Source organism: Prionailurus viverrinus, chromosome B4, assembly GCF_022837055.1.
Source record: "Prionailurus viverrinus isolate Anna chromosome B4, UM_Priviv_1.0, whole genome shotgun sequence".
NCBI classification, from domain to species: Eukaryota; Metazoa; Chordata; class Mammalia; order Carnivora; family Felidae; genus Prionailurus; species Prionailurus viverrinus.
In genome coordinates, this window is record NC_062567.1 from 107137410 (window position 1) to 107209498 (window position 72089).

The following is a 72089-nucleotide window of genomic DNA, read 5'->3' on the forward strand; positions in this document are numbered from 1 at the left end:
TGCTGCTTGCCAAGAAAACTTATTTCTTTTCTTAGTTAGTGGGCATCCCACTGAAAGCTCATATACATGTGCTATATCAGTCTCTAAATAATATAAATGAAAAGTTTTACAGTTTAAAGTCAAGCAAGTGGTCACGGGTGAAAACTGCTTCATCCTTGAAACACAAACATATCAGCCATTATATTCTGTGTACTCAGTTTTAACCATGCTTTACTGAAGATAAGGGCTCAATTGTGAAGGTTTGCTTTTGGTTTTCTTATTATTTTAGTTGCATCCTTCCCTCTTTGCATAAAATCCAACAAAGTCTTTTCCTACAGAGTGTTTTCAGAAAAAAGTTGACCTCCTTTAAAAGAGTTAAATGACTCAGATACCTGGGTGGCTCAGGCAGTTAAGTGTCTGACTATTTTGACCCAGGTCATGATCTCATGGTTAGGGAAATTGGGCCCATGTTTTGGGAGATTGAGCCCGGAGTCTGTGTTGTTAGTGCAGAGCCTCCTTGGGATTCTTTCTCTCTCTCCCTCTCTCTCTGACCCTCTCCAGTTCATGTTCTCTCTCTCTCAAAAATAAGTAAATAAATAAATATTTTTTTAAAAAAATAAAAGCATAAGTGACTGAAATATCCTGTTGGATCTGTCAAGAAGAGAAGTTTTTGTGGGGCAGGTAAACAAAAAGCACATGGGCAGAAGTATACCATAACCCTTAAAGCCTAAAAGCACATTAAAACCTTTAACTTAGTTCATAATTCTAAACCAGTTTAATGGAGAGGGTCTTGATTTGCAATGACAGAAATGATCTTAGATAATGCTTGCTTTTATTTGTGTGGAATCCACCACCTACCTCTCAAGCTCTTCAGATGTGCCATGCCCCTTTTCCATTTACGTGTTTGTGCACACATTCACAATTTGACACTCTGCAAATAAGCCAATAAATATCCCCAAGCTCTGTCTGCTACACTGTAGATGGCTTCGTGAAAATAAGAACTTGACATCTTAGTCACAGGTGAAATTGAAAACAAGAGGCAAGAGGTGAAATCATTAAGTCTAGCTTCCACCTTCTGATATTCTTCTTGACTTTCTGCTGAGTACCCACAAGGTCAGAGATCAGCGGGGCTGCAGCAGTCTTGCCACCACTCTTTTGATACTTAGGGATGCAACAGGAACTCTAGTGAGGTTGGGGGAATCCCTCCTGCCACTAAATTCTTCAAGGGCTTTGTACAAATAAAGAATCCAAAAATATACCACTTTCCTCAGCATGTTTTAATTCTGCAGTATATTTCTCTCTATCCAGCCAGAATTAGAGTTGCCATAAATGCTATAATGGCTTCTTATAGGAACGTTGTGCCCTTTTAATGACCAGCTCATACTCAAAAGGTAAGTTTTCTTTACCTTGTGAGTATAAGCAACATTGGCATCTAGTATTGACTAAAGGGTTAAAATCTACTAGGTACTCAAGTGTTGTTCCATCTTAGAAAAGAATTACGTTGAAATGATTTGGGGGAGGCTGAGAAGATGGTGGAGTAGGAGGACGATAAGCTCATCTCTTCCCACAGATACTAGATAACACTCATGCCAGTGTACATAACCCAGAAAACAACTTGAAGACTGGCAGAACAGTCCACAACAAAAGGTAGAGAAGAGTCTGCGATGAAGACAGTAGGAAGGGCAGAGACAAGGTGAGGAGCAAAATAGACCACCACCATCCATGGTGGGGAGGGAGGCACAGGCAGGGAGAGGGAAGAGAAATAGAATACCACACCAAGGAGCTGCCACATGGAAGGTGAATCCCCATAACATTTTCCTCTGAAAGCAAGAGGGGCCAAATTTTGTGAGTTCTGACAACCAGCAAGATTTAAAGCCAGAAATTTTAAAAATCAGCAGACTTGGTTCTGAGAGAGCCCAGAGGGTAATAGGAAGCTCAGCTCCCAACCTTAAAGAAACAGCATGACAAACAGCTCAGGGAATTACAACATAGAAGGAGCAGTCTGAAAACCATCTGGTACAAATGGGAGAGCAAGTAGTTTACTCATTTCAGAGTATTTCCTAGAGGGACAGGGATTTCTGAAGGACTTCTCCAGAAGCAAAGGAGCTAGCAGTTGCCATCTCCTTCCCCAATCCCCTAGAATGAACATAGGATCATCTTTGGAAACCAGGAAGTGCCCACACTCTATACGTAACTTTCTTACACCATGCCCTGCCTCACTGCAGAGATCCCCCAACAAAATCAACCCAAGGAGCTCCACACCAAGATATACAGTAATTAAAATGGTAAAAAGTAGTGATAAGAAAGGAATTTTAAAAGAAGCAAGAGATAAGAAGATACTTACATACAAGGGAAACCCTATAAAACTATATCAATAGATTTTCAACAGAAACTTTTCAGGCAAAAAGAAAGTGGCATGATATATTCAAAGTGCTGAAAAAAAATCTGTAGCCAAGAATACTCTATCCAGAAAGGCTGCTATATTCAGAAGAAGAAGAGATAAAGAGTTTCCCAGACAAAAAAATCTAAAGGAGTTCATGACCACTAACCCAGCCCTATAAGAAATGTTAAAGATGACTCTAGATGGAAGGAGAGGCCTATAATAACAGCAAGAAAAGTAGGAAGCACAAAAACAGTAAAAATAAGTATATCTATAAAAATCAGTCAAAGGACTCATAAAATAAAAAGATGGAAAGTATAGCACCATGAACCTACAATGTGGGGAGGGGCAGTAAAAATTGGGTTCATACTTAAGCAACCATCAACTTAATATAGACTGCCATATGCAAAATGTGTTAAATATGAACCTAGTGGTAAGCACAAATGAAAAACCAGTAATAGATAGATATGCAAAGAATAAAGAGAAAGGAATCCAAGTTTATCACTAAGGAAAGCCAGCAAACTGTGAAAGAAGAGAGAAAGAGAAAAAAGGACCAGAAAAGATCTAGAAAAATAACTGCAAAACAAGAAATAAAATGGCCATATATACACACACACACACACACACACACACACACACATATGTATATATATATTGCATACACACACACACACACACACATATGTATATATATATTGCATACACACACACACACACACACACATATATATATATATATATATATATATATATATATTGCATATCAATAATCACTCTGAATGTAAATGAATGAAATGCTCCAATCAAAAGACACAGGGTGATAGGGTGGATAAAAAACAGGACCCATCTATATTCTCTGTATAAGACACTCATTTCCAACCAAAAGGCACTTCCAGATTGAGGGTGAGGGGATGGAGAAACATTTACCATGCAAGTGGATGTCTTAGGAAAGCAATACTTACATCAGACAAAACAGACTTTAAAACAAAGACAAAGGACAATATATGATAATAAAGAAGACAGACAAACAAGGGGATATAACATTGCAAATATTTATGCACCCAACATGAAAGCCACCCAAATACATAAAACAACTAATAACAAACATAAAGGAACTAATCAATGTGATATAATAAGAGTAGAGGACTTTATTTTTTTTTATTTATTTTTATTTTTTTTCAACGTTTATTTATTTTTGGGACAGAGAGAGACAGAGCATGAACGGGAGAGGGGCAGAGAGAGAGGGAGACACAGAATCTGAAACAAGCTCCAGGCTCTGAGCCATCAGCCCAGAGCCCGACGCGGGGCTCGAACTCACGGGCCGCGAGATCGTGACCTGGCTGAAGTCGGACACTTAACCGACTGCGCCACCCAGGCGCCCCGAGAGTAGAGGACTTTAATATCCCACTTACACCAATGGAGAGAACTTCCAAATAGAAAATCAACAAGAAAACAATGGTTTTGAATGACACACTGGATCAGATGGATTTAACAGACATATTCAGAACCTTCCATCCTAAAACAGCAGAATACACATTCTTTACAAGTGTACGTGGAACATTCTCCAAATAGATCACATTATAGGCCACAAAACAAATCTGAACAAATTAAAAAAGATCAAAGGTCCTATCATGCATCTTTTCCGACCACAACTCTATAAACCTAGAAATCAACCAGAAAAAAATCTGGGGGAAAGAAAAAAGAAAAATCTGGAAAGAGCAAGATACATGGAGGTTAAATACATACTACTAAACAATGAATGAGTTTATCAAGACATCAAAGAAGAAATAAAAATTACATGGAGAGAAATGACAACGAAAAAACAATGGTTCAAAATTTAGGGGATACAGCAAAAGCAGCAGATCTAAGAAGGAAGTTTATAGTAATACAAGCCTACCTCAAGAATCAAGAAAAATACCAAGTAAACAACAAATGAAGACTAAGCCCATAAGAATAAAAGAGCAGATAAAAACAACAGTAGGGAGTAAAAGAAAGACCTTATCTTCTTAAATAAAAAACAAAAAGAAGAAAAATATAAGAATGATTTGGGAAAAAATAACAATGTTCATAACAGGCAAAGATTTATAATGGCAGTCCTAAAGAAGAAAGCCAAATATGAGAACAAAACAAATACTAAAAATTATTCAAGAAATTTCCCTGAAATAAAACAAAATACATATTGAAGGAATGTTCAACATAACCAAGAATATCAACCTGGAATAATAAAAAAATGAATCACTCAAATTTAAAAAAATAAAAAAACAAAATCACTCAAATTTAACAACAAAAATTCTTTTGGAGATCTAGAGAAAAAGGACAAATGACTTATAAGGAAAAGAGTAGTTTTCAGACTTCATAAAAGCATTGCAATGTGCCATAAAATAAATACAGTAATATATTTAAGATACCCAAGGGGAAAAATGCGAGTCAAAGATGTTTATATCCAGAAAAACTGACTTTTAAGTACAAAGAATAGAGCTAAACATTTATCACAAAAATTTATGGATTATTATTTTTATAGACTTTTCCTGAAGAATCTACTACAGAACAAACTGCAGACAATCAATATGACTGGATAGATGTTGATGTAAAGGCTGGTAATAAGCACAGAATATATAATTATTCATTGAATTAAGAAAAAAATGAAAATTAAAAGGGAGAGAATATAGTGAGTCATGGCTATATGTTCTGACAAAGTATAAACAGTCAACTATGAAGAACGTGGAGAATGTGGAAGGACTATGCAAAAATTGTTAACTGATTCCTGTGTGATGTGGGATAAAGTAAATGAATGATCATTAGATTTTTTTAATTGTTTCATTTCCTGTGTACAAGTGAATGAGTATTCTCTGCGTGCAACGAAAGAGATACCAATGTAATACAGAGGAAGTTGAGGTTAAATCCTATAATCCTGAATTTATTTGGTAGTACCATAAATTTACTTAGATTGTCCTTTATTACCATAAACACGTAAACACACACACACACACACACACACACACACACACACACACACACAGAGCCATTGGTCCATTGGTAAGGCCTAGATGAAATTACCAATTCAATAGTGACAATTACTTTAATCTACAGATTTTAAATGCCATTCCCCACCGAAAGAAATCAGGGTTCTTTAGAGAAATGTCCACTTCCAGGAATTGAGAGGTAAATGTGTAGGATTATCATAAATATCTTCTCATATACCTTGATAGCAAGGAAGCTATCAAAGATTAGTAGGGTCATGTCGAAAAACATCAGGGGTAACAAAAAAGGTACCAAAGAGTCAAAGATGGAAAACTTTGAGCATCAGTAAGAAAAATTATTGCAATGATTTGAAATTCATCAAAAGTTTTCAAATTAATGAGTTTTTATTTTGGAGAATAGTAAGGGAAATCATTCATTATCTTGACAATTGGGAATAAAGAGAAAGAACAAAGTATACATGTCCTACCTTTTCTATATAGACTGTATCACTGAAAATCAAATAATTGTGTTTTTTTAGAGTTTCTTTATTTATTTTAGAGAAAGAGGAAGAACGTGCACACCCAGGGTAGGGCCAGAGAGAAAAGTAGAAAGAAAGAATCCCAAGCAGGCTCCCACTGTCAGTGTGGAGCTGGGCATAGGGCTCAAACTCTCAAACCCATGACATCATGACCTGAGCTGAAATCAAGATTCATATACTTCACCTATTGAGCCACCCAGGTACCCCCAAATAATTGGATTGAAGGAAGTATCACTTTCTAGAAGTATTTCTAGTTGATATATTTTTTGAATCATAGAAGTAGAATACCATCACTATGAAACCCCAATCAGTTCATGAGTCTAAGCATTGAACTTCTATAGCTACAACTGTCATAAGATACAGATAAGCAGACATAATATGTCTCCTGATGAAAGAACACACCCTTACCTTTAGTCTTGCCAGGGGATGGAACCTGAGAATGAATCTACCCAGCTATCTACAAAAAAAAAAAAAGGACAGAAGTATAGCTTGAATTGCATAGTTAGTATATAATCAGCAACATTTAGACTGGGGGAAATCTACAGGTTAAATAGTTCAGGTTCTTTAGGATACATCTTGAACTGTACCGTTATTATGAAATCAGCACCATAGAGATGATAGACCAAGAAAGGAATAAAGGGCAAGCCCATAGACCAATACAATTACAAATTTAAAGGGTGTGGGGACAAGACAATATCATAGCGTCTATTGTAAAGTAATAAAAATTAGTACTTAGGAAGTGATAATATAGCCTTGTCAGTGGGTACCTCCGTGGCCTAACATCATGCTTGACACATGATAACTAAGCCCTGAAAATGTATTTTATTTGTTTATTTGTGGGAGAATGTGTGTATGTGTGTACTGTTTTATTATTGGTGATGTTTGGTGGCTGTTTTTCCCTGAAAAACAGTATGTTGATCATACTGCCAAAAAAAAATGCAGAAGAAAATATCTGCATTCTTGTTTTAGTATGAAGAAGCATTCACTGTTACTAGATGTAGTACTAAATTTTTCCCTGGGGAATTCCCATATTATATTAAGACACTAAGGCACTCAAATCATGGTGAGAAACTGGATTCTTATCGGTCATGAAGACACAAAGCTATAATACAGTGCAGGTGCAAAGCTATGCCATGATAAGAAACATTATATAATAAAAATGTAGAGGTCCTGCTCATAGTGAATTATCATTACAAAAATCCCCAAAGACCCTTTCAGTGATGTTGGCCCATCTATACTCTGCTTGAGACCTTAGGAAAGAGGAAATTTATTGAGACTTTAGAAAACAGATCATTTATTTCTTAGAATATAGAAAAACAGCTCTTAGAACTCTCAGTTTCAGTGAAATATCTGTTTCTCTTCAATCAACTTCCATCCTTTTCTGTCAAACTAATGACATTTCAGAGATATCTTAAAAATTCTTATAATGACTTTGGGATGTAGCCCTGGGCCCCAAATCATTAAATAGTCCTGTCAACTTCCACTATATAACTATCTGTAGTCCCTGCTGAAATTTTTCTGATACCTGGAAAGTTTTAGAACAACTATTCTTTTGAGGGGACTACAAATGAAATATGTCTGCCTTCATCCCCAGAACCTCACAAGCCAGGGATTTCCAGTATCATGTCAAACTCACTGGCAAATTGTTTAGAAAACAAAAACAAAAACAAACAAATAACAAAATTCAAGCAAATTTCCCTAAACAGCAGACACTATTCAACTTATTATCTACCATATTTTGAAACTTCCTAAGAGTCACCCTGTAAGCACAGATGCACATAGTAATGTTAGCTGTAATAATATTAGGAAAAAGATATAATTAACATTTATCAAATATATAATTTTACTTTAATAAATATATATAAAATGCCATTAGTATATTTATTTCTTACCTATCAAATATTAATATTCCTGAGTTAAATATAACTCCTCAAAAAAGCGTTTCAGTTCTTTGACAGACTGGTAAAGTTTAAGGATCTACATCAAATCAGAATAATTTAAATGTTGGGGCACCTCGGTGGCGCAGTCGGTTAAGCGTCTGACTTCAGCCAGGTCACGATCTCGCGGTCCGGGAGTTCGAGCCCCGCGTCGGGCTCTGGGCTGATGGCTCAGAGCCTGGAGCCTGTTTCCGATTCTGTGTCTCCCTCTCTCTCTGCCCCTCCCCCGTTCATGCTCTGTCTCTCTCTGTCCCAAAAATAAATAAAAAAAAAAAAAGTTGAAAAAAAAAATTAAAAAAAAAAGAATAATTTAAATGTATTAAATAAAATATACAAAATTGTTAAAAAGTGATTATATTGAAATGCTATTTAAAATAGTTTATTGTAATATAGTAAAATAATGTATGCACTTCATTATTGTATCTTGTGGTGGGTCTAATAACTACCATAATTTCAAAGAAGTAATATTTCAAGATTATCTGTAACAATTGCAATGAGATATCAAAATGTTTGAATGATATTGCTAATATTACTGTGGATTTTTGTTAAAATTCCTGATTGGAGAAAAGCTCAATTTCAATTAGAGGTCAGTGAAAATAAAGATTTAATTTTTTTGCAGCCAGTTGGATTCTATCCATGAACTCTTATGGGACATACAGCACTCAGATTAAAAACCTATGAAATAAACCAATTAGTGAGGCCTCTATATCTTTAAGAATAAAGTTCCCTTAAATAGATTCTTAGTCCGTTTATTTATCATATTCATAATATTTGGTATGAGTAACATTAAAAGTGTTAAATATTTTAGGTATGCTCAATTACTTAAGTAGCAAATGCAATTAAGAATATTAATAATTAACATGTATGCACAATGATCTTACTATTTCTTCTACATATAACAAGAAAACCATTACTTTTACAGTGTAATTCTAACATGTATAACAAAGAAAAGAAAAATTCAACTGAACTGGCATTATATTTAAGGACTTAAGAAAGCAATTTTCTTTTTAAATAGTTCAATTATTTTTTCTAATCTCTCTCTTGTTTGAATATACTTTCTCTCTAACCAATTTAGGTTTTATTACATTTCTAAGTGTGTGTGTGTGTGTGTGTGTGTGTATACCATCATCATATACATATGATATATATATGATATATATATGGTTTTCTCCCCAAAGCTGAAATTAGCCCTTTGGGCCTAACAAGTCAGGAAGGATCATAGAACTTTCTACAATCACATTACTAATCAATTTAAAATCCTTTGTTGCTCATCTCCTCTAACAGCCTAAAAAAGAGCAGAATATGATCTTCAGAGACAACCAAAGGACCAGAGGATACAGAAGGAAATAGTTCTGTGATATTTTCTCTAATATTGCATTATTTATTACTGTAAGGGTTTCTATAGTAAGACTGAAAATATATTTAAATTACCTATGGATCTCTTGGTACCAGAAGACATAAAATCACGTGATGGATCTTTGAAGTACTAACTTAATGGCCTCAAATGAGTTACTTAACCTTCCTAGCATGCAATTCTCTCCACTGCCACATGGCAATAGAAATCACCTTACAATTGTATTGTGAGGATCAACACTATTGATAACTGTCTACACTGTAAACTACCGTATTAGTCTCGATTATTTTTGTCATTAACTATAGTAATTAATTTATTCAACAAGTATGTACTCAATGCTATCTGTGTGGCAAGCACATCTTTAGATTCTGAATGTACAAAGTGAACAAGGTACCTCAAAGAGATTTCACTAGGTTGAGGGTTGTAAGAAAGAGCTGATATTAACTGGATGACAAAATCATTAGCTGTATCCATACAGCCATGAACAGAAAAATGATGGTATGGCAGAAAAGAATAATATACATTTTAAAATCAAACCTGCTAGATTTGAATTTATAAGAAAATATTTACCATGAATCAAAAAACTTACTACTAATTTGATAGAAAGAGGAACATCGGGACAATATATTTAACTCAATTCAATTTTAAAAAATTTTCTGTGAAAGTGATACCCCCAGACACTCTTTTGTGAGGCACTATTAGATAAATTACAAAATATTAGGAGCAAAAAAATAACATAACAAAGTATAATATAAATTTGAAAACATAAGGAATGAATGTATGGAGGTATGAGATAAAGAGAAGGAAGTCTAAATGCCTATGCAATTTGAGAATGCAAAAAATAAAGGTCAATTTTATTAAAGACTTTGAAAACACTTTAAATTATAAAAAACATTACAAAAATCTAAATCACCAAGACCCAGAGTTAATAATGGTTAATATTTTGCTATATTTGCTATAAATATTTATGCTTAATATGGATCTCAGGTATGATTCATGGCATACTACCTCTAACATTCTGTGCAAAACCTCTCTCTTATTTTACTTCATTTCGTCATTCCTATCTCTATTCTCATACCCAAGTTCCTAATAGGCATCAATATAATGGATGATTAATTGTATAAGTATGCCAGAAATATATATTTGATATATACTTTGCTATAAATATAGTTTCTTACTTTTAATGCATAAGTCTAAGAACTATCCTCTTTGCAGTTTACAAATCTAAATCATAATAATTCTTGTTATAATGTAATCAAACCTATGTATACTCCACAATTTGTTCATTGTATCAGATTGTTTTACAACAATGCTGTTGAATAAACAGCTCTGAATTTTCATTGGTTTAAAACACATTTATTTCCTACCCATGGATCTACAGGACATTTATGCCTCTGTTGAACTCAATTAAAGTCCATGGTGCAGGAAAGTATAGTCTCTCTCCCCAGAGGGTCATGCCAAGGCTTAATTTTCTTATTTCTTCCATTAATACAGTGCACCACGTTGATAGTTTCTTACTTTGAACCATTTTTCTAGTTCCAGAAATATGTGTGTGTGTGTGTGTGTGTGTGTGTGTGTGTGTACACACACACACACACACACATACATATATATATGTATGTATGTATATATATATGTATGTATGTATGTGTGTGTGTGTGTGTGTGTGTGTGTGTGTGTGTTTTAAGAGAGAGAGAGAAAGTGTCTACAAGCGGGGTAGGGGCAGTGGGACAGGAAGAGAATCTTAAGCAGGCTCTACACCCAGTGCAGAGCCCATCCTGGGGATCGATCCCACAACTCTGGGATCATGACCTGAGCTGAAATCCAGAGTCAGACACTTAACTGACTGAGCCACCCAGGTGCCCCTGTCTGTGTGTTTAAATACACAGTTTGATTGCCAATTTTCTCACAAGCAATTAGTCAGCAAATTATTGTATTATAACTATATTATAACACTAACTTCATGCACTGCCTTGGTATCAGTAATATAGATGCATAAAAAGTGTTAGCTAGCAATCTCTTTCATAATCTTTTTTTGGAAGGGAATAGAAAGATAGAAGATAGATATGTAGGTAAAACCTTATGTGAATAACATCTAGAAAGGGGACAAGTACATATGTTATTAATATCAATATCTTTATTTAAATCTCATTGGTTCATTTGAATATTCTAATTATTCAGTTTTGATTATATATTTCTAGAATTCATCCATTTCATTGAAATTTTCAAATATATTGCCTCAGAAGTTTGGAAAAGCTATTTTACCTATAGAAATGGAAATAATGAAATCAGCACATATAAAGTATATAGTTGTTCCTATGTTGATGTAGCATAATGTGTTTCTAATTATAAACGTCTTCTCAAATTATCTTTATTGATGCCTGTTTCTAGGCCCACGATGAGAGAGTCTCTGTTGTGTTTTTTTAATGAGTTGTGAGTCAGTAGTAGGTTCTGAAAATAATTTCATTGTTCACATCATCTAAAAAGTAGAAAATAAAATGATGGATATAAGAATATAACACATACTGTCAGTCATGTTTCATAAAGCATATGTCAATTTAACACTTATGTGCATGTATTACTGGATCCCTGTGTAAAATGTAATGCTTACTGTGGGCTGTAGTCTAAGAAAATGAAAAACAGCTCTGCAGAATACTTTTCTCTACGTAGAGTTCCTGTATTCTCAAGATGTACGCTTTACAGTTTAGCTCTTCTTTCTTTTAACTAACGTCTGTCTCAACACAGGTGAGCTGCATTTCTACAGGTAGTTGAAGTTTCCATCACAGTCTACCTTCTCTTTTTTCTGTTCGTAGAGTATTGCTCTTTAGGGTCTAAAGAAGAAAATATGTGTCTTTGTGTTTTGTTTTGAACCTGGCTTCTGAATTTTATCTTTCTAGCCTAACAGGTTGCTAAAAGAGCAGCGTGGTTTCTTAACTCTTTGGCTGCCTCTACCTAGAATCAGGAAATGCCTTCACAGAAGAAATACATGAGTCAACATTGTGGTTTTATGTTTTCTTTGTCCAGAGATTCTTTACTGCTAATTTTCTCATGCCTTCAAGGAGTTTTTACATTTATTGCTGTTTTAACATTTCTCCAGCTTTTCCAGTTGTACTCAATGATGAGGTTGTTCTGAATTATTTGACATTACTAGAAAAGTCCATTAAATTTCTTAACAGCAATATTTAGTTCAAATGAAGAAAGTGTAAAAACATGTCTATCTTCCCTTTCATTAAAGAAAATAGTATATTTTATAACCCTGCTCATCTCACAACTTCCTTATTATTATCTATTACTTTACTTCCAGCTTATTTCAAATGCACATATCCAAAGTGATAGACATGTTTTTCTCATTCTATTTCTGGGACTATTATTTTTGACTCATCACTTATTTTTTTATCACTGTTATCGACCAATATTTTGTTCATTGTTGCTTTCTTAATGTAGCTTCTTTTCACTGGATTAATACTGAGGATATAGAATATCCTTTTATAATTATTCAGGGAAAATTTTATAAGTAGAAACATTTCAGTCTTTGTATTCCTGAAAATATATTTATTTTGTCCTTATTTTGTTCTTACATTTAAATGATAGCTTGGCTGGTTTGGAATTCTAGGTTCATTATTATTTTCTTTTTGCACTAGATCTTCTAGTCTCTTTTCTGGTTTGTTAGTATTCTGTCTATCTGACTGCTATTTATTTAAAATTTGTGTTTTTTTTATCCAGTGTGTTTCAGGAATTATTATCACTGTATAATATTTGATATTCTACAGTTTTGATGAGCTATAGAACCCAATTTTTTACAAGTGAATTTAAAATAATTATTTAACTCATCAGTCAGCTGGACTAATCTGAGGTTTTATATCTTTTTTTAAACACATTATCAAGGTATAATTTACATAAAATAGAATTTACCCATTTAAAATGGTTTTTAGTATATTGATAAAGTTATACAATTGTCATCACAATCTAATTTTAGCACATTTTCATCAATCCACAAAAGAAATTCCATATCCATCAAAGTACTCTCCCTATCCCCATACAAATCTCCCCTTCCAAGATAAGCATTAATTTAATTTTGGTCTCTATAGACCGGCCTAATATAGACATTTCATATAAATGGAATCATACACTGTTTGAACATTTGTGACTGGCTTCTTTTACTTAATACTTTCAGAGTCCATCCATATTGTACCTTGCAATCATAATATTCTTTTTATTTTTTTGCTTAATAATATTCCATTGGATAGGATACTATATTTTATTTATATATTCATTAGTTGATGGACATTTGGATAACTTTCACTTTTTGTGTCCTATAAGTAAATGGTCGTAAAATTATAAAATTTGGCTCTAAGTATTAATGTAGTATTATGTTTTCATGTGTTTTAAGTATACACTTAGGGGTAGAATTGTTGAGTCATATGGTAATGCTTTCTAAACAGCTGATAAATTGCTTTCCAAAGTGGCTACCAAATTTTACATTCCCACCAGCAAAGTATGAGAGTTCCATATTCTCCACATACTTGCCAACATTTCCCCTGTTTTTATTAAAATGATTCTGGTGGGTGTGAGAGGTATAGTGGTTTTGAATTACATTTCCTAAATAACTAATAGTGATTATCCTTTATGCGCTTATTAGTCATTTGTATATATTCATTGGAGAAATGTCTGCGCAAATACTTTCCCATTTTCATTTTTTGGGGGGTTATGTGTCTTTTTAATGTTGAGTTGTGAGAATTTTTTATATATTCTGTATATAAACTCCTTATCAGAAATGTATCTTAATCTTAATCCAGGCCACTATAACAAATTACCATAGACCGAGTGGCTTACAGAACAAAAGTTTATTTCTCAAAGTTCTAAAGTCTGGAAAGTCTAAGATCAAGGTGCTGATATATGTAGTTTATGGTGAGACTGCTTCCTGGTTTGCAGATGGCTATCTTCTTGTTTCCTCACATGGTTCAGAACAGAGAAAGGAAGCAAGCTCTTTTGTGTCTCTACTTATAAGTGCACTAATCCCATTCATGAGGCTTCCATTCTCATGATTTAATTACCTTCCAAAGGTCCCACCTCCTATTATTGTCACATTAGAGGTTTGGATTCAACATATGATTTGGGGGTTGGAAGAGGCATATTTAGTCCATAGCAATAAGGTTTGGAATTATCTTCTCCAACTATGTGGGATGACTTTTCACTTTCTTGATAGTGTCCTTTGAAACACAAATATTTTAATTTTTGTGATATCTCATTTATTTTTCTTTAGTTGCTATGCTTTTAGTGTCATATATAAGAATTCTTTCCATAACTGAAGTTCAGAAAGATTTATCCTGTTTTCTTCTGAGAGTGTTGTAGTTTTACCTCTTACATTCAGATCTTTAATCCATTTTGAGTTAATTTTTCTTTATGAATTGAAGAAAAAGTTCACTTTCATACTTTTGAGCTTCGAAATCCACTTGAACATCACTATTTATTAAAAAGAATATGCTTTCCCCATCTAATTGCCTCGACACTCTTGTCAAATATCAATTAACCATAGATGTTGGTTATTTTTAGACTCTTGATTCTGTTCCATTGATCTGTATGTCTATCCTAATGCTAATATCACAGTCTTAATTTAACTGATATTTTTATGTCAATCTATCATCTCATTCAACCTTACAAAAATTACTTATTAGTCCTTTTTTTTTTACATTTTTCTTTCCTAATTATTACATTACATATAACATTACAATATTCTTTCCTAATTAATCCTGGTTAGGACTTCCAATAAAACATTAAATGGAAGTGGTGAAAGCAGACATTCTTGTCTTGTTCCTGATGTTAGGGAAAATTTTCAGTCTTTCAGCATTATGTATGTTAGCTATAGGATTTTTGTAGATACTCTTTATTAGGTTGAAGAAATTCCTTTTATTCCCAAACTATTGAGCTTTACTATGAGCGGTAAATTTTGTACCAAGTTTCTGTGTCTATTGAGATGATTATTTTCTCTTCAACTTTTAGTCTTTAATAGACTAAAATACTATGATATGTCACCTAAATTGACTTTGGGATGTTAAACTAACTTTGCATTCATCTGAGATAAATGGCATTGGTCATGGTGTATATCTCTTGATATGTGATGTGAGATTGCTAGTATTTTATAGACTTTTGCATCTACATTCAAATGTCTGGTTTTAGTTTCAATGTAATACTGATATTATTTTAGAAAATGTTTCCTTTTCTCTTTTTGGAAGAGTTTATGAAGGTTTGGCATAAATTAATTTTCAGACATTTGATAGAATTCACCAATGAAAGCATCTGGGAACATATTTTTCTTTGTAGAAAGTTTTAATATTAAAATGAAACCTCTTTGCTTATTAAAGGTTTATTCAGATTTTCTTGTCTTTCTTAACTCATTAGCATCAGGAATTTGTGTTTTTGCCAGAATTGGATCATTTCATGTAAATTATTTAATTTTGGCATAATACTCACTTATTTCCTTTTGATTTGTATAAGATTAATAATATACATCTTTCTTCATTCCAGACTTTAATAGTTTGAGTCTTTCATTTTATTTTATTTTTTTTGGTCAGTCCAGCAAAAGTTGTCCCTCTGTTTTTGTTTGTTTGGTTGTTTCTGGTTGCTCTGAGTTAGTTTGCTGTACTATTTCAAATTCCTTAAGGTGGAGGATTAAGTTAATTATTTGAAACTATTCTTTTTTTTTTTTTAATTTAAAAAAAATTTTTTTTTAATTTTTTTTAACGTTTATTTATTTTTGAGACAGGGAGAGACAGCTCATGAAGGGGGGAGGGTCAGAGAGAGGGAGACACAGAATCTGAAACAGGCTCCAGGCTCTGAGCTGTCAGCACAGAGCCTGACGTGGGGCTCGAACTCACAGACTGTGAGATCATGACCTGAGCCTAAGTCGGCCGCTTAACCGACTGAGCCACCCAGGTGCCCCATGAAACTATTCTTTTTAGAAAATATAGGGATTTCCAAATATAAATTTCCCTCTAAACACAGGTCTAGCTGCATTCCATATGCTTTTACTTTCAATGTGTTTTCACTTTCATTCATCTCAATGTATTTTTTTTAAGTTTATTTTATTTATTTTGAGAAAGAGAGAGAGCGTGAGCCAGGAACAGCATAACTGACTAAGTCACCCAGGTGTCCATCTCCATGTATTTTTAAATTTTCTTTGTGATTTCTTCTTTTACTCATTGGAATGTGTTGTTTAATTTTTACACATTTATGAATTTCACAAATTTTCTGTTATTAGTTTCTAATTTCATTTTATTGAAGTCAGAGAAAATATTTTCATGATTTCAATTCTTTTAAAATTATCAAGAATTTTATTATGTCAGGGCACCTGGGTGGCTCGGTCAGTTAAGCATCAGCTCTTGATCTCAGCATAGGTCATGATCTCATGAACCGTGTGTTCAAACCCTGTATCAGGCTCTGCACTACCAGCGCAGTGCCTACTTGGGATTCTGTCTCTCCCTCTCTGTACCCCTTCCTGGCTTGCACTCTCTCTCTCATAATAAATAAATAAACTTAAAAAAATAATTTTATTATGTCACATCATATGATTTATCTAGTAGAATGTTCCATGTTCACTTGGGAAGAATGTGTGTTCTGCTGTTGTAGCATACAGTGTTCTGGAGATGTTTGTTAGATCTACTAGACTCATACTGTTTTTCAAGTCTAGTATTTCCTTTTAATCCTCTGTCTAGTTATTATACCCACTACTGAAAATGGAATCTACACCTATTATTTTTGATTTCTCTTATATCTGCCCTTAAATTTCTCCCTTAAGTTCTGTCAAGGTTGTCTTCACGTATTTTGGAGGCTCTGCTATTAAGCATATACATGTTTAAAATTTGTATGTCTTCTATTAATGGATTGAATCTCATTATAAAATTGCTCTCTTATGCTCTAGTAACTTATTTAAAAAATTTTTATTTTGAGAAAGAGAGCTGAGAGAAAGGGAGAGAGAGAATTCCAAGCAGGTCCTGCACTGTCAGCACAGTCTGATGTGGGGCTCAGTCTAATGAACTATGAGATCATGACTTGAGCTGAAATCAAGAGTCAGATGCCCAACCAACTGAGCCACACAGGTGCCCCATTAACTTTTTGTTTTTAATTTTAAAGTCTATTTTTTTGAATGTGTAGAGTTTTTTAAGACTTTTATTTTCAAAGCAGTTTTTGTTCAAAGCAAAATTGAAAGATACAGAATTTTCCCATATACCCCCTACCACTACACGTGAATAACCTTCTGCTTTATCAACATCTGCCACCAGAGTGGTATATTTGTTACAACTGATGACATATCATAATCACCTGAAGTCCATGCTTTACCTTAGGGTTCACTCCTAATTTTGTACAATCTATTGGTTTGGACAAAAGTATAATGACAATGTATCTAAAATTATAGTATCATACAGAGTATTTTCATTGCCCTAAAAATCCTTTGTGCTCCACCTATTCAATCCCACAAACTCCCAATGACTGGCAACTATTTTAACATCTCCATAGTTTTGCCTTTTACAGAATGATATATAGTTGGTATCACAGAGTATGTATCCTCTTCAGGTTGTCTTCTTTCACTTAGTAATATGCATTTAAGTTTCCTCTATGTCTTTTCATAACCTGATAGTTTTTTTTTGTTTTGTTTTGTTTTAAGATAATGATATTCTATTGTTTGGATGTACCATATTTATTTACCATTCACCTACTAAAGGACATCTTAATTGCTTCCAAGTTTGGTGATTTGGAATAAAGCTGTCATCAACATTTATGTGAAGGTTTTTGTGTGGACATATGTTTTCAACTTATTTGGATAAATAACAAGCACAGTGATAGCTAGATCTTATACTGAGTATAAATGAGATTCGTGTTGTTCCACTCCTCATCAGCATTTGATGTTGTCAGTGTCCTGGATTTTGGCTGTTCCAATAGTTGTGTAGTCATATCTCATTTTAATTTGCATTTTCCTGATGACATACAATGTGAAGCATCTTTTCATATGCTTATTTCCCATTTGTATGTCTTCTTTGGTAAATTGTTCACATCTTGGGCCCACTTTTAAATCAGGTGGTTTGTGTTCTTATTGTTGAATATTAAGAGTTCTTTTTATAGCTTTAGGTAACAATCCTTTGTCAGATGTGTCTTTTGAAAATATTTTCTCCCTGTATGTGGCTTATCTTCTCATTCTACTGACATTATCCTTTTCAGAGTAGAAGTTTTTAATTTTAATAATGTCCAGCTTATCAATTATTTCTTTCATGGATGGTGTCTTTGGTGTTGCAACTAAAAATTCATCACCATACTTAAGTTCATCTAGGTTTTCTGCTATGTTACCTTCTAAGAGCTTCATAATTTTGCATGTTAACATTCAGGGCTATAATCCACTGAGTTAATTTTTGTAAAGGGTGTAAGGTTGGTGTCTAGATTTTTTTTCCTTCTGATTTCTACTTGTTACAGCACCATTTATTGAAAGACTATCTTTGCTTCATTGTGCTGCCTTTGATTATTCGTCAAAAATCAGGTGACTATATTTATGTGGGTCTATTTCTAGCCTATTTCGTCCCACTGATCTTTTTGTCTATTCTTTCACCACTGTCACACTGTCCTGGTTACTGTGGCTTCATAGTAAGTCCTGACATAAGGTAGTGTCAGCTGTCCAACTTTATTCTTCTCCTTCAATATTATGTTGTCTATTTTAGGTCTTTTGACTCTCCATGTAAACTTTACAGTCAGTTTCTTAATATCCACAAAATAACCTCTAGAAATTTGATTGATATTGCACTGAATCAATAGATCAAGTTAGGAGGAACTGACATCTTGATAACATTGAGTATTCCTATCTATAAAAATGGAATATCTCTCCACGTTTTGTTCTTTTTTTTTATTCATTTACCAGAGTTTTGGGGTTTCTCTCATAAAGATGTTGTACATATTTTGTTAGATTTATACCTAAGTATTTCATTTGGGGTAGTGCTAATGGAAATAGTATTGTATTTTTAATTTCAAATCTCACCTGTTCACTGATGATACATAGGAACGCAATGGACTTCCGTACATAAATCTTATATCCCACAACCATGCTATATCATTTATTAGGTCCAGGAGTTTTGTTGTTGTTGTTTCACATTTTCTACAAAGACTATAATGTCATCTGTGAACAAAGACAGTTTTATGTCTTCCTCCCCAATCTGTATTCATTTTTTCCCTTTTCTTGTTTAATTGTATTAGCTAGATCATGTAGGACAATATGGAAAACAAGGGGTGAAAAGACATCCTTGCCTTGTACTGATCTTAGTGGGAAAGTTCCTAATGTTTCTTATCATTAAGTCAGAAGTTAGCTGTAGGGCTTTTGTACATAGTCTTTATCAACCTGAGGAAGCTCTTTACTCCTAGATAATTGAGAGTGTCTATCATAAGTGGTTATTGGAGATTTTCAGATGTTTTTTCTACATCTATTGATATGATCATGTAATTTTTCTATTTTAGTCTGTTGATGTGATGGACAATGTTAACTGATTTCATATATGGAACTGACCTTAGGTATCTTGTATCTTGTATCTTGTATATAGAATGAAGACATCTTAGTCCAATCCTTCTTTTTTTAATTGGCTGGCTATAATTAAGAATTTAAAAAGATAAAATTTTTCTACTTTAAAACGTTAAAACTCATCAATATTGACTATTGATATGAGCTTTAAGCAACTGCACTAACACATGAGATATTTAATTGTTATCATTTTTATAGGAAGAGAATTCACAAAATGATTTCCATTATAGGTAAGGAGCCATTGTTCATACAGCTGTACTTAAATAACACTTTGACAAAGAATAACACAATAAGTCATATTCAGTATATTGAAATTCTGTATTCAAATTGACTTGCCATTAAGTTTCCAGCCTCTATAACCTGCTGTCATCTGCTTTTTCCCCAAAGGCATGCATCAGATGTCAGCAGATAGAAACAAGATATACTCCTTTTGTAGTGACATTCTAAGACCTCAAGAACTCTTGACAGAATTAATTTGCCCAAGTTTCAAGAAACTCTCATCTACTTAATTTGTAAAGTATTATATTTATAAAAATTGACTGAGTTTTACCTTTGCTTACAACTCAATAATAGAGATATATATGCATACTGTGACCAAAATATATCTTATCCATCCAGGGAGAATTTGGTTCAACTCTTCTCAAATATCAAGGAAGAATCTGCTTTGATCAGATAAAAATATACATGAAAGTGTTCACTGTGTGGACTTGGGCAAGCTATTTAACTTCTCTGGACACAGATATCATTATATCTTCATTGTAGTAAGGGAATAAAAGTGAATAATCAATGCTTTCAAATAAAATAATGCAAGTAGAGATGTTCTGTAAATTTTTTAAGTCAACAATGCAAAATGTATTATATCAATAGATGTAGATTAGATGGTGACTATCAATGGACTGTAACTGTTGACCTCATTTAGTTAAGGCTTCTAAAGTGCAGTCAGATCTTATTTCATATTTGTTACAGGGACTAAAATTTACATAAACAAGTGGAGTATTCACTGTTCCTTTCTTTTTATTTCCTTATTGGTTGGTTGTCTTGACATTTCAAGACAGAGACAATGGAAGCAAAACAATTGTATTTGTCACATAGAATCAATGAGGCAGAAGTTAGGTTTAAAATAGGTCCAGGCTTGTAATCTCTGATGCATCCTTTTCTAACTTCCACTAATATACACATAAAAGGCAGAAAATTTTGAAAATTCCCAATGCAGAAAACTGTGACTGACAGTCAGCCAATTGCCAGACGTGGGAAAGATTTCCTCTAGGTAAAAGCCTGAGAGAACTCAACTGAAATATAACAGATAGCTTTCCTGTGCTATGCTACACTTGTCTGATTTCCTGAAAGTTAGGTAAGGAGAGATTAATTTTCTTCTCCACTGTCTGTCACTCTTATTAAAAACAAAACAAACCAACAAACTAAAAATCAAGGTCTGTAGAATATTGGGAAGGTATCTCTTTTTGTTATGAGTACTCTTTTTTAGATATACAAAAGGCTAATCCTCAATTCCCTTTTCAGTGCAACCCTTTCTGCATCCAAAGGAACAAGGCAACTCCCAGAAAGCTTAGCAAAGCTGGAGCACCAGTGATTAAAAGTAAATCATTTCAATCTGGGAAAAAAAACTCCTACCAGTTCCCAGCAAAATTATCTAGGAAACATGATTCCCCAGTAGGGTTATCTGTGAGAACCCAAGAAATACAGATTTCTTTTCTCTATTTGCAAAGATTCTGATTTCAGTCAATCTGAAGAGGTGCCTATGGGGCGCCTGGGTGGTGCAGTCGGTTGAGCGGTTGAGCGTCCGACTTCAGCCAGGTCACGATCTTGCGGTCCGTGAGTTGGAGCCCCGCGTCAGGCTCTGGGCTGATGGCTCAGAGCCTGGAGCCTGTTTCCGATTCTGTGTCTCCCTCTCTCTCTGCCCCTCCCCCGTTCATGCTCTGTCTCTCTCTGTCCCCAAAATAAATAAAAACGTTGAAAAAAAAATTAAAAAAAAAGAGGTGCGTAAAGACCTATATTTTACCTAATCTTCCAAGTGATTAGAGGAATAGCCCTGTGTGGGACTCAATGATTTAAGTCTCATGACTGATATGTCCAGTATACCATTCCTTGGTTATTATGGACCCTAAAATCACAACATCACTTTCTATAATATTTTTCATCTATCACAAATCCGTTTCTTCCTGATAATAAAAATTAGGTCCAATGGAGCAATTCTGAATGTTTTGTTCACGTCATCATTGAAATATTCTGCAGGGAAAATAGGAAGCAATTTTAGCCCAACTTTCACCTTCAACTTTGTTCTTTTATAGCTATCATACATTGCTACCTCCCTTTATTCTATAAAAACATTTTTTAAAAAAAGATACATCTTCCAATTGTATATTCCAATTATGTGTCACACTTCAGAAAATATCAGTGACACATATGAGATTTTCTTTACATTCCTGTGATAAAATTTCCTGTTGACTTTGTTTATTATTCATACTCTCCATTTGATTAGAGCCATATCTGTGGCTTTTCCAAGATCCTTTTGATATGCTTGCTTTGAGAGGAGAATTTCAAAGATGGGTATTCTTTTGAATAAGAACAGAAGTGGGTGAATTCTGGAATTTAATATTTAACAAAAAATGTAATGCTAATTATTATAAGACAACCTGTCATAAGAAGACTGTGCTTTTTTGCTTTTATCAACGAAAAGGATCTTTGCTATAAAATCAAATTAACCTTGTGATAGATTTTAAGTGATTTGATTTTTCATATTACATTAGAACTTTCATTCTATCATTGTAGAAATGTGAAGAAATTGACATAATAATAACAGGCTTACCAGGCACAATTTAATTAATGAAATAATTTTCACTAATATCAAGAAGCTACTGTCATGGTCCCAGAGAGACCAAATAGTGTGGCTGAATGTCACTCAGCAATATGCTGATTGTAAGATGTAAGCACTTCAAAATCATAAATGAACAGTTTTAAATTTAATATTTTATTAAGTATTACATTTTATAAAAATCAAGTACAATTTTAACACATGTCAGGTCTTAGCTTTTTGTCATAAAGCAACTTCACAATCGATACACTTATTTTCAATTCCAACAAAATGATTGAAAGAAATATTACTGAATTATAATTCTTCCTGGTTACATTGAGAGTATGGTTCCAAAGCAATGCAATTGGTTACTTTTAATAAGTACACAAATACTTGGGTGTTTGCATGAGTTTTTTCCTTTTGAAGTATTCATTTAAGGAGGCTACTTATTTATTCTGACAAAGATATTATTACTCAAAATATTTAGGTAACTTCTTCTTGGGAATTGCTCTCTGTACTTCTAGCACATGTATTTAAACATACATAATGGTAAAAAAAAAAATCATCTGTTCCTTGAGAGCTGATTCAATTTTGAAAACATCTCAGAATCATCTGGAGGCAAACATTAGGAATAAATTTGATGATCAGGCTGAACATTACAGTCTGGGTCAGGAATAAATCTAAAGTAATGAAAACTAATTTAGTGACATAGCTTATAACCTGCTTTTATAGCAACTACCCGTCCAAAAAAATTATAAGATAATTTTGGGAATGGCAGCAGTTTTTAGTACATATACAGATTCCCAAAGATAAACTCTCACTGGATATGGAAGTTTGAGTATAATATTTAAAATCAATGTTATTATTGTGGAGAAATTCATCTCTTCTGATATAATGCATAGCATGTGGAAAGAAAAAAAATGTTAATAGGATTAATGAAAGGACACATTCATTAATCAAAGAATATCTATCGTAAGAAAATCATTTAAAAACACAGTGCTTTTAAAGGCACTTCCTAGGGGCTCAGTCGGTTGAGCGTCCGACTTCGGCTCAAGTCATGATCTCAGTCTGAGTTTGAGCCCCACATCGGGCTCTGTGCTGATGGCTCAGAGCCTGGAGCCTGTTTCTGATTCTGTGTCTCCCTCTCTTTCTGCCCCTTCCCTGCTCATGCTCTGTCTCTCTCTGTCTCAAAAATAAATAAAAACATTAAGAAAAAAATTAAAAAAAATAAAGGCACTTCCTAAAATAATCCATATTACCTATACTTCATTTAATCACTGCATAGTGAGGGGGTTTAAGCCCCATATCAAGCACCCCAGACCTGGAGATGTACACTGGAAAGATAAGCCATGTAATGTTTGCCTTTGAAAACTAGAGATACTTAACTCTGGGTGAGCTGGAGGACTTATAGGAAACCAAGACTCTGCTTTGAAAGGCTTCTGCACAAACCCACTCACTCTGAGAAACAGCACAGAAGCAGCAGCTTGTAAAGTGCCCGGTCCATATGTAAAGGAGATTTATTGACTAATTTTAGGGTGTGTGCTGGTGGGGAAGGGACCTGTGGATAATTTCTTGAGGAATGGAAGCACTGGAGGGCACTTTTTCTTTTTCTTTCTTATTTTCTTACTCTCTTACTTAGCTGGCAGGGCACTGGAGGGTACTATTTCTGACACTCTCCAATCTACCTTTGCTAGCACTATTTGCCTGGCTACATATGAGCAAAAAAGGTAAAGGGGATTCAGAGGTGCAGACTTCCAGTTATAGAATAAATAAGTCACAAATATGTAAAGTACAACATAGGGAATATAGCCAATAATACTATAATAACTTGATATGGTGACAGATGATAACTAGACTTATTGTGGTGATAATTTTATAATGTATATAAATGTCAAATCACTACTCTGTACACTTGAAACTAATATTATATGTCAACTATACTTCAACAAAATTTAAAACGAATAAATAGAAATACAGAGGTAGTTTCCTGAGTTGTTAATTTTAGCCACTCTGACAGGTGTGAGGTGGTATGTCAATGTGGTTTTGATTTGTATTTCCCTGATGATGAGTGATGTTGAGTATCTTTTCATGTGTCTATTTGCCATCTGGATATCTTCTTTGGAATAGTGTCCATTCATGTCTTCTACCCATTTCTTCACTGGATTATTTGTTTTCTGGGTGTTGAGTTTGGTAAGTTCTTTATAGATTTTGGATACTAACCCTTTATCTGACATGTCATTTGCAAATATATTCTCCCATTATATCAGTTGCCTTTTACTTTTGTGGGTTTTTTCCTTTGCTGTGCAGAAGCTTTTTATTTTGATGAGGACCAAAAAGTTCATCTTCGCTTTTATTTCCCTTGTCTTTGGAGACATGTCATGTAAGAAGTTGCTGAGGCTGAGGTCAAAGAGGTTGCTGCCTGTTTTCTCCTGTAGGATTTTGATGTTTTCCTGTCTCACACTTAGGTCTTTCATTCATTTTGAATTTCTTTTTATGTATGGTGTAAGAAAGTGGTCCAGGTTCATTCTTGTGCATGTTGCTGTCCAGTTCTCCCAGCACCAGTTGCTAAAGAGAATGTTTTTTCCATTGGATACTCTTTCCTAATTCATCAAAATTGGTTGGCTATATATTTCTGAGTTCTCAATTCTATTCCATTGGTCTATGTGTCTGTTTTTGTGCCAATACTATATGTCTTGCTGATTACAGCTTTGTCATACAGGCAAAGTCCGGGATTGTGATGCCTCCAGCTTTGGTTTCCTTTTTCAACATTACTTCGGCTATTTGGGGTCTTTTGTGGTTCCACACAAATTTTAGGATTGTTTGTTCTAGCTCTGCAAAGAATGCTGGTGCTATTTTGATTGGGATTGCACTGAATGTATAGATTGATTTGGATAGTATTGACATTTTAACAATATTTGTTCTTCCAATCCATGAGCATGGAATGTTTTTCGATTTCTTTGTGTCTTCTTCAATTTCTTTCATAAGCTCTCTATACTTTTCAGCATACAAATCTTTTACCTCTTTGGTTAGGCTTATTCCTAGTTATTTTATGGTTCTTGGTGCTATTGTAAATGGAATAGATTCCTTGATATCTCTTTCTATTGCTTCATTATTAGTGTATAGAAATGCAACCGATTTCTGTACATTGATTTTATATCCCACAACTTTGCTGAATTCATGTATCAATTCTAGCAGTTTTTTTATGGAGTCTTTCGGGTTTACCATGTAGAGTATAATGTCATCTGTGAAAAGTGGAAGTTTGACTTCTTCTTTGCCAACTTGGATGTCTTTTATTTCATTTTGTTGCCTGATATTTGAGGGTAGGACTTCCAACACTATATTACACAACAGTCCATGTCATGTTCCTGACCTTGGAAAAAAGCTCTCAGTTTTTCCCCATAGAGAATGATACTAGCTGTGGGCCTATCTTACATGGTTTTTATGATGTTAAAGTATGTTCCTTCTATCCCAACTTTGTTGAGGGTTTTTATTAAGAAAGATGTTGTGTTTTGTCAAATGCTTCTTCTGCATCTATTTACAGGATTCTTATCCTTTCTTTTATTAATCTGATGTATCATATTGATTTATTTGTGAACATTGAACCAGCCCTACAGCCCAGGAATTAATCCCACTTGATCATAGTTAATAATTCTTTTAATATATGAATATGTGAATTCTTTTAAAATATGAATTTGATTTGCTAGCATCTTGTTGAGAAGTTTTGCACCAATGTTCATCAGGGATATTGGCCTATAATATTCCTTTTTAGTGGGGTGTTTATCTGGCTTTGGAATCAAGGTAATTCTGGCTTCATAGAATGTGCCTGGAAACTTTTCTTCCATTTCTATTTTTTGGAATAGCTTGAAAAGAATAGGTATGAACTCTGCTTTAAATGCCTGGGAGAATTACCCTGGGAATTCATCTGGCCCAGGACTCTTGTTTGTTGGGAGATTTTTGATAAAAAATCTTTTATCAATTGAGGATTGATAAATCCTCAATTTCTTCAAAGATGTGGAGAATGGGGAACCCTCTTGCACTGTTGGTGGGAGTGTAGACTGGTGCAGCCACTCTGGAAAACAGTATGGAGGTTCCTCAAAAAATTAAAAAGAGAATTACCCTATAACCCAGCAATAGTATTACTAAGAATTATCCAAAAGATACAGGAGTACTGATTTATAGGAGTACATGTACCCCAATGTTTATAGCAGCGCTATCAACAATAGCCAAATTATGGGAAGAGCCCAAATGTCCATCAACTGATGAATGGATATATGGTATATGGAAGATGTGGTATATATGTGTGTGTGTGTGTGTGTGTGTGTGTGAGAGAGAGAGAGAGAGTGTGCATACACACACACACACACACACACACACACACACACACACATTATGGAATACTACTTAGCAATGAAAAAGAATGAAATCTTGCCATTTGCAACAACATGGATGGAACTGGAGGGTATTATGCTAAGTGAAATAAGTCATTCAGAGAAAGACAGATATCATATGATTTCACTCATATGTAGAATTTGTAAAACTTAACAGAAGACCATTGGGGAAAGGAAGGAAAAATAAGTTCCAAACAGAGAGAGAGACAAACCATAAAAGACCCTTAAATATAGAGAACAGAGGGATTATGGGTTGGGGGAGTAGGGAAAATGGGTGATGGGCATTGTGGAGGGCACTGTTGGGATGAGCACTAGGTGTTGTATGTAAATGAGGAATCATGGGAATCTACTCCTGAAGCTAAGAATGTGTATTAGCTAACTTGACAATACATTTAAGAAAAGAAAGAAAGAAAGAAAGAAAGAAAGAAAGAAAGAAAGAAAGAAGTTTAACAAACTGTTTATATGTGCCCTGTGAGTATCTGTCCTTTTAAAGCCTGCATTGCTGCCGTTAACTTATTAGATTCTCTAGCTACATAAGGAAAATCAGTTTAAAGTTGTTTAATCACAGCTTTAATAATTAAATATTTTAAAGAATTCCTGGCCTCCACCCACCTGAGTAATCTAACCTCTCTTTAAGGCAGTATTTTGAGCTGCTTGCCTTTTTCTGCCTTTTGAATGTGAATTTCCCTCTTCACACTAATTTATATGTATCTTTCAAGTCTTAACACTAATAATACTTCCTTTGTGAAATTATAACAAAATCACTCTAACAGACTTAGTATCCCCTCTTTAAAACTACATAATTCCGTGTCATACCTCTCTCACTGCATTCAATACTAACATTTACAGGTGTGTCTGCTCTGTACTCCTAGATTCCTTCAAACTGAGCCCTTCACTTTCCAACTTTGTACTCCAACCAATACCATAGTGTCTGGCACATAGTGTGTTTTATAACTATCTGTAGAATAAATAAAACAGACTTTCTCCAACAACTCACATTAATAGTCTCTAACCTGAAATACTTAAGAACCTTTCATTTTGTTCTTCAACTTAACATCATTACATTTTGAAAAAGGCAAATTGAATAATCTACCCCCAGGAAAATCCTTCTAGACACACACTTTTGAATATAATCTGTCTTGATATTATTATTACAAACACAATTCTTAAAATAATTCACAGTTCTTAAAATATTATATTGCCAGGTAACTAGCTTCTTAATGGGGACACTTTCATTATTTCTTGATTCATTCAACAAATATTGATTGAAAACATAAATATGTAGAAATGTGTTTAGCCTTTAAGAAGAGTTTTTTTAATCTCTTGTATCTCAAAGTAATTTCTTTGTTTATTTTATATTCTATTGCACTTTAAGTTTAAACACATAAGGGAAAAAAGTAAATATATAACCATATTTAATTCCATAGACTTACCTCAAAGCAATTTGAACAGGGACATGAAAACAATCTTCCTGGCTTTTAGTTGTATAAAAACAATGATTTTTTTTCTCTCTCCTGTAATACTTAGGTCTGTGTTCTTTTACTTTCCATGTTTTTTATTTGTTTGTTTGTTTGTTTGTTTAACAATGTAGGGCTGCATTAGTTTATTAAAGGAAAGGTCAAAACCTTCTACTTCATTAAATCAGGGCTTTTTAGTTCTTAAATGACAGTTAATGCTTGAGGGAACTTTCTGTCCACCATTTGCTATTGCTCACAGCAATATTTTCTTTCAAAAATGCCCCATTTCTGGACCTATATCACATGCCCCAAATTTTTAAAGGACTAGATATTACTTTCTTCCCATATTGACTCTCACAATACTTTAATTACTAAAATGCTTTAAGACACTAAATATATTATCATTGAAATTTATAAAAGATGCTAACTAAAAAGAAGTGATTCTTCACTTGAAAAACTTTTAAGGAGAAATTTTATTTGAATAGTAATGTGTAATGTGATTAATTTTTTTCCATATTGAATTCAACAAAAATACCTAGTAAATTGAATTACCTGGAAATAAATACAAACATCCTACTGTAAAATAGTTCAGTTTTCATGCATTCACAATAGTCAACCCAGAAAAAGGAAGACAAGGAAAAAAAAATAAAGCCAAATCTGGCATCTAGGAGAAGAAAGGGGAGAGAAAGAAGAGGTGATAATACAGTAGTAGTAAAGCAGAGAGGATAAACACAAACACCCACGATGTGAAGAAGGTCTAGCAAGCAACAGCTACTTCATCAAATGGAAAGAAATACAACAACTAAAGAGGTCGGCAATAGAATTGTTCTAGATTCTATTTCAGTAATTCTTCTTCTGTTATTTTAAACCTACTTTTAAATTTTTTCTTATTGTTTATTTATTCGTCAGAGAGAGAGGCAGAGCATGAGCTGGGGAGGGGCACGGTGAGAGAGGGACACAGTATCCAAGGCAGGCTCTAGGCTCTGAGCTGTTGGATGCTTAACCCACTGAGCCATCGAGGCACCCCTCAGTAATTCCAAGATGTTGCTATTGTGCATGTAGGAGAGACCAAAAAAGGAAAATGAGTCAATAGAGGAGCTCAGTTTCAATATTTTGTGAAGCTTTACCAGGCGTTTGGAAACTAAAACTTACCAAGCCCTCATGAAACTTATCTTAGTTGGCAGAGGCAAACAATAAACTTAAGTTTATTAGTTTATTAGTTAAGTACTGTAAGAAAGACAATTGGGTTAAGGAAGATGAGGAGTGGGTGGGTAGTCAAGAAGGTAAGCTGCGGTGTTAAGTAGGCTAGTTAGGTAAGCCTCACAGTGAAGGTGAGATTTTAGAAAAACATGGTAAGAGTGAGTTAACCAAGAGGGTGCCATGAGGAAGAGCATTCTAGGTGCAGGGAACAGAAGAGCAAAAGTGTGAATGTATGGGGAGTGTTCCATAAATGAGAAGAAGTTCTAATAGCTAGAACAGAGTTAGCCAGAGGAAAAAATGTGGAACAGGTCCAGGTGGCAAGGGCAGGATAAAGGTATATAATGTGGGTCCTTGAAGACTATAATAGGGATTTTGGCTTTAATTAGTATGACAGGGCCTCTACAGGGTTTTGAGCAGAGGAAGGACATGAGAAAAGACTGGTAGAGGGCATGAAGGGGGTAAGGAGGTAAAGCCAGTGGGGCCTTTTGGGAAACTAAGTGCAGTCATCCCAGTGAGAATTAATGGAGGTACATAGCAGGGCAGAAGCAGTGGAGGTGTTGAAAAGTGGTCCGATTCTGGATATATGAGCAATGCCTTGTACCCCAAAATGTTCTTTCTCATTCTTCTAAATTATTAAAACCATAATGTGTTGCCAAAACACAGTAGCTAAAACATAATAAAAATCTGAGATAAAGTAATAATTATGTAAGGATGCAGAATACTTTGTGATGACCAAATAACTAATACAGGTGTCGACAAAAGGAAAAGATGTGTTTTATCAGTATTTTCACTGTTTAGCACTAGAAGGATTTGAGGGGTCATTTCTTTTGTTGAAACTCCTTTTTAAATGTCTCTACATGATTCTGAAACCTTATAAATTATATTTGGAATGGATTTAATATTTGCCCCACAGATCATTTTGTTAAACTGTTCATTTAAAATGTTCTGTTATAATATTTGTTAATATATTTTATTAAAATGTTAAACATTGAACTGGGTTTGGGGGAATATAGTTATATTTTTTCCTATGTAAAATTCATGTGAAAAATGTGGGGCTTTTTTTGAGAGAGATACACATTCCACAAAGTTTGACTTAAAAAGCCACAGGTGATTGTTTTACCGAATATGTTAAGGACATGTTCTGCAGGCTATACCTGCATTTTGAAGACCTAGTCAATATTATTTCATGACGGGTTGGGGATGAAGTGTGAGAGAAAGCCAAGAGTTAGGGAAGACTCTAAGATATGTGGGTTAAGCAAACAGGAATGATGGAGTTGCCATCACATGAGATGGGGAAGGTTATGGGGGGAGGCATTGTTGTTTGGGGGGAGGCATTGTGAGGATGCACATCAATATCTCACCTGGAACACACTGAGTTACATATATTTACTAATATCTAATATAATAGAGATGCCAAGTACATAGATATTCTAGTCTGGAAGAAAGGCAAAAGTTTGGGACTAGAGATGTATATTTAAAAGTCTAGTGAATAGTGGACATTTCAGGTTTTTAATGATGAGAGTGTCAAAAGAATGAAAGAAGAGAGAAGACAACTAAGCACAATAACAATAAGATGGAGAAGAGGAGGAACCATCAAAGGAGACAGTGCCAGGCAGAATAACATCTCCCCTAAAATGTCTACATCTTAACCTCAAGAATCTCTGAAACTGTTATGCCACAATACTAAGTTGCTAACCAGCTGACCTTAAAACAGGGAGATTATAATCAGTTAGCAGAGGTATTCCTAAAAGTAGAAGTGAGGGACAGAAAAAGAGACCATGTCAAGTGATGCAATTTGGGAAAGATCTGACGACCTGTTGCCGGCTTTGAAGATGGGAGCCAAGGAACATGGACTACCTCTAAATATGAGATATTAACAGTACTTACTTACATTTTGATGTTTTTCAATTTGAGGTACACATTGGATTCACTTTAGAAACTTTAAAAATATCTCATGCTGTCATCCCCTCACCTTATCCTCAAATTCTTGTTTTCCTTATTTAATAAGAATCACCTCATCACGTATCTAGGGTTGTGCATCTAGGGTTGAGACCTCTGCCCTACAGGGTTATCATGAGAATTATCTGAGCTAGTCCATTAAAGTGCTTAGAACACCCTTGCCAAGTGGTCAATGAATACTGATCTACTTTAATGATCATCATTTTACACTGGAATAAATTAAGCTTCAGGAGATACAGAAACTTGCCTAAGATTATAGCTGATAAGTAGCAACATCAGGTCTAATTTCAAACATGGGTTCATTGCAGTAATTGAATCTGACTACAATAACAAAAGAAAGACAAGTAAAAAACCTTATTTCACATAAAATGTTTTATCAATAGTAGTCCATTTTGGGATTATTAAACAGCTGAAATGTTATTCTGTACTGATTTTATTCCAACATGTTTTTTGTTTCCTTATGTTACTTTTAATAGTTTATTATTAATGTGTTTAAATAATGGAAGATGGTTGCTCTACAGTACATTTACAAATAATTTAGTTTCCACTGAAAGAAAATTATGGTAGAAATGAAACCACTCAGGGGTGCCTGTGTGGCTCAGTCAGTTAAGCATCCAACTTCGACTCAGGTCATGATCTCATGGCTCATAAGTTCAGGCCCCACATCCGGCTCTGTGCTAACAACTCAGAGCTTTGAGCCTGCTTTGGATTCTGTGTCTCCCTCTCTCTGGCCCTCCCCCACTTTCTCTCTCTCTCTCAAAAATAAATAAACATTAAACAAAATAAAAAAAAAGAAAAAGAAAGAAATGAAACCACTCAAATACCAATACTGCCATTTACTGTTTGGTTCACCTAGGCCCTTCATAATGAACATCAAAATAATAATAGCTAAGATTCATTGAGTTCTTACAGGACACTTTATATGTATTAAGTAATTTAATCTTCTCAACAGTTCCATGAGTTAGATCATTTACTGCTCTATTTTTTTCAGATGAGAAACTCTCGGAACAAGTTGCCTTATCTATAAAATAGAGAGAATAATATAATAACACAGAAAAACTACAAATAGAAAGATAGTGAGCGTTTTCTAACTAGACCTAACAGAATCAACAGTGTCGAGATTTGGGGAGGAACAAAAGTTGAAAGAAAGATGCTTAAAATGATACCACGAGTGATGAAGCAGGAAAACTCATTTAATCTGAATGTGTGGAAGAAAAAAAACTGTCAATAAAAGGAATACTTTCCAGGGAATAAATTTTTTTCACTCTCTACTCATTGTTTGTGTCTACACATTCAGAGAAGATTTGTCCTTAAAATGGAGAGCAACCTAAGGCAGCACCTAGTAGGAGGTGTGGCTTATGGTTTTTGAGAAGGCAGGAATTAGGGGCACAGGCATCTGAACTAAAGGGCAAGGGGAGAAACATGGCAGCCATGCAGGAAAGGAAAGATGGCAGTTGATGCAGACAGGAGCCTCAATGGAAATTCATGGTCACCCTCAAAATGTTAAGCAACTTTTTTTCTAGATCTGAGACTTGAAAATACCACTCTTCTCTCCCAAATGATAGGTCTAGCATGGATTGGGAGAGTATTGAAACATGCCACTGAGTTCCTAGAAGATTTGCAAAGGTGCCACCAAAATATAAAAACAAGTGCCCCCAAGGACTGATGTGTAAACAAAGGGAAGGGCAATGATATCCACTGACATGAAATTATGAATTATTTCATTATTCTTACCACTTCATGGGTGTTATTTTTGATAAGTGTAACTCCCAATTATATATATTTTTTTCATAAGAGTACTTGTATGTTATTCCAAATGAGAAATGCTAGAAACAGGAATATGCCATCTGACATTATGTCATGAGCTAATCACACAGGATATATTCACATAAAATAGTACTGAGATGAGTGTTAAATAACATCTATATTAAAGAGTTTTTATTAGGATTAGAGATAAGGCAGATAAAATCTAACAGTTGTCTACATATTTTTAGCACCTAATGGATATAGTTGTATGATAAAGCAAAAGTATCAGTTCAAGTACAACAGAATTTGTAGTTACAAAAGTTTGCCTTCCAACTATAGTAAAACTTAAAAATCAAATTCCTTGATAAATAAACACTAAATAACAAAAAAATTCTCTCTCAGAAGGACTCACATCTGGAAATAAGTTGAACAAGAAATTCTATCCCAAAATATTAAGGGAGTACCTGTCTATATGGCAGGCATCTTCTACCGCTCCGCACAATTTTAATGGCAGGGTTGGGGGGTCTCCGATCCATCTCATGTGTTTCTTACTGTCTTTTCCTTGAAGGGCTTACCTAAAAATACTGACCAGTTATAAGTCTGTTTGGCGTCTACCAGAGTAAATCTAGATTCAAAGTATCACAATCCTTACTTATTATAAATCTTTCCTCATTTGCCAAGCGAAAACCTATTGAAATATATATTCTCTTGCATGTATGTGAACATTCCTCCAAAGTTTGTATAAAAAACACCTAACAATTTAAATTTTTTTCAAAAAATAAAATTTAAAAAAAAATTTCAAGTCTCTATTTTAGATGCCAAATTCAGTATCAATGCAGTTCACATGTAAATTGTGAATAAAGTATAAAGATTCATTCTCTACATATTTACAAAACCATATCACCTCTTCCCCTCTCTTATATGCCCAGTGTTTCCAATCACAGCAGTAAGTGTGATTGCTCATGCAAAAATTTGCACCTGTGACCATTTACAAAAATCATACATTGGTATGCACTAAAAATCAGAATATTCATGAGTTGTGCATGATAGTTTTTCAAAACCAATGCAAACGGAGAGGCTGTAGAAAAAGCCCATTATTTGCATGTAATATTCTGTCAAAGAAACACACAATTTGGCCTTTCCTTACCCATTGTAGGTACCATTTTCAGGATGTGATGCTTTTGTCAAAGATAAGATGAGAAAATAAAAGCTATGACTACCAAGTCTATATTCGCACTGTCTTTTCTCATTAGTATTCTGAAGGGTTTTTTTTTTCTGCTTGAAAAATTGCTGTCACTTTTCACATTTTAACACCCAGCCATCAACTTTTTCATAAATGCAATCACACCAGGAACTTCTTCATCTGCATGTGTCAAAAGGAAGATGTAAAATATGTATATTGCATGACATAGTAACATTCTACAAATTTCATAATGGAATTCTGCTACCATTGGAGATATCCAATAGCTGGGTTGTTCATATGTGCAAGTCTGCAACTTTGTGACCTATTTTTGGCACTTTTTTTTGTCAAGTTATCTCTTTTTCTATGACCTCTATCTATCCAGAAGCTACCTTAGAAGATATCTCTACTTCTTTACTTGTGCTATAGAAATAAATTTTGGTCAGAACTTTAATTTCTTTGACTGAATATTAGGAGATAAAAGTGAGTTCAAAATGGTTTAAAGTATAACCTATCTAGCCTAAAATAAAATCTCCGTTTAAGCAAACAAGTACTTTATTTTTTTTTTTAATGTTTGATTTATTTATTTTGAAAGAGAGAGCGAGCACATGGGACTGGGGAAGGGACAGAGAGACAGACAGACAGACAGACAGACAGACAGACAGAATCCCAAGCAGGCTCCATACAGTCAGTGCAGAGCCCAACATGGAGCTCAATCTCATGAACCATGACATCATGACCTGAGCTGAAATCATGAGTCAGATGCTTCACTGACTGAGCCACCCAGGCACCCCTAAGTGCTTTATTTTTACATGAAGAGTGTGGCCTCTGAAAATCTGCTGCTGAATCCAGAATTGGATAATCAGGCTTAACATGTACATTTGTGTAAAGTATGCACTTCTTAAACACAAAGGGGCTAGGTATACCTGGTATATAAACCTGATGCCCTTTCTCTGAGCTAAGATATCAGAGGATTATTGAGTGTTGAAATTATGCATGCCAAGGTCACTGCCCAAACCTTGAAACATAAGAAATGGTCTTATCAGTTTCCAATACTACTGTCATGATTTACCACAAAATTCATGTCTTAAAACAACATTGATTTATTCTCTTATAATTCTAGAGGTCTGAATTCTAAAATCAGTTTCACCAAGCTAAATAAAGGCTTTACCAGAGCTGGTTCTTTCTAAAGGTTCTGAGAGTAGAATCCTCTTCCTCTCTTCCGTTTTTTCTTGTTTTTTGAACTACATGTTTTACATTCACTGGCTCATGGTGCCTTCCCCCATCTACATAGTCAGTAACATAGCATCTTCAAATCTCTGTTTCCATCATCCTATGGCCTTCAGTCTCTAGGATCTCCTGCCTCTCATAAGGCCCCCTGTGACTACAATCAACCCAGCCAGATAATCAGGGATACCCCCCCCATTTCAAGATTTTTTTTAACGTTTATTTATTTTTGAGACAGAGAGAGACCCTGAGAGCATGAACAGGGGAGGGTCAGAGAAAGCGGGAGACACAGAATCTGAAACAGGCTGCAGGCTCTGAGCGGTCAGCACAGAGCCCGACGCGGGGCTCGAACTCACGGCCATGACCTGAGCTGAAGTCGGATGCTTAGCTGACCAAGCCACCCAGGCGCCCCTCAAGATTTTTAATCACTTCTGCAAAGTTCCTTTTGTCCTCTGAGGTAACACAGTCACATGTCCCAGGATGAAGACACCTTGAAGAGCCACTTTGCAGCCCGTGTCAGTAGTCAATAGATGATAGAATTTCTGATTTTCTTCAGTAGTAGTATATAAATGCAGTGTAGGGTGTAGTGGATCAGTGGATCAGTGGTTGTGGTAGTAGCAACAGCAGAAGTAGTAGCGGTAGAAAACAAGTTATGGCTAATAACCATGTGTAAGTTGTGTTTTAAAAGATGCTTGCCTCTCTACAGATCTTTCTAGCAAGCCTACAATTGGACATAAAATGTCTAAGCTTAATTTTAGTCCTTTGATTTTAGCACTTCTTAGACAGCTAGCATAGTAATCTATCAAGTTCCTACATGATTTAATAAAGAGATCATATGAAAAGTGATAAATGCTTCCTCTTTAAATCAGAAGCCCAGTAAATTCTTGAAGTGATGCACAAAATGAGTGCATTTTTATCGGAAATAGGAAGAGATAAAAATGGAAAGGTAAGGATTATAATATGTTATCTTAAGAGTTAGGATATATAAGAACAATGAGGAAGATGAGAAGGAAAAAAGTGGGAAGAGGAATATATTCATTGAGTTCTTATAATGTAGTAGGCACTGATTTTTGGCGCTTTATTTACATTTACTCTATTTATAATCATAGCTTTATGAAGTGGATACTACTATTGTTCCTGTTTTACAGAGACAAAAATGGAAACAATGAGCTGGGTTATACTGGATTTGTATATAAATCAGGTATATATTTCAGGTACCTTGGCTCCAGGGTCCAGATTCTTAACCATTAATCCACAATAGGGAGCAGTGGCTTGCCAAGGGACAGCATGCCTCTCTAAACTCCACCTCCGAAGTTATTCCTGCTTGGGTTAGTAAGAGGGGGATGTAAGAGACTTAATTTGCCAATGTTGGCACCTCATTTATCTGTTTTTAAGTTTGAGAATTTCATCGAGTCTTTCATCTGAGATGGGAAGGGAGTGAGAAGAGGAAGGTGTACAAAAACTGAGATATACTAGTGAAAATTGGATTGTGTATTGAGTTAAAATAACTCTTTTCCTCATCTGAAAATTAACACTTGTTCATAGAAGATTTTAAAAATGCAGAATCGTACAAAATAAAAATCATGGTAATCTGATGATGTCTTTCCTTTTTAAAAACCATTTTTATAGAATTACAATGTTTGGTATCCTGAACATTTTCTAAAGAAATAAGTTATAATTTATGGTATTTAAGTAGGAATTAGTCTGAAGGTAGGCAACCAGCAGTACTTTGGAAGTTGTGAGGATCAAAATACTTTGAGAATATGAAAGCTATTTAAAATAGAAATTTTAAATATAATTTCAGAAAGTTTCATTTGCAATCCGTCTCACATCTATATGCAGCTAAGAATCACTGATCTAGATAATTACAGTAATCTCCATCAGACTCTGCTATGGCAATCTGGTACACTGCCAAAACTCAGTGACATTATTTTGACAATGAAACACCAGAAGGTCTTATTTTAATGGACAGTTTTTCAATGTTCCCAAATATATTTTTTCAGAAGAACATAGTTTTTGTTAAATATGGATTTTTATATGCTTATCTCTATAAGAAAATCACAGGAAATGAAGTGCAATGTTAAGAAAGTATTAGTTCCAACTTAAGGTTTGCATTTGGTTATTTCATCAATTTGTTTCAAACATGGTGTTTCTTATTTCACCGTATTACGTTTTCACTGTGAAAATAAGCAAAATGTAGAAACTGCCAAGAAGGGAAAAAATATAAATATTTCACAAATTAGTAATAAACTTTATTATAAATTATTTTAATTTCTTTTTATATATAAATGAAATTATATACAAAAAATAATAAATAGAGGGAAGCCACTGTTTTGAACATTTCACATGTTTCATTCATTTTATTCTTCCAACATATCAAGAGGTTGGTATTCTTATCAGTTTCACTGAATAGAATAAGTAATAAATAATGTCCTTAGGATCATACAGGTAGTAAGCACTGAGTGTAGGAATGAAAACTTTTTAGTTCAAGATTCTCTCTCTCAAACTCACCGAGCCACCTTGCTTTGTAAAGGAGGAAAAAGCAAAGGAAAGTAAAATGCCATAGAAATCACAGTGGGCCTTTCAAAAAGTAGTGGATAGGGAAGCACCTCAAGTGCCCTTTGATAGATGAATGAATAAGGATGCGGTACGCACACACGCACAAGCACACACACCACCACCCGAAGTAATTAGAATACATGTATTGAAGGAACAAATGAAATTATCTATAGGCATTTAACTGATTTAATCCTCACATAAAATCCATAAGATTATTTTTATTTTTATCCCTACCTTATAGATGAGGCAAATGAGCATTAAGAGAAGTCACTAGACTTACTGTGGTCTTTCAGAGAGTAAGAGTTCTAGCAAGGATTTGAATCCAGCTGATAGCTACTGACATCTTAGTTAGCAATAAGCTAAAAATTATGTATATCTAATACTTAAGAAACACATCCAGAATATTAATAAACAAAATTAGGAATTTGACTGTGGTAATGTCTATCACAATGATTTCTAGTTTTCATCTATGAATCCATAATAAAACAAAATTTGGTTCTAGGACACTAAAATTAAATTTCTCCAAAAGAAAAGATATTTCAACATTTTAAAGTTTGGTTAATATGATACTTTTAAAAAATTATTGAAATAATGGAATCAAGAAAATAGAAGAATACTGGCTGTCACTGCTAGAAATTCTCACTATGAACCTGACATTACTGTATTTAGCTTAAGGAGTTTTATAAAGGTCATTCTTGACTGCAGAACAGTTTAATAAATTATAAGATTCTGAGATTCCTTAAAGTACAGAGAGTCTTCAAATTGTTTTATTCACTGACTCAAAGCCATAATTTACTTTTGGCATTGACTATAAGGATTTTAGTTTTTTGTTTCTTTTTTTATTTAAAAAAATTTTTTTTAACGTTTATTTATTTTTGGGACAGAGAGAGACAGAGCATGAACGGGGGAGGGGCAGAGAGAGAGGGAGACACAGAATCGGAAACAGGCTCCAGGTTCTGAGCCATCAGCCCAGAGCCTGACGCAGGGCTCGAACTCACGGACTGCAAGATCGTGACCTGGCTGAAGTCGGACGCTTAACCGACTGCGCCACCCAGGCGCCCCTGTTTCTTTTTTTAAACATATGCATAATATTTGGAGTAACACATATCTGTAAGCAAGAGCATGTTTTTTGTAATATTTAGAAAAATAATTTGTTTTTTAATTATAAGTAAAGGATTTTTAAATATGGGCTACTGGTGTCATATCTTGATTTATTTGTGATTGCAAATTAAAATGTATGTAGGCCTACCTATCATTATAGCCTAAAGACCTTTTTTTTGGTAGTTTAATTTATGTTGCAAATTTTATACTTTATTGCATTCAATATTCTTCATCAAAAGCTCTTTAAATATTTAGCAAAGCTTAAAGGCAATTTTCATTTGTATTAACTCTTTGGCTATTTATTTATAGAAATACGATGGAATTGATAAATTATAAATGGAACTCCTGGCCTCATTATGGGGGTGGGGGAGTTCCTCTGTCTTTAACAATACAATTTAAGCTTTCTGAGGGCTTTGAAAATGTGTTTGTTTACTATATCAGCCTTTTGGATTTGGAGAGGATTTTTAGTTTCCAACGAGGGACAAATACAAATATTTGCACTGATTTTACTTATCCGGTTAGGCATTGATAATGCTAAGGATGTCTGGCATAAAGACACGAGGGATATTAAACACTGAAGTGTTAGTGTGTATTTTTATTTCTGCAGTAACTTCAACTTAACTCATAACAATCCTTAGGCAGATTCCCTCAGGTCCTTGTAGGTAATTGTTTTGTTTTTATTTTTTTCAATATTTATTTACTTTGAGAAAGAGAGAGAGAGTGCGAAAGAAGGAGAGGGGCAGAGGGAGAGGGAGAAAGAGCATACCCAGCAGGCTCCGCGCATGGTTAGTGCACAAAGCCGGATGCAGGGCTGGAACTCAGGAAACCGTGAAATCATGACCTGAGCCGAAACCAAGAGTCCGAACCTTAACCAACTGAGCCATCAGGCACCCAACAATTTCAGTATTTTCAGTGTGTGCTTTTGTGTGTTCCCAGAATCTAAAATGTACTAAAAAACAGTCAACTGGCAAAGTCAAGTTCAAGGTTCCTGAGGTATACACAGGGAGGAATGAGCTGCAGTGCCAGCAGCAGAAGAGACACACGGATCTCAAACATCCAGCCTCCTTCATATAGGAGCTAACACAACCCAAAACTGCACCATGATTGAAGTAAATAAAGATCACAACTCTAAGACTTGAGAAAGAGAAATTTTAAGCTTTTCATTGCCTCATTGAGTTAAAGAGAATCTTTTTTTTTTTTAATTATTCTAGAGCCATTATTTGAGTCTTTAAAAACAAGAAAGGAAACACTTCCCTTTGTAGGTTAATTGGAGAGACTGCAGGGATAAGAAAGATGAGGCTAGAATGAAATCAATTTTAGAGATCAACAAAGTTCTACTCCATGCTTCTCACTTCGAAACCCTCCAAAGTACATATTGCTCATATAGGTGCCTCAAAAACCTCACCCAGTTCAGTTCTGAAATACCCAGAATTCCATTTCTTTTTTTTTCAAATTTATTTATTTTTGAGAGACAGAGAGAGACAGAGCATGAGCAGGGGAGGGGCAGAGGAAGAGGGAGGCACAGAATCAGAAGTAGGCTCCAGGCTCCAAGCTGTCAGCACAGAGCCCTATGCAGGGCTGGAACCCACCCACTGTGAGATCATGACCTGAGCCAAAGTAGGACGCCCAACTGACTGAGCCACCCAGGCGCCCCCAGAATTCCAGTTCTAAACAGTGTATCACATAACTTTTTTTCTCTCTGCTCAGAGATTTGTACTTTGCAGTAATGCTCACTCTTGATAATCTACACTTTTATACATGTATTATTTTTCCAATTGGAATTAAGTCATGCTATGATAACAAGAACCTTAAAAGCAGTGAAATAAAAAGAAATATTAACTTACTAAAAGGGATTTGAAGGAAAAAATAAGGAATTACTCAGAGTCTTCTGAGGCTGTTTTTATAAAAAGGACAAAAGAGAATCTATGAAATGCGAAATATCAGAAATTTGTTCAAAAAGTCAAAAATATTCAGAGATGAATTGTTCAAAGAAAACCTTGAAGGTGACATGCCACCAAGTCATTTAGCCAGCACCTTTCCTGTGTTTGTTCCAAAATTTCAGGGACAACATTTAGAAACAGCACGGCACAGTCCCAGATAAGAAACTCCCTTCTCACATGCTATGATTCACGCTGCAAAACCATTTCAAACAAGTCCTATTAAATAGCTGATCTCTTTCCTCAACAAAGACTAGATGATCAGAAAAACCTTAATTATTTCATTCCCTGATTCTCTCCATCCTGTTTTTAGATATCTCTCCCATTTCAATTCATGCTGGGGAAGGCATCACCTACAGGGAAGAAGGGTATGCAAACCTTTGGGCAGCTTGACAGCTTGTCAGAAATCTAGCTTGTGTTGCAAGACAGAATGAGAACAACAAAGTTTATCTGACATTCTCCATCCCAGCAGCTAAAGGAAGATGTAACTTTTCCTATTGGGATTGATATTTCCCAGGGTAGAGAAACCTTTCTCACTTACTGCATCTAAAATGCTTCATTAGAGACCATGCACAGTGCATTACTGCAAAATGAAAAATCAGTTTTAAAGGAAATTTTTGATAGGTTCCAGTTTTACTCCACTAAGTAAACTAGACTCCCCCTAGCTCTGGGAGTTTGCTTTTGTGCAAGCTGCCCTTAACTGATAGAAATCTGAAGTCAGAGCTTTTATCAATTGTTTTCCTATGCCCCCCTTCCCTCTCTCCATAGCCCCAATACTTTAAATGCCTGCATGGCAAACATAATTAATCAATTGCTATACAAAGAGAAAGGATCATTTATAGGTAAAGGTTGGAACATCTTATTTTCTGGAAAACCATTGAAAATGTCTTCCTATAATAAAATCAGTCATTTATATAATGGTGACAAATAGGAAGGTAGAGAGAGACCATAGCCTACCTATATTTGGAGTGATCAACTTGAAATTGAAACACAATTCATATTGTATAAACTGGGGCCATTTATACAAAATTATGAAAATTATAGTAAAACTGCAGAGCTAGAAAGAAATTATGTTTAGCTAAGGAACAAACAGAATGAAAGTAAGTAAAAATTATGAATATAAATGGAGAAAATGAGGTTGATATCATGTTTTATTATTTGTGCATAGCAGATGCAGTATTACTAATACATTGGTCACAGTGTGGAGAGCTAATTAAAGGCTTGCTATTTATTCTATCTAGAAGATTGATTTTATTCTCTTATTTATCTAAACTGGACACTAACCTTATAAGCAGAAAAACAAGATTTAAAGTCTAACCACTGAACATTTTTCATGAAAACAGAAATAGTTACCATATCATTTCTTTTCTACCCAACTGTGATCCTTCCTTTCCCTAAATGAGTGGTATTCCATAATTTTTTGGCAGGGGGAGGCTGCTACAGACCATACTGGGATCTGTGTTTTTATTTTTTTTCCTTCACATAGACACCCTAAAAATAGGAAAACATGCCCTTATGTTTCTAATTCCTACAAATATGGATGAAAACTCTGGGGGTATAAACTTTAAGGATATGTTTTGACAACTCTCCTGTTTATTGAATATGTGTACTTGAGAATCTCTTTCCAGAGGAGATCCCAAATTGCACAGATGCCCACCCACATGGTATTCTCTGAATGTCTCTGAAAATGACAAATGCATTTTACTAAATGCAAGTCAATTGTCTCACCCGTAAAGGTGAAAAGGAGACAATTAGTACAAGAGACTTACTGAATATGACTTAGTTAATGATTGGGAAGCTCTCTAAAACACATTAAAGAGAAGGAAAAGACTTCTTCAGAATATCTGTGGTGTGTTTTGCTACCCTCTTAATTGATTTTTCACTTCAAAAAGGAAATGTGTAAAAAAGACAAAAGCAAAGAGCTACACCTCCAACATTATGCATCATTAGCTGAGCACTGCTCCATTTTAATTTTCCTAGAATTGATTTTGCAGCCCCACACAAGTACAGAGAGCACTGATTGTGGGTACAAGGTGGCTGTGACTCCTTGAAAAAATGCAGGCACACTATGAATACCTTGGTTTAGAAAAAAGCATTTCCTGGGTACTTCATTTCAGCTGGTAGTGCAAATAAACCCACTGATGTCAGTGGGCCCTGTGCTTCTCTACTTATCAGGGATAAATCCATGGTTAAGAAGTCAAAATGTGTAATGTCCTTAAATACTTTGGAAACTTCAGAAAAGGGAGAGGCAACATCTTGATCTTGAAGAAGCTTGATCTTCTTCTCAATGTTGGTGCTATTTTTCATAAGATGTTAATTTAACACCATACAATCTCCATTTCCCACACATTCGTTTCCCTAAAGTTTACATTGACTTATGTATATTTTTTTAATTTTTTTTCAACGTTTTTTATTTATTTTTGGGACAGAGAGAGACAGAGCATGAACGGGGGAGGGGCAGAGAGAGAGGGAGACACAGAATCGGAAACAGGCTCCAGGCTCTGAGCCATCAGCCCAGAGCCTGACGCGGGGCTCGAACTCACAGACCGCGAGATCGTGACCTGGCTGAAGTTGGACGCTTAACCGACTGCGCCACCCAGGCGCCCCTGATTTATGTATATTTAATTGCATGTGTTGATACAACTTTTTTAGAGAGAAAGAAAAACACAACAAAAACCTTTCATATTTGAGGTTTGTCCTGAGATATATGCTATAAGAAATGTTAGCATAACTGTAGCATTTATTAGTTAAAAATTTTATGACTACTCCTCGAATAAAAATTGTGTTCATATTACTTACATACAAAAATCCTATTTTTGCTCAGACAATGGTAGACAGTACAGATATTGCTTTCAAAGGACGTTCAATATGAGTTTAAATAGAACTTAACAGCAACTACCATATTCCAGATCTGTTGTTTAAAAGGAGTGTGGGGCATGTGCTTTTGTATTCCACCCTTGTGTTTCTCACATGGATTTTTCTTGACCGTTATTTTTGACAACTTGCCTTTTCTTTCTGTGTTTGCCTAGTCAGACTAACAGTTTTTGTAAACTGATGATTTCAGCTCCCTTATTATTCCACATTACACTGCTGCACAATGCCAGTCAAGCATTATGACTTTTTTCACTCCAGCTGTGTTCAACCACAAGTAGATATGAAGCAATTGACCTTGTTGTTCATTGACTTGTATGATGCTTTCCTACCTACTGTTTTGTGCCACTCATTTCACTTCACGCATCTTCTCAAGTCATGACCTTTGTAGTAGATATTACTCTCTAAGCTAGTTTTAGAAAAGAAAAGCATTAAATACAATATGGCCAGCATTATGAAAATATCAAAGATAAGCAGAGTTTTCTTGTCAAGATCAGGGAGACTAAGACTCCCTGCTTTCTTAAAGGAAAACAAAGCAATAACTTCATGCCATTTGGGAAAAACTACTTTATGTGGTAATTTTTAATATTTTCAAAAGTATTGATTTATTTATTTGCTTACTTATTTGTTTATTGCAAACACAGGTAATGCTTTCTGCTTTAGTGATTCTTTTATTGGATAGTCAGGTGGTAGTAGCTGGATGAATTTCAAACATTTAAAAAAATTAAGAACAGAACATATAAGTAGATAAAATCTACCATTGGATTCTATCATAATCCACAAACTTGGAAGCGGGTATTTTACCTTCAAACTAATACACCCTTTATAGCACTAGAAAAAATACCTGAAATCATAGCATTTATAAGAGAAGTAAAAGTCTTATTAGTAAATGAGTTGATATTTGCAGGATGTCACTGAGAAAATAATAATTAATCTATAAAAATATAGACATAATCTTCACTAATGATACATTTTTCTACTTACTGAAGAGCAGATTTTTCATTAGTAACTATTTTCAGAGCATAGTTTTACTATCCATTGCATTTCATGAGTATGTTATAGTAATAGTTCATATAGAAATTTACATAGCATTAACAGCATAAATAAGAAATTCAGTATCATTAAATATTATTAAAATACAAATTATATCAAAAAATACTAATTATATCAGTCAATATTCATTCAGGAAGAGTTAAAACTATTATGGGAAAAAGGGAAGTTATTGCTGAAGAAGTTAAGTTCTGGAATATAGGAGATGGGGAAACAAGGTCATTCATCATCACAGCCTGAACGCAGACTTGAGTCGGCCACTCAGAACTTGCAGGAAAATTCCTAAGATCATACTCTTCTGGCTGCTGAAGCAGACCCATAAAGAAGGGTCATGGAGAAGTCTTTGGAACCTGTTATTTCTATGCAAAGTGTATTCTAGTGTTAGAAACCACTATTGTTGACTAGATTAGTAGTGGGGAAGATGATCTGAAAGCTGGAGCCTGTCAACACCCTTCCAAGACCAATGGCTTCTGCTATACTTGTATCCTCCAATCTCATGCAAATTCCTCTCTTGGTCAACCCTACCTTGACACCAATAAGAAAGAGGGATTATGGAAAATATTTTTCCTAGCCTCAGACAGAAGTAGAAATGCATGTTGATGAAACACAATCCACCACAGTCCTCTTGTAATATCCATCTACACATTTTTTAATCATCTTTAACTCTAAAACAATAGCAAAATCACAGCTCCACTAAAGTAGTGCAATTATTCTTCATAAAACCAAAAATTACAGTAGCCCTCTTATTAAAAGGAAGTACAAAGCATCCTGTATGTCTTTTTGTTCATCTTTGAGTATTTCTAGTTCCTCCTCAAGCAGAACCTACACCTCTCATAAGGATTTTTCTCATTCTTTTCTTTTGATAGACAACTTGAATGTTAGAATCTCTCTATGTGGACTCATACTCTCCTCTTTGTAGGTATCATGTATGTACATTTTGAGATTCAGGATTAACCGTTAGTATTTTATTAGATGAGAGGATGATGCAAGAAAAGAAAAAAAAAGATTTTAAAATGTCTCTGAACCTCTTTACAAGTTCAAGTCTGTGTACTGATTAAGGTCCTTAGTTCTATTGTGTGTTAATTCAAGTTTTGTTTTTGTTTTTTACCAGACTTAGAATGCTTCTGTTTATACAGTTGAAATAAGGACAAATAGACACCAAATACAAATCAAATCAAATAATATATAGAGAATAGTAGGCTGCTCATCTATTTCATTAGTAGAGACATCAGAATCAATTAGTTAAAGCCAAAGATTCCTAAAGGTCAAACTATCCTGATTAATTCTATTGGTCCTGCTGCCCATATGGTAACCATGCCTACAGTTTCACAGCAGGTTAACTGTTGCCACTTGGCTCCCACCACTGCAGGATCCCATCATCCTAACTGAACTGAGAGCGTCCTTTTTTTTTTTTAAGAAAGGAAAACTGCCACATGCAGTGCTTCATTTGGATGTGTCTGGAGTCTTAGAGGCTTGACTACTCTGGATTCTTCTATAAATGGTCCTTGAGAGCCTGTTTGGAGGTTCTAGCAGGGGAGCACAGCTACTTATTACCCTTGACCAATGAATGGCCCTCCTCTATCAGAGAAGGTCATCCTCTTTGATGCAGGATGCAGGTTCAGGAGGGACACACATGGAGCCATGAGGAAGGGGACACCTGCCTAGCCAGCCAAATCAGCCAAATCAACCCTGGTGATCAGTGGGATGACAGATGTTGCAGCCAGATCACTGTTACATCCAGAAGAATGCCCATTTTAAAGGTAACTTCTCCCACTGTCATTGCTGACCTACTTGTAAAAGTCACCACAGAGCCCTTCCAGGATGCTTATACTACCCTTACCAATGCATTTGTCAAAACCTTTGTGCCCTCCTAGAGAGCATGAAGAAGAGAGATGAAAAAGCAGAGTCGGTCATACAGAGTAAATGTATCCCAGCATCCATCTCCCTGAATGTCAGTATGTCTTTCTCTGCCAAATATCAAGGAAATTCTGACTGAATTTAGCATTGACCACATTTGTGTCCAGATTCCAATCAACCAAACATGGAAACTGTTGGATCTACTCCAATTTTCTCAAGTTAATTAACTGAATATAGAATTTCTATCATATCAATCTATTAACTGATTGATATGTGTCTCATATCAATAAATTCAATCTACTCCAACATCATATCCTTCTACCCCAATCCAGCACCTTTATAATATGTTCTCATATTCCTCTTCAACTATAAAAGTCTTGCAATTATCTTAGTACAAATGGTCCTAATGACATTGTGTATCCAACCTCCTGAAGCCTAGCGGACTTTGAGTCTGCTCATAGGTCTAGAAGCCAGAGAGGAGCTAGAAGACTGTCTTGAGGAAATGTGGCATTTTCTACTCTATTAGTTTCCTAAATTTTATTTAGAAATTTTATTTATAAAAAATAAATAAAATTAAAAAACAATAACCACAAATTTGGTGGATTAAAATGACAGAAATGTATTTCTCAGAATTCTGGAGGCTACAAGTCCAATCTTTGTTTCCTTGGCCAAAATCAAGGTGTCCTGCTCCCTCTGAAGGTTCTCTAAGAGAATCCATTCCTTGCTTCTTCCATATTCTGGTGAGTGTCAGAATTCCTTGTCTTGTCGCTACACCACCCCAATATCTGCCTCTGTCTTCACATCACTTTCTCCTCTTCTTTCTGTGGTGTCTCAATGTACATCTCTTATAAGGACACTTGTGATGTGACAGCACTTAGAGTACACCAGATAATCCTGGTTTATCTCCTTATCTCAATATCCTTAACTTAATCACATGTATAAAGACCATCCTCCCTCCCCCCAAATAAGGTAACATGTATAGGTACAAAGGATTAGGACCTGATATCAAGAGGGACTTTTTTTTAGCCAACTACCAAATAATTATTTATTTACTTTAAAAGTGGTCATTACAGGTAATTTAGACAAGAATTGTCTAAACTTCTCCTGCAAGGGTGCACTAACAGGGGTGATTTTTCCAAATTTGGAGTGCCAAACTATTATTATCTGCTTTATATTCCCAATCTCATATTCTGAACATTACTGTTTCCTGATCAAAACTCTAAATTTTACATGAGACCCTGAAAGACTATAACTTTAATTTACATTGTAATTTTGCCACCCACAAAACAGATTTAGGTTTGGTTTCCATAAATATTAAACCTGTAATTACAGGAGATAAGGATTTCTTTCAGGAAAAACAAAAATTTGCTAGTTACTTACGTTGGCCTTTAGCTGGGAATGGAAAGCACTGAGTTTTTCATTTTTCTTCTTATAAGTTTTCTAATGCACTTCTAGGAAACCAAGCCCAGAGTCCTTCCACTTTTTATCTCCATGTAATTTTCAAAAGCAGCAGCTATGTGGTCATCCAAAGCCATCCAGATAACTAACGTGATAATTTAAGTAACCCTTTTGCAACGGATTCCCAGTGTTCCAAGTACTACTTGCAAAGGAACTATTCATATCTTTAAATCTAATTAGATCAAAGAACCAATTCCAGAATCAAAGCCTTAAGGTTCTACCCCTTAGAACTGACACCTAAAATCTCTATCAGTTAGGGCTTAGCTAGGAAACCAGAGCCACAAAAAATTCTATGCAAACAAGTAGTTTGCTATAGGAATTACGATATACACACATATAAGAGTAGCTGAGAAAGTTAACTTCTGGAAAAGAAAAATGTTAAAGGACCAGAAGAGTCATTAAAGTACCAGTCTGTGTGGACAGGTCAGAGCTTACAGAAAAATCCCAGATATAATGTATATCTGGCTGCCAAAGTGGTAGTACTAAGGATATGGGGGAGAGAAGAAGCCATACAGAGATCTTTGAAAGATTTTTCTCTACAAAGTGCAATTAAGCCCTTGGTAATTAGCTTAAGAGTTCTGTTAGTTGCCAAGGCCAATAGTCAGAGCACAAGTTAGAAGCTAGAGCCTGCTGATGCCATGTCTGATGACTATAACTTTCTGAGAGCAGTGGCTTCCATTTTAATTCCACTTTTCAAATCATGCACAAGCTATATTCTTGGCTCTCTGTGACCTAGAAGTATGCATGGAAAGGGATTCTGAGAAATAGAACTCCTAGTCATACACAAAAACGGTAATATGAACTTCACAAAACAGACTCCAGAATACTAACTGGTGCTTAAATTACAAAACAAACAAATCCTCTAACAATGGAGCCTTTTCCATTATAAAGAGGAGGATAGATGGTAAATAATATACAATTAATTATTAATAAAATTTGTTCATCTGTTTTCTATCCCTTTACTTCAATGCTCCAAAGAATATATACAAAACAAAGTCATCATTGAATTCTCTTTCCCAATTTGAAGATAAAACACACAGACAAAAGGGGTAGCAGAACAATGGAGAATATATATAAGGTACAACAAAATGAAATGAGATTGGGGAGATCTGACATGAATGTCAGTCATCTTTAAATTGGAACCCTAAACCTTTTAAGCCTCAAGCAACTCCCATGATGTTACTGTTTTCTGAGCAATCTCAGATACAAGATACTCTAGTGGACGCTCGTATTTTGGGGCAGAACTATCTGGACTTCTATCTGCTGAAGTGAGCCACAATATAGATATGCCAAACATTCTCATTATTCCCTTAATTATTTAATTATTCTCATGTGAACCTTGCTTGGTCCTCAAATGTATTAAACCTGAGAAAAAAGATACCTCAGTTTCCCATCATTTCTCATGAAACCTTCCAAAAGGGGCAAAAGAGAGCTATCCCAGCCACTTCTATTTAAAATCAAAGCTATTCCTAAATACTCAATTTTCCCTACTCACAAGCCTGAGAAGGTATTGCATACAGATTTACCCTGTAATGGCCTAATTGTACCATTTTGCCTTTCTATGACTCTTAATTTATGCCACAACTTGTCTTTTAGTAAGGAAGGAAAAAGGATATGGAATAGGTGGGGGAAAAATCACATGTCAAGGACTGGCTATGTTAGGATATAGTAGTAGCAAGAGTTGGCATTAATTTTATGCTTCCCTGTAAAATATGAGCTGAATATTATCCTTTTGATGATATATATTGGGGAAGAGGAGGCAAGTCTTTTTCCTGGCCTTCATTTTCTAAGGCTGACACATATTAACTCTGCACATGTAAGGGGCACTTTCCTACTATCTCTCTTTTTCATCTCATCAACTTTCTTCTTTGATACTATTTACCTTCATTCCTGTCCCAGGATTTTTCTTATGCAACAAATGAGCTTAGCAACTGGGAAGTGTTAGGTATTAGAAAGTAATGCAGAAGTCAATGGTTTTCTCTGATTTTTTTTTTTCAATTTCTTAAGTGCTAAGAAATCTATAGTAGCCATACTGAGTTTGTGATCTTAAGCACCCTCCATGATCCTGAAAATGCACTGCTGGTAAAAGTGAAATCAAAGGATGGAAAGCAGGGTTTTATGAGCAACAAAAATGTTGCGATGCTTTGAACATCAATCCTTTCTTCCTTCTCTCTTATAGACCATGATGAAAGCAACATCTTTGAAATCTTGAGGCATTAGTCCCTGTGCCCTCTGTAATTTTTCCCCCTTTCTTCACCATGCCTGAGGCCTTGATCTCTGCCATCTGCTTATTCTCATACTGTGGTGCTCCACCTTTCATTTGTTCCTGGGTCATCTTCTTTTCAGGTGTGCAGCCTCTCCATCTTACCTCTGAACTAAAACATCTTTTGAAAAGCCATGAATTACCAAGGTTTTCAGAAAGGAAAAGTGAAGGGAAGTTCACTTAAAATAAACCACAGTATTTTTCAGATAAAGTTTAACAGAAGTCTTTTGGATTTTTTTTAGCCTACCTTTTAATACTTTATACAACTACAGAGAGTTCTCGTTTCTCTTTCCTCTTTTTCTAACTTGATCGTTGGCATGGTCAAATACTAACAGCTGTGATTATACAGGGCAATGAAACCAAATAGCTAAGATAACAATGTTAATGTTAAACAGTTTAAGAAGAGTAGTTAATAGCATTGAAAATGTCTTAACAGTCTTTTCCATACCTGATTAAAGTAGGCAAGTGTTTTATGTAGCAAACACAGCAAGTATACTCTATGATCCATTATTTCCATTCTAAAGATTAGAAAATAATCTGCTTATAGACCTCTACAGATAGTAACTGACATAGCATTCTTACAACCAATCTAGACCTCTATTGGCTGTCAAAAAATGTATATTTAACTGAGATGTATCAAATTTAGGCATGTTTCCCAAAACCATCACTTTTTCTTACAGGATGAAGACACATAGCTCTCAACTGAGCACCTGTAAATTCATTGATTTATGCAAAAGTATTAATTAAGAAATTAGTGCTAATAGCTACTTTGCTTGGTGATAGGAATATAATTGTGACTAAAACAATAAATAAGGGAGCAAAGATAGTAAGTATTATAAACCAAGACAATGCATGAGAATACGGTAGCTACTTTTATCTGGTGACTGATCAGTGAAGACTCTCATAGAAGATATTTAGACTGAGTCCTGGAAGACTAGAAAAAGTCATCAATGAAAGGAAATGGGGCAAGTATTTTAGACAGGGGAACTGTAAGCAAGAAGGCCATGAAGTAAGTGACACAACTTGGTATGTTGATCGAGTATGGCCTTGGCTCAGTGGATCAGAAAAGAATTGTTCAGTCAATTGGGAAGGGTGGTCAGGGATCCTGCAGGTCTCCATGGTCCATCACAGTGATCAACATGGGGGCCATCAATGACCTTTGTTCAACAGTAATTTTAATGACATGGCAGGAAACATAAGCTAGAAAGATTTGTTCAAATGTAAATTAGAAGTAAAGAAGTAGAGATGGCATGTGTATGTAGACAACTCTTTCTTTCAGGAAGTTTTGCTATAAAGAGCCCTAAATGGGGAAAATAAACAAACAAAAAAAGAAGCCAGTGCAGATATGCATTGATGATCAACGTTCTGTTGAATCATGTAATCGAACAATACAATATAAAATATATTAGGTTAATTTATGTATAGTAGAGTAGAATATACCTTAAGAAATTATTTTTTACATTCAGTTTTCAAGAATTCATATGTGGTTCATGAATTAAAAACAAATAAATACTTTAAATAATCTATTGGCTTGCTACTAAAAGTAAAAATATATAAAACTGAATAAATATATGGTATACATATTTTTTCAGACTTTCATGTCATATTAATTGCTCATGGAGATAAATGCTAAATGAGAAATAAATAAATTTGATCTCAGGTTTGACATAAATCTACTGCATTGAGCAAGTTGCTATAAAATTCAATCCTGTAATCCTATGTATCCATAAAGTATTAGAATAAAGTTAAAATTTTTTGTATACTCTAAAATCTATGATTTTATCAAGCCATACAATAACAAATACATACTTGTTTTTGTCTTCATGTTTGACTGCAAGTAATAGAGATCCATCAAGTTAACTATATTTGAACAAATGGAAAGATGAGCTTGAGTGGGAAAGCTCAACATCATAAAATATTAATTCTAAGTCAATTAATAAGCTGTGCACAATTTAGTAAACATAGTAACTATTTTTGTTATATTTCTTTGTAACTAGATAAGCTGATTATAGAGTGTAAATAGAAAAATAATCAGGTAAGAATGGTCAGCAAATATCTCAAAATGAATAACCATATGGAGAAACTTACTGTTAAAATAAATTAAGTAGCTTCACTATTGAAATACAGAATTCTTCAATATTTACATAAATACATAAACATGTACATAAATACAGCCATCAGTGCAACAGAAAAGAGTATAAGTATCATGGATTAAAAGGTGCACCATGTGCAGTTATGTTAGGGCAAATGGGTAGCAATTTAAGAAAATAAAAAAGTTAATCTGCACTTCACTCCTTATATCAAGATAAATTCCAAAGGTATTAGAGAAGTGGAAAATTGTAGTATTGCATGGACCATATATTTCCTACAAATTTGCTACCCTGTCCAACCTCATGAGATTCCGCTCTGCTTTTTACCTCTTCCTCTCTGTCATACCTGCAGTTTCTATATCCAGAATCTCTCTGACCTTCTCCAAAGCAGGTCAGAGTTCTCACCTGGTTGCACCCCTCTCCCCTATAATTCAGTATTCAGCAACTCTCCCAATCTGTTTTTGGTCATTCAGGCATAGAGTAAGTTAATTTAGCTTTACACACACACACACACACACACACACACACACACACACACACACACACACTTTCTATTTACTTATTCCTCTTTCTTCCTTTACGATCACTTTCATGGGAGCTCAAAAGTAAGATGCAAAAAAACATATGTGTTTAGTTTATAAAATTAAGCTAGATAAAAACCAAATGTTAAGAGAGAAACATGTTTGAGTCAAATCATCTGTTTGCAGTACAACTTAGGACACCATTTACAAATTGACTTTCCTTAAGTAAGAGAACCACTAATGGCCAAATAATCTATGGTCAAGAGAAAACAGTCATAGAGAGTGGAGAGTGGAGCCAACATTATGACAGTGTAATCATAAAATGATTATAAAATGAACTGGAAAGCAAAATAACAAGAAAAATAAAAGATACGAGACCATTTATAACTTAGTGACTTTTCACCATTTAATCAACTGCAGTTTCATTTGGCAAAATGACAGCCCAATCTACCCAATTTAAATTTCTGGTCTGATATATATAAAAAACAAATACAAACAAAAACACTTAAACTGGTCACTTGAGCAATGTCTAAGCTATACTACCTCTATGTCTTTTTGTAAGGGACATAGAGTCTCAATTAATCCATTAATGTCATTTATGCACTGTGTTTCAGCTTATTTCATTGTGTTTGCACTTATGTCATCCTGTAAAAACTCTCATTTTAGAAACATGTTTCCCTCTATACTCTGGTATTCTTATTAATAATATTTTAAGTTCCTTTTCTACTTAGATTTAGATTTGGGATCTTGTACAGTCATCCTATATGCCTATCTCACATTTAGGTGATAACAAACACTCAAATACTTAGCTTTAAACAAACTTTGTTGTCCTCACTTCTCCATTTCCCTCAGCATAGTTAGGCCCAGACTCTTCTGGGATTAATAATGTAGGTAGGAGTTCCTCAAACAGGAATGGTTATCTCCTGAATTACATAGTCCTGTTCTAATTAAAGGAACTTGAAAATGCTTCCCTACAAGTATCCAATGGCTAACTTGAGGGGGTGGGCATTTCAGGGATTTGATTTTTAAACTGAGTTGTTATTCTTTTGCATAAATGAAATAAAAATGTGACAAAAGCTATACCAAGCTAAAATGACCCAATACAATACCTTGCTGACCTAAATGATAAAGGGTTGTTCACAGAGTTAGTTTATTCAGTAGAAATTACTTTTAAGGTAGAGTGCTCTCAATTAACAACTGCATGGGAACCTCTGTTATTTCCAATGCAATGTTTTTATTTTGAATGCAATGGACCCAAGCCCATAAAGCAAAACAACCAGAAGAATTTTTATAGATAATAAATAATTTAAATCATATTTTATTAAACCAAGCAAGGATATATTATAGAATTGGATATAAACCCACATGAATATTTTAGGAAAAAACATGAGACTGTAAAGAAATTTCACATTTATGGTCAGCCTCTTGGGGACCTACTTACAAATACCCAGGGTTATTCATATTCTCCTCTTCCCTACTAGCTGGGAAAGCTTTAAAAGCATTAGTCTAACATAACTGAACTATTTTAAAAGTTGTGGAGTTTTTTTTTAATTAAGTATTCAAAGAATTCAGATTCATACAGCGTTAAGTACCAAAAATGAAAAAAAGGTTGTCTAAAATGCCCAATAATTTTTAAGGACAAGGACACAGGAACACATATATTTAGAAGCAGAATTGTTAGAGTCATATTATTAGTGGGTTTTACATAGAATGCCTGGAACAGTTCTATAAACATCAATATTTGTGATTTTTTTAAGTTTATTTATTTATTTTGAGAGAGAAAGAGAGAACATGAGCAGGGGAGGGGCACAGAGAAACAGAGATAGAGAATTCCACGTAGGCTCCACACTGTCAGCACAGACCCCAATGTAGGGCTTGAACTCACGAACCGCAAGATCATGATCTGAGTTGAAACCAAGATAGATGCTTAACTGACTGAGCCACCCAGGGACCCCTATAAACACCAATATTTGTAAAAATCAAAACTAAAATTGGAGGAGGTTCCAATTAATGTTTTTCATTTTTATGAGGTAAAGATGACAATATTTCATGAAGTTGATGAACACTACTTAAACTGATGATATCTATAATAAAGTAACACAGGCTTTAGAGTCAGAGAATTATAACTATGATCCTATCATATTGTACCAGTGTGAAATTGCACAAGTTATTTAACTTCTCTGAGTATTGGGTAATTCGTGTATAAACACAGATAATAACACCATAATTAATAGTGGAAATACTCCTAAAGTGATCCCATATGCTGTTACAAGTTTTTGTTTTGTTTTTGTTTTTGCTTTCCTTTTCATAGGCAAGAGAGGAAGGTCTGCAAAGCTCCACAGCCTATTTAGCTTGCATACCTTTGAATGCCCAATGATCCTTAATGCTCCATGATAAAATGGTACATCTTTCACCTGAATTATGATAAAAACAAACAAAAACACGTAGGTCTTTTTGAACTATTGTAAATATTACCTTCAGGTACTGTCTATATTCAACCAATTTGCCAATTTAATATTCCCAGCTGTCGATTCTGTGAGGTTGCTCTCCCTACATACGGTTTTGCCCTCCTCCATGATGCCATTCAGACCACTAACATTTGGTTCCATCGAGAATTACACTGTTTTCTTAGGGAGTGAAAAGGATTGAGAAAGAAAGAACAAGTACAGGATAGCAAAATGAATGCATGTACAATGCTGGGCTTAAGAGATAAGCGTGGGTATGGTGATGCCTATGCTGTACATGTGTACTATACTTCAGAGATAAGCAGTGCTGTGTTGTTAGTATTCGGGGTTTAAAAGATAAGTCATGAAAGGGTTTGAACTAGAGGTAGGAAATCTGTGCACAGACTAACTGAACTTTTGTTAAATAGACTATGTAAACGGAAACAACTTAAATGGATATTGAATTCATAGTTTGGCTATTCAAGAGAGGCAATATATACTGTCGTATCATGGACTAACAATATGGGACTATGTAGACATTATAAGGTTCTCAAATAAACACATTCATTGTCCTGGCTTTGGATTTTTCTTGTATGCTTTGAACTTTACCTGGAAGCTTGGATCACTTATTAAAGGGGCATGAGATGTGATACTTCCTAAAATGCAAATCTTATGACAGCAGTAACCTGTTTGTAAACCTTTCAATGTCTACATGAACCTTTCACAACAAATTCAGACTTCTTGTGATGACACATCATGATGTTCAGGGCCACTGCAAATCTCTCTGGTCTAATTTATTACACACACATGTGCTCACACACACACATTCTCCGCTAGTCACATCAATATATATATATGCAGTCCTTTCAACAGGATAACCTTTTAGAACTATAGCTTTCCCCGATTCACCCTGGCACCTTCTTGTGCTGTTACCCACCATTTCAATATTTAGACTCAGCTTAAATATTTTTCCACTTTCTTCAGCTTGGGCAGAATGAATACCTAGCGCTACAATACTATTCTATACAAACCTCTACCCAGTGCATCAAAGACATTCTACTGTAATTGTAGGTGCATGTTTCTACCTCTCCCAGTGGCAAGTACCTTCAAGATAGGGACTACAGTTTGTTTATAGTGTTTGGTACACGGAATATAAAATATACAAATACATTTTATAGAAGAAGTGATTAATAGGACTTATTTTTTGATATTTTATGTAGAAATGTATATTTCTCTTCTGATTTTTGGATATAGTTATTTTTAAACATTTAGAAAATGTATTAAATACAAGGCATAAGTTAAAATCATCTATCATCAGGGCACCTCGGTGGCTCAGTCGGTTGAGCACCTGACTCTTGATTTTGGCTCAGGTCATGATCCCAGGGTTGTGGGACTGCACTCTGGATCAGGCTCCACACTGAGTGTGGAGTCTGCTTGGGGATTCTCTTTTCTCTTCCTCTGCCCCTCTCCCCTATTCGGGCACACTTTCTCTTTCTCTCTCTCTCTCTCTCTCTCTCTCTCTCTCTCTCTCTCCCTCTCTAATTAAAAAAAATCCATTATCCTACTATACAGAAAATAAATAATTCTTAACATTTTGCTTTATTTCCTGAATTCATTCAAATATCCACATGTGTTTAAAATTTTAAATAAAAACAAAACATTCTAGAATTGCAGTCTATCATGTATCTTCCAAAGGGAAGCAGTGGCTGTTTTTAACAAGCTGACTACAATTATCTAAATTCTAAGATGGCGGCAGGTTATTTTTAAACAAAAGAACAACTTTTTGTTTGGAATAAACTTTAATGAGCTCTTTAGTTATTCTAAGGAGAGACTAGACTAGATTGGAGAGACTGAGACAAATTGGAGTTCATTTGCTCAGTGAAACAGGTAAAAGAGACTCCCCTTCTCACACTATAATAGAATCGCTGATTTTCAGCTGGTTACATGGCGGCCTAAAATGAACACATTTCCATTCTCTCATGTAATGTGACTACAGAAAGACAGTAAAATGTAAGGTAAAGCTTCCTGCAACCATCCCTAACAGACAGCTGGTGTATATTCCTTGTCTCTTCTCCTTCATTCAGACCTTTAGTTTGCTTCTTAAAATGCAGTGTGATGGCTGGAACTCTACTTATATGTAAGCAATTCTTTACTGACCTTTCTTGAACATGAATCCAATACACATCTCTGACTGTTTTATAGGGGCATCTCTGATATCCTTGGAAACTGAATACATGTTTAATAAATCTGATGGACAGTGTCTAATTGCATTCGAGAATGGTTGTAGCAACATACAGTTACACAGACAATAGATGAATGTTTCAATTCAAAATATTATAAATTTTACTGGACATTCTCATGTTGGAATTTTTGCTAATTTTTAAATAAAGTCATCTCATTTATATTTTAATGTGTTTTTCTTGTATTTACTGATTAAGTTAAATTTTATTCATAATTATGACTTCTATAATTTTTAATTCTTAGTCATTTCTTTATACAACTTTTTCCTGTATTAGTTAATCATATTTTCCTAATAATTGAAGGAATTGTGTATTTAAAAATTTAATTCTCTTTGTCATCAAAGATGAATATACTTTTTTTTTCTAGTTTGAAATTTGTCTTTGTCATTGATACATTTCAAGATAGAAAATTTTAAATTATGTTTAAAAATATGCCTCTATGAGAAACATTGTTAGTAGAAAGGAGAATTTGAGTTATTTATTGTTTAAAAAGTTACATCTGGGGCGCCTGGGTGGCGCAGTCAGTTAAGCATCCAACTTCAGCCAGGTCATGATCTCGTGGTCTGTGGGTTCGAGCCCAGCGTCAGGCTCTGGGCTGATGGCTCAGAGCCTGGAGCCTGTTTCCGATTCTGTGTCTCCCTCTCTCTCTGCCCCTCCCCGTTCATGCTCTGTCTCTCTCTGTCCCAAAAATAAATAAACGTTGAAAAAAAATTTTTTTTAAAGTTACATCTATACATGTCTACACATAATAGAGAGCAGAGGATAAGGTCCAACATAGGCCTTAACTTTAGCTTTGAGTGAAATCTTCCAACCCATGTTAAAACACTTTGCCTGCATCCATACAGCTTAATATAATCAAGAAATATTTCAGCAGTTGGCATTAACAAGACCTTGCTACTCAAGGAAGTTTTAGGTTAGGCACATAAATTTGTGACTGATTTTATTGTTTATTTCAGGAACTTAAAAAAGTTATTCTCTATACAACACACTTCTCAAATAACTCTCTTTCAAGAAAACATATTTCTCTTTAGGGTAAATAACCTTCATCTTAGGGTCATAAATCACTCAACTGAGCAAGTTGCTGGCTTATGAAAATACTTTATTCATCAAATCCTCACCTCACTATGTCCACCAATCCTAAGCAATTCTGACACGAACATCACCCAACACTAACCAAATTTCTACATCAGTTAAATCAGACCTACTTAATACCAAACCCCAAAACCTTATGAATATATGGTCTTGGCAATCCAAACCCTCACACACACCTCAGAAGCACTCCCCAAAATATACAAAGGTTGCAAGGTTAAGTCTCCCTTACTGCAGGCTGGGATAAGCTTGGCTTAAGGTGAATGAGAGGTCACTGACAGTTAATCTGGTGGCATTTTCGGAGAATTGAAAGTAGATCATATGGACTCTTCAGGAGGTTAACCCTTTATGTGTGGCTCCTCCTCCCTATTTGATTCCCCTCTCCTCATGCCTTTCTTTAACATGTCCTTTCATGTCAGCCAGAGGACGTTTTCAATTCTAGTCACAAGGAAATACACACTTCCTTTAAGGAGACTCTCTAGTTTTACTTCTTTTACCTTTTAATATTTTTTTAACATTTATTCATTTTGGAGAGAGAGAGAGAGAGAGAGTGAGATCGTGTGAGGGTGAGAGCAGAGAGAGAGAGAGGGAGACACAGAATCCAAAGCAGGCTCCAGGCTCTGACTTGTCAGCATACAACTGACATGGGACCTGAACCCACGAACTGCAAGATCATGACCTCAGCCAAAGTCAGATGCTTAACCGACTGAGCCAGCCGGGCACCCCTAGTTTGCCTTTTACATCTTTGACTCTAACACAGGCTTTCAGTCACTTAATAACTTTAAAACCCATTCTTTTTGTTTGTTTGTTTATTGAGAGAGAGAGAGAGAGAGAGAGAGAGAGAGCGCGAGCATGAACAGGGCTTGGGCAGAGAAAGGGAGAGAAAGAATCCCAAGCAGTCTCTACACTTAGTACAGAAATCAGCACGGGGCTTTAACTCAGGAACCATGAGATCATGACCTGAACCGAAATCAAGAGTTGGACACTTAACAGACTGAGCCACCCAGGCGCCCAACACCCTTTCTTAAAGAAGTGGACTGCAGGTGAAATGGTGAAGGAGTCACGCAGAGGGTGGGAGACCCACCCACAGCTGGCCAAGATGAGCTCTTAATAAAATTACATTGCCAGTTAGCTACCATTTTAAAAGGGAAATGTTTTCTTCCTCTGTCTTGGTTCACATGATCAAATCTCCCCTTTTTAATCCTAGCAAATAAGTTTAAGGAAAGAATGAAAACTACATCCCAATCTATGTGTCATTTTTCAGGAGATCTCATAGACGTTGCATCTCTGAGCAATTGGGTAAGCAATGAGGGAAGCGCAAATCACGTCCTTCATATTCCACCAACTGGAATTTGTCTGTCATGCAGTAATGTGTGTGTCAGAATCAATCATCAATTCAATTTCATTTCAGTGTCACAGCAAAGAAAATCATCTGGATTTTAGCAACAGGTAGATTGCCAATTTGGTTTGTCAGAAGCATTATGAGTTTTGAAATGAACGTATTCCATAAGCACATACAGATCTTTCTAAAGTTTTTTCAATGTTATTAACATATAATTGTAATGTTCTAGAAGTTTCATTTATGCCAACTCAACTGACTACTTTCATCTTTTCCATCAAGAATTTAGTTCTTATTTTATCTTGTCCTATCATTCAGGTATCAAAGTAACATATTTGTGTTATGCACATATATATTTTTTTGTATGTAGATGTCTTTTTTCACACAGTATTCATTGCATTTTCCAGAAGGAAACTTACTTATCCTTTAGTCTTTTATACCTAAAGGTTTTCAAATATTTTACCTATTAAAATATAAATCCTAATGAAAATATATCAATGGTTCATAATATTTACATAAGAATAAATAGCTTATTTTTTCAATAAATTTTTTATACATATATTCAAGCACTCTATTCTTGCCCTTCATCAGAAAACACTAAATTTTACATTAAGATATCCCTTTGCAGCTGCTATATTTAATATATAGCTGTTCTAACTTTTTAAAAAAATTTATTTTGAGAGAGTGTGTGTGCAAGCAGAGGAAGGAGAGAGAGAGAGAGAGAGAGAGAGAGAGAGAGAGAGAGAGAATCCCAAGCAGTCAGCTCAGAGGACTACATGGGGCTTGATCCAATGAACCATGAGATCATGACCTGAACAGAAATCAAGAGTTGGACAATTAACTGACAGAACCTCCCAAGCGCCCCATGGTTGTTGTCGCTTTTTTAAAAAAAGAGAGAAAGCAAAGTTTTCTATAGAGGTTATAAATCCTAGTTATAAATCCTAGTCAAAATTTCATAAATCTTGAGGTTTATCATATAATATTTTATTTTATGTAAGTCTAAAAAAGTTTCTCATTTTTCCCTTTCTTCTTATTAAAATTTAATTTTTGGATGTAGTTTAAAACCTCTGTTTAGATTGTACTCAACAAATATTTGTTGAAAACCTACCATGTGCAAGACGCTCTGTATGAAATATAAATTACAATTAAAATTGCTTTTGATTCAAGGAGCTATGTTGTTACATATGAAAAAGAGCTGTTAGCCAAGAAAGCACTGATAGATACAATGCTGTAGAAGATGACTACAGTAATTTAGAAATCTCAAATTTACGGTGAAGATTAAGAAATTAGGTTTGGATTTTGCCCGTCCAGGATATACTGGTTCTCGATGAGCCAAGTTGGAAGGATACGGCTTATGGTTGACGGACTATAGAAGGAAAGATTAAGTTCTAGATTGACTTCTGAGAATGGACATGGGTATTCCCATGTTTTCTTCCCAAAACATTGTTACTCTTGTTTTTAACTTGAAATGTATTTCATATACAGATACCTGTTGGTGAGATTGCCCTTTACACATTAAGTGGCTTACCAAACACCCAGGGAACACTGCCAGGCAGAGCAAGAGAAGTAAGGATACATAATTGAGCAAAGCTGGAACTCAGGACATTTGTAAAGAAATTGTAAAAAATAAGTCTGGAGAATGATTAGGCTATATTATGGAGAGCCTTACATGAGTCTTAGGGTTGTCTCACATTAAACAGATACCTCAATTGACAAGATAATTGTTGGAATAATAATGTACTGCAATTGACTTTATTACCAGATATGTTTCTGTTCAAAAGGTTAGAGAGCTTCCACTGTAATCCATTTTCCTCCTCCTGTGATCATATTCTCCAGCTCAAAGAGCTCACTTGGAAAAATGAGATTCCTTGGCACAAAAAGAGTTGGTTTTTTTTTTTTTTTGTATGTATCACTCTTTTACAAAGAAGATACTTCTTTCAGCTTTTAGCTATCCAGAATTCCTTCTCTCTAACTGTATTTTTTTTTTAATCACTGTGATTAGTCTCTGGTTATAATTGCATGTTCTGCTCAGGCATCTCAGCCATCTACGTGACAGCTTTGCTTCAGAGTCATAGACAATCACCCATTGCCTCTCTCTATTGTTTGTTTCTGTTAACCAGTTGTGGCCTTATCATCCGTAGACCATAGATCTATGCAAATATTCTCCAGACATAACTTTGAATGCTGAGATGACAAGGTAACAGGAGCTGCATAGGCATTCCCTGTCTGAAACTTCTAGGAAAGACTACTGTGCCTGACCTGGTGCCCCTTAGTAGGTAATGGGAAGGAACTGACATTTCTCAAGCAGGAGAATGATATCAGAACTGAACATTGCTGAAAGCAATTTGGCAGCAATGTCAAAGTTATATCAGAAGGAAAATATAAATTATTTAAATAGACCAAGTGTAAAGTAATGAAAGCCAGCAGGAGGCATCCAAAGGAAAAACCTAGATTTAAAAGAGTTACAATGTACAAGACACCAAACTAATGGGATGGGGAGACGTGGTAAGGGAGGAAGAAATAACTAAGTTTCAAGTTTTGGTGGTGGAGAAATATTGAGCTTATAGACAGGGGAATTCAAAAGAAAGAAGAGTTTTGAGGTGGAAATAGTCAAAATTGGGTTTGTGCCCAATAAAAAGTATACATAAATATGTCCAGAAGACAGAGGAAAATTGGATCCAATTTATGGGGGAAAAAATGAGAATCAGAGATTTTGAGATATAGATTTGGTTCACGTGCACAAGATGAAAATTCCCCATTGCAAAAGATATAGTGAATCTGTTATCAGATAAAATTAGTTTATATCTGGGAAATAAACAGCAGATGGTTATTGTCAACGTTTAAAATATGTCATATTAACCTTCAAATAAACCTCCTGTATTCCTCATGGTAATTGTGTAATAAGAAACAACAAAAATATATAAATGGGACTAATAAGTTTAATTTTGGTGCGTTCTATCTTTAGTTACTCATAATTTAGAATGAGTTAGATATCAAAGTCAAATAAATTACCCTCAGGTTTCAAGTATTGATACCCATTAGGCTTATTTATCATTTAGCTATTCAGCAAATCATTTCATAGCTCTGAGTCAGAGTTTGTTGAATCAAAGTGGGTAGATTAATGAGGAAAATTTCTACAGGATTTTTTTTTATTTTAAATCAAGCACACATAAGGAATTGCATTAATATATATTCTATCATTTTGAACTAAAAGTTCAATGTTTACAGGCCTCAGGCAAATGCTCAATGCCTTCCAAAAGTATTAGGCACACAGTCAAGAAGAAAATTCACTCTCCATTGGAGCCTACTAAATCAGCACCTGTCATATTAAATCCCTCATCTATTTCCACTGTTTAGAAAATGCAGGGACTAATCTTAATGTAATAGTTAAATATAAAAACTACATATTACATGTCAAGCTGGAATTGTGGTAAATGAAACAAATCTGTGAATAGTTACCAGCCATGCTATATTTATTTTTATAATTTAGACTTTTTTAATTTTAAAAATGAAAATTTAGAATCAATGTATGTTATAATTGGAAGGAAGGGTCCTAATATATTATTTATGCCAAAATATGTGTCATAGAACTCTTGTTAACCATGGATAAAGCTTGGGTAATTCCACCAGTGTTTATTCAAACTTTATTTTTAAAACCTATAGTAACATATTATATGCATGCTGCAATATCATACCCTGAATACCAACACATTATTTGTCATTAGTTTTGAGTTATGCTTTGAGTTGTACTTTGGAGGTAATTCAACTTGGAGACAAACTTAAGATAAAAACTCCCCTACTGTACTTTTGTAATTGAAGAGTATGAAAAAATTGCAAGTTCAGTTTTAAAAATATATTACCACATAGCAGCAGTAGCAGGCTGAATATGGGCCCCTCTCTGAATAACAGAAATTAGTAACTTTAAGTTGTCTAACAGTTTAAAGGAAATACACAAGCATAAATTCAACATAGGATATTTTTAAAAAAAGAACTAAATGATAAAACTAACATAAACTGATAACTTATTTTTAACTTGCATATTTAATATTTTTACATTCAGTATAACTGACCTATTATTGTCCCAGATTGACTTTATAAGTACAAAAGATATATACTTATATATATAATTTAAATATATAAATTCTGTTTTTAATTTTGAACATATGTTCCACCTGCCTTCTATAGGTATTTATCTTAGTTCAGGATGCTATAACAAAGAATCATAGATTGGGTGGCTTATACACAGCACAAATTTACTTCTCATAGCTCTGAAGTCTAGAAGTCTGAGAGTAGGGTGTCAGCATGGTTATGTTCCAGCGAAGAAACTGTTCCAAAATGCAGACTGCTGACCTCTTATACATATCTTCACATGGAGGGCAGAGAGCAAGCTAGCTCTCTGGCCTCTCTTCTGAGGAAACTAATCTCATTCATGGGGGCTCCCTCCTCATAATCTAATTATATTCCAAAGTCCCCACCTCCAAATACCCTCACATTGGGGATTAGGATTCACCATATGAATTTTGGGGAGATATTTGGGGAAATATTCAATCCGTAACAGTGTTTGATTAGTAGTAATCAATGATGATATTTTACTTATCTCTATTGTCATTCTTATCATTAATTACCTATGTCCTCTTTACTATTGAAACTAGAGTCATTAATGTCTGTAAATCTAACCATATAAGATAAAAATTTTTTTAAAACCCAAAACCAATTCAAAAAACTCATCCTTAAGATCGTCCTTCTAGAAACACTCTTAGAAATAAAATCTGTATCAGGGTTCACCAAGGAAACAAATATATATATATAATATATAATATATAATATATATAAAATATATATGTTATATATATATATTATATGTATAATATATATAATATATATTATGTGTATAATATATATAATATATATTATATGTATAATATATATAATATATATAACATATATAATATATATATATAATGTGTATGTATATGGTGTATGTATGTGTGTATATGGGTTTGTGCATATGTGTGTGCAAACATACACACACACACACACACACACACACACAAAGAGAGAGAGATTTATTTCATGAAATTGGTTTATGCAATCGTGGAGTCTGGGTAGGTAAACTGAATTCCACAGGACAGGATGCATCCTGGAAATACCCAGGCAGGAGCAGATGCTATAGTCTGTAGGGGAAACTTATTCTTCTTCAGGAAAACCTCAGTTTGTTCTTAAAATTTTTCAGCTGGTTGTATGAAGTCTATCCAGATTATTACGGATAATATCCTTTACCTAAAGTCAACTGATTGTAAATGTTAATCACATCTACAAAATGCCCACACAGCAAATTTAGGTTAGTGTTTGGCAGATTAATTGCGGACTATGGCCTAGCCAAGTTAATATATAAAACCTACCATCATAGCAGTTACAAAGGGAAAAAATAATTAGGAATTGGTGGGACAAATAGAAAACAAATAACGAGATAGTACAATGAAATTTCACCTAGTAATAATTGTATTCAAAGTAAAAAGTCTAAACACACTAATTAGAAGACAGATATTGTCACACTGGATATAAAAAAAGACCAAACTATAAATTGTCTATAAGGGACAGCCTTTAATGAAAAGTCAGATAAAAGTTAAAAGTGAAAAGAAGTAAAATATGTATCATGAGAATTCAAATAATAAGAAAACTGGACAGCTGGTATTAAGATAAAATAGGCTTCAGGGAGAGAATATTACCTGATATAATGTTTCATCATGATAAAAGTAAACATTCTTCAAGAAAACACACCAATCAAAAAGAGTATGCAAATAATAAAAGAAGTTAAAATTAAAACTGAAATGAGAAAAATACATATTCATAATTACAGTTAATTATTACAAAATACCTCTTGCAAAACTTATAAAGCAGATAGACAATAAATAAGCTTACAAAACTTGACAGAAGACCATGGGGGAGGGGAGGGGAAAAAAAAGAGAGGAAGGGAGGCAAACCATAAAAGACTCTTAAAAAGTGAGAATAAACTGAGGGTTGATGGAGGGGGGCGGTAGGAGGGAGGGGAAAGTGGGTGATGGGCACTGAGGAGGGCACCTGTTGGGATGAGCACTGGGTGTTGTATGGAAACCAATATGACATTAAATTTCATATTTAAAAAAATAAGCTTACAGAATACTTGAACAATGTACTAAACACAAACATGATCTCATTGATAGTTATAGAATAGTACACCAGAAAGATACAAAAATACATTTTCTTTTTGCATAAATAACACAGTGCCCAATACATTTTTGTACAGATTGTACAAAATTTTCTACATTTTGATAGAACTAGTAGAAGAATATGTTTTCAGGCTACAACGTAATTAAATTAACAAACTACTAAGAAAGTCTCTAAAATAGTATATTAAACAGCATATTTTTAAATATCTCATGTATCAAAAGAATGCAGCTAAACAGTTTTAAGAAGAAGATTGATAAAACCTACAGAGTTGTTGAGTCAGTATGTTGTACACCTGTAACTAATGTTAACATTGTGTATCAAGTATACTACAATAAAAAATATATCTAGTTTCATGAACCAACTAAAAAGAAATGTTCAAATTCAGTGGACTGGGTTTTCACTTTATGAAACTTGAAAAAAGAGAAAGGTAGTCAAAATAAATATAAGAGAATTTTTTTAATTAGCACATAAATCAGTGAAAGAGTAAATAAACCATATAAAAAAGTCAACAAAGCCAAGAGTCCTTTCTTGAAATATTTCAATAAAAATTGATAAACTTCTAGCTAGATTGACCAAGAGAAAACAAAACTCACCAATACTTGGAATCAAAGGGGACATTTCTATACCTCCTACAGACCTTCAAAATAATCTAAGATTATATTTTGAACAATCTTATGGCAATAAACTCAATAAATGACATAAAATGTAAAAATACCATAAATGTAAAATACCCTAAAAAATTAGAAATTTCTAACACTGTCACAAGAAGAAATAAAAAATCTAAAAGTATTATATTAATTAAATAAGTTATATTTTCAATTTAAAATAGCCCTACAAAAGAACCCTCCATGACCAGATGTTTTTACTGGAGAGGACTGTCAAACATTTAGGGGAGAATAGTACAAAGCCTATAGCAACTTGTTCAGAAAATATACACAGGAAGGATAATTCCCAGTTCATTTTGTAAGACCAGAAATACTCTGATAACAAAACCAAAAACATTTAAAAGAAAAAAAAAATAAAAGGAAGAAATACCATAGACAAAAATTCCTTACAAACATAAATGCAGAAAATCTTTAAAAATATTTCAAACTGAATCTACAAAATATATAGAAAGGATAAAACATAACGTCCAGAAGGTTTTTAAGAATTAAAGGTAGTTTCATCATGCAAACACCAATCAATATTTTATCACAATATTAACAAAATAAGAAAAAAAACAGGTATCATCTCAACAGACGAAGAAATCACATTTGAAAAAAATTCAACACACATTGACAGCAGAAAATTCTGGCATGTGTCTAAGAATAGAACAGAATGTCTTCACCTATAAAAAAGTATACCCTGAGATAGCATCATACTCAATGGTAAAAAACTAAAAACTTTTCCCCTAAGATCAGGGGGAAAACTTTTCCCCTAAGATCAGGATATCCACTCTCACCATTTTTAATTGACCTAGTACTTGAAGCCCAGTCAGAGAAAATAAGCAAGAAAAAGAAACAAAAGGCATTCATTCAAACCAGAAAGGAAGAACTAAAACTGCTACTATTTATAGATGACATGATATATGCAGAAAGCTCTAAAAATCCACCAAAAAAAAGGCAGGGCGGGGGCGGGGGATAGAACTAATCAAATCCAGTAAAGCTGCAGGATACAGAATCACCCAAAGCAATCTACAGATCCAATGAATCCCTATCAAAACGCCAATAGTATTTTTTCACAGAAATAGAACAACCAACCTAAAATTTGTATGGAACCACAAAAGACTCCGAACAGCCAAGGTGATCTTGAAAAAGGACAAAGCTGGATATATCATACTTCCTGATTTCAAACTATGTTACAAAACCATAGAAATAAAAACAGTAGAGTATTGGAATAAAAACAGACATATAGATCAATGGAACAGAATAGAGTCCACAAACAATTCCATGCATATATGGTCAATTAATTTATGACAAGGAGCCAAGAATATTCAATGGGAAAAGGAGAGCTTCTTAAATAAATGGCATTGGGACAAACAACCAAGAACTCAGACACAAAAGTTGCATAGAGTATTCCTTACATAGAGTATGTAAGTATATTTGAATTCTTAGAAAAAAAAATGAATTTATCATGACAGAATTCACATCAGTGACTGAGTGGGGGAAAGGATTGAGGAGCAGGAGGCATGAGGGAAATTTTTGTGGTGATGGAAATGCTTGATTGTGGTCATGGGTACACAAATTATATGTCAAGACTCATAACGTTCTATACTTAAAATGGGTGCGTTATTCTCCCAATAAAGAGAATTATATAGATCTTGTCATACCTTAGAATTGAAAAGCATATACAAAAAGATGAGTATAATGTCTCTTTACTGTAAAAACAAAACATGATGTAGGCATTGGAATAAGCATAGAAAAAAATCTGGAAGAATACATAAGAAACTCTTAATTGTGTTTTCATTTTCAAGAGAGGATACCATCTTTCATATTAAAGCTTTCTACGATGAACTTTTAAATGATGCACATGTGTTTTTTTAACGATATTATCTGGATAGGGTATAATGGGCTGTTTTTCTTTAAGCTTATATTTTCCCATATTTCAAAGTTAAAAAAATATTATTAAAATATAAATCACAGGTGAATCACAGAATTACTTCAACAGAACAAATGTTTATTTCTAAATAATCAAAAATTTTTGTAGTAGAAAATTTCAAACTAATTTACAAGACTCTACTGCCAATTCCTAAGTACATATAAGACACTTGGAATGAATTTAAATCACTAGAAAATATAATAAATTAGAAAAATCAATTAGTTTCTAATACTTTGAACCACATATCTAATTGTCTGAGATAGTTATCTTGCAACCTATGTTATGTTTCACTCACTGTAATCTAAACAGCTCTTCCAACTGCACAATTCTCATTTCCCTTTACTGTTTTGTATGGCTTTGCTTTAAAAATGGTTTTGTTTTGCATTTAGCTTCTTCAAAGATTCACTTCATGGAGTTAATTTCTAACAAGATGGTTCCCTAAAGGAAAGGAGCACCTGACTATTACATAGGAGCCCTAGAACTCTCATAACTAATTGTGAGACCTTGGCCACATCATTTACTATTTGTGAATATTGTTCTGTAAATCTGAACACCTACCCTGTACAAAGCACTGTGCTCACCTTAAAAATAAATTACCTACTAATTCTAAAATGCTACAATTTCAGAAATTTTTTCCAACATCTTTTAATTGAAAATAGAATTAAGCCATAAATAACTCTGATTTTTTAATCGGAAGTATCCAATAAGAGGTGGGTTTTCCAGTCTCTTTTCCTAGCATAGAAATACTCTTACTTCTACCCATGCGACGTACATAATTAATTTTTATAACTTTGCAATTTAATGCCCATTTCCTTCATATTAACAGACAATTAGAAATAACAGGAATAGTATCCTAAACCTGGGTTCAAGATCAACTACTTTTTTGGTGGGTCTACCAGCCATTTTGCTGTGTTCCAGACATTTACAATAGAAGTGCATAGAACTTGCTCTTTTCCTCACTGAGATCCTGGGAGGATTGTACAGATCCTACGCATAAGCCACTTTGCTTCATTCTGAAGAAAAGGGCTTTATATAGAGAGAGCATTGTTATTATTTTCCTTATAGTACAAAACATGTTGCATGATAAATTCTGCTTCCCAAAGGAATCAGCCATCCCCATTTTCTATTCAAAGTGTGAATGAATTACAGTTGGGCAGGAGCACAGGATAGTTCTATCAATAAATACTGTTTTGAAATACTGCCCTTAGTGATCATATAATTATAATTTTGTTGCATTTTCCCATTTTAAGGCTTATACTATCGAATTTCATACAAACTATCGCTCTTTTGCTAGTATGCAAATACAAGTAATAGAATACATTGAAATTATATTTGGAAAATATAATTTTCCATCTTGTATAGTTTCTACTTCTCTTATTTCTACTCTTATCTGTATTGTTTCTTTCCTTATACTTTTTGGGGTTAAATTTACTATATTTTGAGCTTCTTAAGGTGCAGGCTCAGAAGCCTAGATCACTGATCTCAAACTTCCCTTCTAATAGAAGTATCTAAAGCACAAATTTTCCTCAAAATATTGCTTTTGCTGCAATGCACAAATTTTAATAAGTTGTGTTTTTATTTTCATTTGGTTTCAAATATTTTTTTAATTTCCCTTATAATTTCCTCTTTGACCCCAAGAATTTAGAACTAGTATTGTATAAAGTTTCCAAATATTTTGGGTTTTCCAAAGGTATTTTTTATTTATTTCTAACTTAATTTTGTGTTTTCAGAGACATGCTCTAAAGTGATTGTTGTTCTTTTAAATTTATTGAGACTTTTATAGCCAAACATATTGTCTATCTTGATTAATGTTCCATATACAATTGAAAGTAATATGTTACTGGATGTAGTGTTGTATAAATGTTAATTAGGTTAAATTGGTTGACAGTGCCATTCAAGTATTCTACCCACTTCCTGATTTTCTGTCGACCTGTTATATTATTGACAGAGGAGAATTAAAATTACCAACATTAATTGTGGATTTACCTACTGAGATTTCAGGACTGTCAGTGTTTGTCTCATGTGTTTAAAGTTTTTATGTGTTATGAATAGGCATTTAGGCTTATTATGTTTCTTAATTTACTCTTTTATCATTGGAAAATGTCACCTTTATCTTTAATAATATTTCTTGTACTAAAGTCAACTTTGTCTGATACTAATATAGGCACATCAGCTTTCTTACTATTAGACTTTTCACAGTATATTATTTTCAATCCTTTAGTTTGAAATGATCTATGATTATAATTAAAATGTGTTTCTTATAGAGACTATATAGTTGGAAATCACTTTGTTTTATCCATTCTGAGGGCCGCCATCTTATAATTGGCATGTTTAGTTCACTTATATTTAATATAATTATTGATATAATCAGATTTAAGTTTATCTTTGCAACCAGCTATTTATCTCATAGTTTATTTCTTTTGTTTTCCTTCCAACATTTGGACTAATTGAGTATTTCGGTATTAATTTATATCTTGTCTTTGGCTTTTGTTCAATTATCTTTTGTGAGGTGTTCTATTGGGCAAAATATGCATCTTTAACTCATCACAGTCTCTATAATCTCATTTTTTTTACTATTATTCTCATAAATTTTACCTCTCCCTATATTACAAACTCTATACACTTCGCTATCATTTGCTTTAAGTAGGTAATAACCTTTCAGAGTAATTTTTAAAAATAAAAAAACAATCAAGTCTATTATATTTACCTACATGTTTACTACTTGTATAGATCCCCTTCTGTATAACTCTGTCTGATTTAGTTCTACTTCTTTGTCATGACCAGAGTTTTCTATGGAGTTTCCTGAGTTCTCAAAT